The sequence below is a fragment of the Drosophila serrata genome, unplaced genomic scaffold (assembly GCF_035046125.1).
Source record: "Drosophila serrata isolate PLE 108 unplaced genomic scaffold, ASM3504612v1 contig_349, whole genome shotgun sequence".
Taxonomy (NCBI): domain Eukaryota; kingdom Metazoa; phylum Arthropoda; class Insecta; order Diptera; family Drosophilidae; genus Drosophila; species Drosophila serrata.
Window position 1 is genome coordinate 2,306 of NW_028257247.1, and position 71,048 is coordinate 73,353.

The 71,048-nt window shown below is 41.8% G+C and overlaps 4 protein-coding genes and 2 long non-coding RNA genes across 28 annotated transcripts; 3 read left to right on the forward strand and 3 right to left on the reverse strand.

Moving 5' to 3' along the window:
- The first annotated feature begins 3,943 nt into the window (after nt 1–3,943).
- On the forward strand, nt 3,944–4,810 carry LOC147642808 (uncharacterized). Its single transcript, XM_086838569.1, has 3 exons — nt 3,944–4,140; nt 4,200–4,619; nt 4,684–4,810. Exons 1-3 carry the CDS (start codon nt 4,095–4,097, stop codon nt 4,788–4,790), a joined length of 573 nt encoding a protein of 190 aa, XP_086694695.1. The 5' UTR covers nt 3,944–4,094; the 3' UTR covers nt 4,791–4,810.
- Nucleotides 4,811–6,269: 1,459 nt separating this feature from the next.
- On the reverse strand, nt 6,270–14,343 carry LOC110189227 (uncharacterized). Its single transcript, XR_002319945.2, has 4 exons — nt 11,606–14,343; nt 6,582–6,715; nt 6,434–6,508; nt 6,270–6,381 (listed from the first exon to the last, which is right to left on the reverse strand). It is a non-coding gene; the product is annotated as an uncharacterized LOC110189227 (long non-coding RNA).
- coro (protein coronin) lies at nt 9,730–20,763 on the forward strand. 18 transcript variants are annotated; one of them, XR_015272912.1, is made up of 8 exons: nt 9,786–9,958; nt 15,283–15,539; nt 17,348–17,614; nt 17,669–18,082; nt 18,221–18,514; nt 19,094–19,306; nt 19,367–19,754; nt 19,824–20,763. XR_015272912.1 is itself a non-coding variant. In XM_086838511.1 (8 exons), the coding sequence occupies exons 3-8, from the start codon at nt 15,342–15,344 to the stop codon at nt 19,625–19,627; spliced, it is 1,647 nt and encodes a 548-aa protein (XP_086694637.1). In that variant the 5' UTR covers nt 10,472–10,540; nt 14,692–14,845; nt 15,283–15,341; the 3' UTR covers nt 19,628–20,763. The 18 variants fall into 18 exon arrangements, 14 of the variants coding, with proteins under 14 accessions (XP_020814866.2, XP_020814868.2, XP_086694642.1 ...); XR_002319944.2 differs by having other exon boundaries at nt 19,367–19,748; XR_015272914.1 differs by having other exon boundaries at nt 19,115–19,306; nt 19,367–19,748.
- A 27,061-nt stretch (nt 20,764–47,824) lies between these two features.
- Nucleotides 47,825–48,314, reverse strand: LOC110189704 (uncharacterized). The gene is made up of 2 exons (XR_002319967.2): nt 48,184–48,314; nt 47,825–48,128 (listed from the first exon to the last, which is right to left on the reverse strand). It is a non-coding gene; the product is annotated as an uncharacterized LOC110189704 (long non-coding RNA).
- An 866-nt stretch (nt 48,315–49,180) lies between these two features.
- LOC147642809 (uncharacterized) lies at nt 49,181–49,755 on the forward strand. The gene has a single exon (XM_086838526.1). The coding sequence runs from the start codon at nt 49,429–49,431 to the stop codon at nt 49,669–49,671; it is 243 nt and encodes an 80-aa protein (XP_086694652.1). The 5' UTR covers nt 49,181–49,428; the 3' UTR covers nt 49,672–49,755.
- Nucleotides 49,756–50,630: 875 nt separating this feature from the next.
- Nucleotides 50,631–59,770, reverse strand: LOC110189649 (uncharacterized). 6 transcript variants are annotated; one of them, XM_020959794.2, is made up of 7 exons: nt 59,627–59,770; nt 58,070–58,648; nt 57,098–57,387; nt 55,411–55,483; nt 54,177–55,333; nt 53,034–53,613; nt 50,631–52,572 (listed from the first exon to the last, which is right to left on the reverse strand). In XM_020959794.2, exons 2-7 carry the CDS (start codon nt 58,221–58,223, stop codon nt 52,406–52,408), a joined length of 2,421 nt encoding a protein of 806 aa, XP_020815453.2. In that variant the 5' UTR covers nt 58,224–58,648; nt 59,627–59,770; the 3' UTR covers nt 50,631–52,405. The 6 variants fall into 6 exon arrangements, with proteins under 6 accessions (XP_020815453.2, XP_086694650.1, XP_086694648.1 ...); XM_086838524.1 differs by having other exon boundaries at nt 58,070–58,434; nt 59,627–59,758; XM_086838522.1 differs by having other exon boundaries at nt 59,522–59,758.
- Between the last annotated feature and the right edge of the window lie 11,278 nt (nt 59,771–71,048).

A 71,048-nucleotide genomic window follows, 5' to 3' on the forward strand; every position in this document is an offset into this window, starting at 1 on the left:
TCCTACTATACAACATTGAAGGGGTCAGTGGGAAGAAGAAATTAAAAGCCTTCCCAATGTTCTTTTCAATTTTAATCGGTATGTTCTTTTTGGTTCATATTGTAAGAATATATTAACTGATTTCCATTTATTTTCTTTACAGAAAGTATTTCCAGCTTGGATGACCAGAGCCAGCCAGCAGAGAAGGTCCTGGCTCACGCGTTAAGTTGTGTTAAAAATAATAATAGTAAAAAAAAAAATAAGAAATAAAATAATTAAATATAAATATATTTATATTGATTTTTGCAATATTTTATGGAGGGGGAGGATAATCCTGAAAAAATACCATGGGATTCATTGGGGAATACTGGTGGATTTTGAATTGTACTCCGAGGAGATTCCGCTGAGATTCCTGCAGGAATCTGATTCCTAAGCAAATTCCCTTACAATTCATACCTGATTCCTAAGCAAATTCCCCTACGATTCCTAGGTGATTCCGCCTGGTATTCCTCCGAGATAAGTGTCCAATTCTGCTCTGAATTCTCCTACAATTCATACCTGATTCATAAACGAACTCCCCTACGATTTCTTGGTGATTCCGCCTGGTACTCCTTTGAGAGTCCTATCTGATTCTACTATAAATTCACCAACGATTACTGTCTGATTCTGTCTCAAATTCCTGGATGATTCTGTTCAGAATCCCTTCCGAAATTCAGTTATGATTCAGGGGGGAATTCGTGCCGAAATTCATGACAAATTCCTAGCAGGATTCCTTTATGATTCCCTGAAAATTCCTCAGGTAGTCCGAATTCAGGTTTGCTAACGCCTACTGTATGCAAATTCCTGGATGGCTTGTATGAAAGCTCCCAAATGATTCAGGATGGACTCCAGTCCATTCCAACCTGATTCAGACCTGAATCCTAAAGTATTGGTACTGAAGGGATACTGTGCATTTACTTTCGCCATGAGTACAATGCTGAAAATTTTCTTATAATTGAAATAAAGTGATCCTGATGATTTCGGCTTCTTTACATGGACATGTTTTCCGTCAATGGCTCCAATGCAGTTGACAAAATTCCATTGCATTTCAAAATCATTTGCAACTTTCTTCCACTCTTCTTCATGTCCAGGCATCTGAAATATTATGAAATAAAATACGTTTTTAATTGAATACTTTATTTTCCAGCCAAAGGCGCCGAAACGTAAACCGGATGAAGGATCCGAGTTCCTGCAGAAGGCAGTAGCTCATTTGGACAACATGAACGCCAAGAAACCGAGGGACGACGCTGACATTTATGCTGAAGGGTGGGCTACAATGTTCAGGGAGCTAAGCAAGGAGCAGCGGCTATACGCCAAAAAGGGTATAGATGAGATCCTCATGCAAGGTCGTATGAATGTGCTCTCTCACCAAGGAGTGTCAAGCATTGCCAATATACCATACAACATAATTCCTCAAGTTCAGATGCCAATGCACATTTATCACACGAGCACTCCACTGACGAGTGACTCCAATACAAGATCGTCATTTTTGACTCTTCATTCCCAGGATCAGAATACTCCAGTAATTACTAAGCTGGAAATACAAGATGAAAACAATTTGCAGTAAGTTGATTGATGTAATTGATGTAATTTGCACGTATAAACACGAGTGAAAACATTTTGCTGCAAACAAATAACTTGCAAAGTTTTTTTGCAGCAATATTTTTTGCTTGTCGTCTGTATACATTTTTTCACCGCTATCTTGGTTGCGTCAGTTGCTTGCTTGTTTGCATGTGCTGTTTGGTTTCAGTCGCAGTATTGCAGCAAGCAAAGCACCATGTGGGATCGCGACAATACAATAAGATTAATTGAATTGTACGAGAATCATTCTGTGGGTAAAAAACGCAATGTCAGGGCTAATCGCTCTTTTGGTGAAATCGCAGGACGCATTACAGTGTCTTGTTTAGTTATGTAGTTTTTTACTTTTTTTTAATAAAAAGTTGAAATCACTGACTGACATGCGAAAAAAAATTAGAATAGTTTGTTTCACCGCCATTTTTTAGCTCTTTTAAAGAATTTCAACTGCCCTAACTAAAATTAAGAAGGGGAAAAATAGTTGGCTCTAGACATATTGCTAAATTAGCAGTAAAAACTAGGAAAGAGATTTTGAGGGTTGCTCATCAGAGGCCTAGCGAAATAGAAAGCGAGGCAATAGATGAAGAAGCTGGGCGTAGCACAAGAGAGAATAGGGAACCTGTGAAAATCGATGAAATAGGAGTTAGTGATTTTGATGTAGGTAGCGTAGCGGAACATGCCCATGAGGCTTGTGATTTAAATACACAATTAAAAAATTTGTATTTAAAACATAAGTCAACACGAGCATGTGCCGTAAACCTTATAAATTTATAAATTTAACTGTTTAGAAACACCCGATATAAGTAAAATTGCCGGACGTACTTTACATCGATTTAAGCATTGACGGTCTTCCCATTTTTAAAAGTTCCCGGGCGCAGTTATGGTCTATTCTTATTCGTGTTAATAATGTCCAAGGCCGCCCCGTTTTGCCAATTGGAGTTTTTTTGGGCCATACTAAGCCTACTAATTGTGACGTTTTTTTGTCAAAATTTTCGTCCAAGTTGTCCGAAATGATTAAAAACGGTTTAACCATTTTAAATAAAATAATTGGTTTGGAAATCAGAGCCATCGTTTGCGATGCACCCGCTCGTGCATTTATTACAGGCACACCTGGACAAACGTCTACCCATGGCTGTAGTAAATGCACTCAAGTAGGAAAAAAAGTAGGTTCTATATTGACATTCAGTACTGAACGTGGTGAATTGATAACAGATGAAAACTTTTCTGACAGGACTTACCGTCACCATCATAAAGTAAAATATTTAAAAAAACAGTCCGCTTTAGAAAAACTTGGGATTAAAATGGTAACTCAAGTTCCTCTTGACTGCATGCACCTTATTGAATTGGGTGTCATGCGAAAATTTTTATTACGAATTTTAAATAATAAAATTAATATTCAATATAAAGTTTCCAAACCAAGTACAAAAAAAATATCAGAATGTTTAAAATCGATGAGAAGGTACGTTCCAGCCGAGTTTGCTCGAAAGCCAAGAACATTGGATGATTTGACGCATTGGAAATCAACGGAATTTAGACAATTCCTTTTATACACTGGCGTTGTAGCTCTTAGAGATACAATTCATGATGACCAGTATTATGAATTCCTTTTGCTGCACTGCGCATACAGGATGTTGTCCTCTCACTTGTAACGAGAGTCCAACATCAATACTGTCCAAAATATGTTGGACTTATTTGTAACAAATTTTCCCATCATTTTTGGACAGAGCAGTGTATCATACATCGTTCATGGCTTACTTCATGTAAAAGAGTCTATACAGCAAATCGGTGATCCGGTTTTAGGCTCTTCTTACTCATTCGAGAATTATCTTCAAACTCTTAAGCGGTTTGTCCGAAAGCCAACACAAATCCTTCAGCAGATTAATAGGAAGATAGTTGAGGAGAGTGATATTCGGGTGGGGTTAGATGACATAAAATTACAAGGTAGCGTTTTACAGTTAAAGGGATGTAAACTGAAAAATAAAAGGCCAGATAGTTTTTGTTATGTAGGAGAACACATCCCAATTGAAGTAGATAGTTTTGAAGAAGATGCAGACGGTATTTGTATTTTAGGCAAAAGATTTTTAGAATTGAATAGATTTTCTGAAGAACTTGTGTCCTCATTAGCTTTAGGTATTTGCATAGGTAGCTTAAATATGGCATCAGATTTAGAGAGATTTAGGGTATCAGACAGAGTGAGGAAATAGCGATGCCATATAATGGGAAATTTGTGTTAGTGCCCTTTTTACATTTTGCATAGATTTCCCTTTCTTAATTTTATTTTGCTTTTTTTTCGGAGGTGTTTAGTCCGTAGGCGTATTTTTAAATATGAATCGGGCATGCCTTAAGCGACGGCGCTTAAAGTATCTTTAGAAGATTCACCTTCCATTGTCCGATGGCAAAAAAAAAAAAAGAGTATTTTATTCAAATAAAAGAAAAGAACACATAAATGAAATCATAAATATGTGTGTATTTTTTTTTTTTTGTTTTTCGATACGCACAAAATGGAGCCACCGGCAAAAATTCAAAAGTTGGCGTTTGATATTGAAGGTAAGTAAATCAATTAAAATTGAATGTATTTAATTTTTCCCCCTTAATTATTTTTTTAGATGACAAAAGCAGCAGCAAAAATGAAATTGAACGGTTGGTTCAAAAGGTCGATGACCTTGACAAGAAGGTGCAGGCCCAAACTGAAATTTTGGCGTCCTGCACGCAGCAGGTCTCAAGGTGGACTGCATTGCTGGAGGTCTTCCTTAAAGGAAAGAACAAAAGCAATGCAGTCAATCTTGAGTTCCCTATAAAGGACGAAGAGGCCTTAGTAGCTCTGGAGTTGAGTTTAGCCCCAGAAAATAAAGACATATATATATTTTTGCAGATCACCGCAGTTACAAAACTGTTAAAGAGGGCAACAATTACAAAGTCCATAAAAACTGTGCTGGCCGAGGACCTGCTCCTAGCATATAATATTGAAGGGGTCAGTGGGAAAAAGAAGTTAAAAGCCTTCCCAATGTTCTTTTCAATTTTAATCGGTATGTTCTTTTTGGTTCATATTGTAAGAATATATTAACTGATTTGCATTTTTTTTCTTTACAGAAAGTATTTCCAGCTTGGAGAACCAGAGCCAGCCAGCAGAGAAGGTCCTGGCGCACGCGCTAAGTTGCGTTAAAAACAATAATAGTAAAAAAAAGAATAAAAAATAAAATAATTAAATATAAATATATTTATATTGATTTTTGTAATATTTTATGGAGGGGGGAATAATACTAAAAAAAATACCATGGGATTCATTGGCGAATCCTGGTGGTTTTTTAATTGTACTCCGCTGAGATTCCTGCAGGAATTCCTATATGATTCCTAAGCAAATTCCCCTACGATTCCTTGCTGATTTCGCCTGGTATTCCTCGGAGATAAGTGTCCAATTCCGCTGTGAATTCTCCTACAATTCCTATATGATTCCTAAGCAAATTCCCCTACGATTCCTTGCTGATTCCGCCTGGTATTCCTCGGAGATAAGTGTCCAATTCCGCTGTGAATTCTCCTACAATTCATAAATGATTCATAAACGAATTCCCTTACGATTCCTTGGTGATTCCTATCTGATTCTACTATAAATTCACCTACGATTACTGCCTGAATCCGTCTCAAATTCCTGTATGATTCTGTTCAGAATCCCTTCCGAAATTCAGTTCTGATTCAGGGGGGAATTCGTGCCGAAATTCATGACAAATTCCTAGCAGGATTCCTTAATGATTCCCTAAAAATTCCTCAGGTAGTCCGAATTCAGGTTTGCTAACGCCTACTGTATGCAGATTCCTGGATGGCTTGTATGAAAGCTCTCTAATGATTCAGGATGTAGTCTAGAACATTCCAACCTGATTCAGACCTGAATCCCAAAGGATTGGTACTGAAGGGCTGTAGTTGCTATTTAATTCAGTTTAGGCCCGGAGAATTTGCAAATCACCGCTGTAACCAAACTTTAAAAAACTCCAAAAGCCTTCCCAATTTTCTTCTCTATTTTAATCTTCTCTAATTTAATGCTGCGCAAAAAATAAGAACAGCAAAAAAAAAAACGAATAAAAATTAAAATAAATAATTATTATCATAATTATTATGTTTTCTAGAAATATATTTTGGAGGAGAGGTTAATCCTGAAGAATTCCCAAGGGTTTCATCACTTCCCCGTGGGTTGAACAAAGACCAACACCCGGCCGTCCCGGTTTATTTCAACCCGAAATCGCTGGTCCTGCTCCTCCTCCTCGTAGCGGAGGACGTGTCGGCGGTTGCGGTTGAGGTGACCTATCCTGGGGGGGGGGAGATAGTTGGTCTTAGTACAGCTGGGAAACTATCGATGCTTGCGCCATTTAATATTTTTATAGCAAAAATTAAATTTCTTTTTCATATTAAGGTTTTTTGTTTTTTTAAAGCTATCTTATCATTAACATAAATCATAAGTTAACTTCAACAGAGATCATAAAAAATGCAGGTAATTTTTAATATAAAATTAAAAAAAGAAAAATTTTTTTAATTCTTCAATCCAGGATTTTTTTTTTCAAAACAACTGTTATTCGCCTTAAGAGGTAGATAAATAACAAGTACTACATATGTATAACCAAGAATTATTATTAATACCTTTTCTCTTAAAATTCACAAATTTGTCCCTGCTTAGAGTTACCCTTCAATTTAAGTTAAGCTAAAATGTGCGTTTATTGGAAAATATATAATATTCCATTTTTTTCATTTCTCTTACCCAGCCTCCCAGGCAACTCCATCCAGATCCAGAGAACCTATTTTCTGAGGAAAAAAATGTTATGTTTTGTTAGGTTGGTTATTTAGGGAAAATTACCTAAATCCAAGCTGGCCTCTTCCAAAGCAGTCCGTATACTATGCACTCCATTAGAAAAATGCACCCAAGTTATGTCTTTAAAAAGTTATAAATAAATATATAAAAATGCCATACAGGCTTCCCTTAAAGAAACATCAGATACGCTTACCTGACAATAATACAAAAAATACCAGGCCCAGAAAAATCAAATTCAAAGTGCTCTCTGGGGGACTCTATCTTTAAGAGCTAGCCAACCAAAGCGAAGTGGCTTTGGGAATACAGCTCGAAGAGCCTTTCAAAATTCTGAAATTTATTCAAAAATTACTGGGTTGAACGCCAAACTTATTTATAATCTTAAAGTATAATCTTAAGTTATTCTGATGGTTATAAATCTCATAATCCAATAAACTGGCTTGAATTTAGATCTTTTGCGTATCAAACCGTAATTCTATATATAGAAAACTATCCATTGTACCCCAATGTCAGCCATATTACACAAAATTCCTATACATGGTGATGATATTATACTCACGAGTATATTACCAGTTGGAATGCTGGCTAAAGAAGCATCAGAAGGTAAAACTAAATACTATAAAAGAGATCGGTTAAATCACGCTCGAAAAAGTTCCGGATTGGTTGGCATTTCTGAAGTTTTTACTGGTCTGTAGATTCTACAAATCCCCTCTAAGTAAAAAAAAAAATATTGTATTTCCAAGCAGAAGAGCTGTTCAACTTCGATTCTTTAAATAATAACATAAATGCGAAAGATGAGAATTTAACAGATACCAAAAATTTAATGAGCGGGGCTAATAAAATAGTCTATAATACTGACTAAAAGCAGCCAAGAAATAATATATAACAAGAATTGCCAACCTTTTTTTTTTTGTTTTAAATTAAATTATATTTTAATTTTCGCCGGGATCGTTCAGAGCCATTAGAACTTTACCAGACGTTTAGGAAGTGGGAAGGAAAAATATTATACATATGGGATATGGGCCTGGTATAAATTGACAAGCAAAAGAACAATTTAAAAAATTCGTGCCATACTTTTAGGGCCACGGCATAAAAGCAGCTAGAACAATGAATTTTTGCTGAAAACTTTAAAAATTATTTGTTTAGAGACCATATTGGACGGTATAATAAAAAAATTGCAGTAGATTGGTTTAAAGCCGTTCATGCAATTTAGACTATAAATCTGAATTTTAAGATTTTTAGGCTCCGTTCTAGTTTGGGACTGCATGTCCGCTAGAGGAGCGGGCAATTGTTTTTATAGATGGAATAATTAATGCAGACATGTATTTTAATGTATTAAAGAGAAATGTACACTTCAGTCACCAAAATGGTTCTAAAACAGCTATTTCATGTGATCGTGACAAAAAATAAAACAGACTCATCGGATTTCTTCTAAGAAAAAGTAAAAGTTGGTAGTCAACCCCTTAACGCTTACAAGCTATGAAAGAAAAACTAAATAAATAAAAATACATATGTAATACTAAAACCAAAAAAAAAGAATACTTTTTTGATGCGAAATTTTGTACTTGAAATGAGTTCCTTAAAAAAAAACCCCAACGAATCAAATTTTTTAAAACATTTGGGTATTTTTCTAATATTAAACGTATAATAAAAACGTATTTATTCTTGAGGTACCTTGAACGAATACTTTTGTGACTGACTGAACATTGAATGTGACTTCGTCACAAAGGACTATTAAGACAAAAAAAAAACTTCCAAGCCAAACACCACATTTTTAATTATTTAATTTGATTTTAAAGGACTATAAACTTCTAACCCAATAAAAAGAGTGTCGAAAAAAGAAACCAAGAAAGGAAGCATATGCTCATACCTTAATTTGGTTAAAACATCTTTAGAGCTTTATTAAACCTTAATACATTATTTTGTATTATATTTTAATTCAAATTGATTTTGAAAGTACTTAAAGGATTTGTCGCACATGTATAAACATTCGTGTGTCTTCTAAAATCCTTTTCTATCTCAAAAATTATTGCACATTAATTATGGGCATTCTTCATAAGAATTTAATACCTATTTTTATAGTTAAATGTACTTTTTACGCCATATTTTGCTTTAATTTTATCTTATTTATTATATATTTTATTACATGAAATGCTTCCGTGATTAACACACACAATATACCCCAAGTCATGTAACAGTAATGGGAATCCCTGACTCTCTCTCATTTTCTCTTTTGTTACGAAGCAGCTGTTTACGTTTCGTTTTCATTGTTTCTGTCCAGTGTTGCCAGTTGATGAGCCGTCAAATGAGAAAAAATAGCTAAAAATTAACATTAAATAACTATAAACCAAATAACTACAATACACATAAATTATTATTGTGTTATTTAAGTTTGTATTTTAATTAAAATAAATTATATGATTATAATGGTATTTCAACGCATTTTGTTGAGATTTTTGCAATTTTGGTTAAATTATGTTCATTCGACGAAACCTTCGTTCAATTTTGGCATTGGAACATAGTTGTTAAGGCATTTAAATTGAAAATAACGTAAGCTCTTTACCGCAAAACTGAACTATTTCCATATGTTTAATAACAAAGATTAATTTTATCCATTTGGGATCTAAAATAAATATTAACAAGCTTTTATATATTATATTTAGCCATTTTTCTTACAAAGTAAATAGTTGATATAAAATATTGCTAGAATTTGCTAGATAAATGTATAAACAAGAGGGGAAGCTGAAGTTTGTGTACCCTTGCAGATTGCAATTATATCTTTAATAATTGAGACAATATAAAAGATATATATTTATGTTCAAACCAAGTAATGCCTACACTCATTATATTCAGCTATACATTTTTGTGTAAATTTAATGCAGACGAAAATGTAGAACTTTCAATAGTTTAACATTTCCAGCTTTACATTTTCCTCTGCATTAATTTTAGACAAAAATTTCAGAACAATACAAAAAAACTATTTCTCAAATTAGATGATGATATGTTGTAAACTGAAAATGATACAATACAATACGAAATACATACGATATATTCGTCCGATCCGGCCCGTTCCAACTTATCTACGAGTGACAGTATATAGAAGATAAACTGAAATGTTTTATTCAGATAGCTTTATACTGAGGGAATAGTTTGGATATAAACGGACAGACGGACATGGCTGATCAACTCGGCTGTTGATACTGATCAAGAATACATGTATATGTTTGATAGGGTCGAAAATGTCCCCTTCACTCCGTTGCAAACTTCTGACTGAAATTATAATACCCTGCAAGTGTATAATAAGAAATTTTTAGGCTAGAAGCTAGTCGCAAATTTATCAGCTTTTAACTTTTCATATTTTCAAATATGCCAGATCTAGCCTAAAATAAGCTAAACTGGCAACACCGGTTTGCTCTTAAATGCTCTGCGCGCTCTCGTCGGCATTTTTGTATTTGTCCCCGTCTTGCTGCTGACTGAAAAGTCTTGAAGTAGTGCCTTAAATTCCAAGTCGTGTGCAAAATTTTGTAGTTGATAGCTCCAGTTGAATGCTGGCCTAGAAAGTGATAAAAAAAAGTGAGTGAATTTCCGTCTATTACGGCTAGCCCTGCGCGGCCACACTGCCTACTACATTAAATGTCAAGCGAAATGAATCATATGTATTTGTTCAAAGTTTAGACATTTCGGCTTGGTGTCAGCGCAACGTATTTCTTTGAAATTCAAAATTGAGAGAGGCTATGCAAATGCAGCGCTTGAGTAATAAACGCGCGTATTACAAAATCATTAAAAATCACGGTAAAAAATAAGTGCGACAGTTTCTGTGTGCCTGAGATTCTGTGTCTGTGTGGGGTGGTGTGCGTTAGTGTGCGTGTTTCTTGTGCGAGTGGAGCGGCGAGCGCAGTGCATGTGAAGAGTGCCGCTATAAAAGTTTACCATCTGCTCTCCCGCTCGCGCGCCGTGTTATATGAGTCCAACACCCAAAAAAGGGAATAAAGAGAAGAGAAGCAGCGTCTTTAGACGCGCCGCCGCAGCAGCAGCGCGAATGCCGAAAAACGTTGCAAAAACGAAAGAATGAAATCAAACAACTCGGAACGCCAGCGGCAGTCGAATTTGTTGTTTCACACTTGATTGTATTAATTGTTTTTCTCGCATTTCGCTGTAATTTGTGTTACTTTTCCGGCTGCTTGTTTATGCAGGGAGAGCGAGAGAGCAAGGGAGAGAGGCCGCCGTCGAACTAGAGCCAGTGCGAGTGCGAGGGAAAGAGAAAGGGGAGAGAGAGAATGTGCCAATTGTTGCTCACAGAAGCAACAAGTTAATGCAGTGGTGTGAGAAGGGGAAGTGCGTGCTGTGGGCGCCAAATCGCAACGAAATCGCTGAAATTTGAAATATGAAATATCTGCGAGCAATAAACGTGGCTTCCAGTTGGTCACAGCGTACAATTACGGTATCTTTTCTGTGAGTGTGAGTGCGAGTGTAAGTGTTTGTGTGTGGAGCAAGTGTGAAGAACAAGCGACCTCCAGCGGCGGCGACGTCGCGACTGCGTCTTAGAAAGAGCGAGTGAGTGAGGCAGCATGCGCCCCCCCACGCACAGTTATTTCGGTTGCTCCCCAAATGGGTAAAGCAACGAAACGTAGCCAACACCAATTAGTGACGAAAAATATGAAAAACGCACTGGAATGAAACAGACACTAGCGGTCATACAAGTCGCGTTTATGCGTCAGCTAATGTCGCGACTATGCAGCCTGACAACAGCTGTTCGCCCACATTCTGTTAATCAGCTGCGACAGAGCGCTGATCGGCATACACGCAAACGTGTAAACGACAATTGGGAGAAGTACATGCATGCCAACAAACATTCTTAAAAAACACCGGAAACCAAATACCCTTTCTGGTGATACAAATTCAATAAAACTATAGTAATAAAAGTTCATGTTATGCTTGATCGGCTTGATCTACCATGACATCGATCAAGAAAACCTTTAAGGAAAATTATTTCGGTTATCTCGGTAAAACTCTAAATGTAGAATGTATAGGTGAATGTAACGAAAGTAGGCATTACTCGATGCTTTTCAGCATAAATATATATCATTTTTATTCGGCGTGCCGAAGTTAGCCTACATTCTTGTTATAAATATGTATGATAAGGCCGCCTTTAGCATCAAATTAATAATACAAGACAATAAAACTATTTTACAATAGTGCTATAAGCTAATAAGTACCTACCTGAGAATACTTGAATGTTTGCTCATACATTATACGCGATCTGTATTTGTATTTTAAATCAATCACTTTGTCCGATGCTGCTTGTGGCTTCAATTAATTAATGTCGTGTGAATCTGTCGGCTTCGACTGACAACCGTTTGCCAAAATTCATAATGCCTTGTGGGAAGCGTAATATCGCGACAACTGCCGCCCAGTCTGACTAAGCGCAAATGGAAGTGCAGAAAATAGCAACAAGTAGACAGCGAAGTGGGGAAGCCAGAGTACGAAGAAGCCACGGCAGCAGCCGCGTCGCGCAATTAAGACAGCAACAAAAGCCAACGACAGCCGCCACTTGTGATGACTAGGGGGGTTTGGGGGCTGCGGGTGACGGGGTGCCACCTCGGGCGGGGCAATGCATATGCATGCGGTTAATTTTAGCAACTGAGTTCCACTTTCACTCGAGCATCCGCGGCAGCAGTAGCTGCGACAGTCGGCATCGCCAGCGACGACACCCACTGTGCAGCAAGCCGGCCAGTCTATCAGTTGCACTGACGCGACACTTGCGCGCTTTTGTCAAATTTTCAGCTAATCGCCGTCAGGCACGCACACAGGCCAGGCAGTTTGATGAACCGCCGCTCACACACACGACGCATATCCAATGACGTTGTACCTGCACCAATGACATCATCATCACCATCCTCACTATGAGCGAAAGTTTCCAATGCAACTGGCAGCCGATAAGCCTCTTGTCCGTGGCTTATCACATGCGTGACTCATGCATGTGGCATTGAAATGGCTGATCAAGTGATTGGATGAAATGCTTAGGAAAAAGCTTCTGCAGTAAATTAGTAATCACCACACTTGACCCTCATCAAAATCTTTGGTCAAAGTGTTTTTCCGGCTAGAAACTACATTTTCCAGAATTAAAAAAAAACTTATGGCTATCTTCCTATTTAGATAGATCTGCAACAAAAATTTGTTTAAAATTATTTATAATATTTCCACCCCCTTGCTACAAAAGCAATTGAGTACATAGTTTCAGTGGATATAATATTATTTATTATAATTTTGTATAATACATTAACATAATTAGGGGAGGATGTTGTGAAGAATATACAATAGATGATCCCTAACTAAAACTAGCAATTCAGGGCATGAAAACCACTGATTTGCGTTAATAGAAACGGGGAACATTCATTATATTAAGACCCTAGTTGCCATAACTGGGGCATTGGCCCATTTGATCATAAACTTGCATTTACCGAGATCGTATATTATTTTTGCCAACACCCGATTGCATAGCATCTGGAAGCTACTCGTAGTTGTCGCTTAGTTGACTGCACTGTGTGTTCACTGCGTTTTAGTCACGCCGCCAAGCAATAAGCAACAAGAACAACACGACAACATTTGTTAGCAATTAGAATTGGCCGGTAAACACAACGTGTCGACAAAGCGCCAAGATTTGCAATCAAGCATTAAGCCAATTTGCGGCCAGTCCCCGATCGCTGGACCATTGCAATCGCGTCAATTGAGCAATGGTTATATCTCGTTCAATTGCAGCAGAAATTACTGAAGGGACCGCTGGCCGACACCATTGTCAACTGATTAGTTACTGGTGTGAGACAGTGACTACTGATAGCTACTGGATATACTTGTACATATATTTTTAATATATAAATACCTATTGAACCCCAAACAAAATTAGAGATTATAGTTCAAAACATCAATATTTCGATTAACAAGAACTATAGTAAAGTAATAGATATTCCAGCTCAAAAGATGAACAATTTCAAGCTATACTAAGACATTAAGATAGATCAGGTTGTCTGTTGATGCCACATCCAGAATCGGAAAAGGGGCTCCAAGACCCTATTGTGTTGCACTGTATGCAACTCGACGCTGGGTACTTAGTCACACCACTCTCATTACGGTGCTCGAGAATCTCAACTTGTTGTACATTCGCTGGTTCACTGAGATTTACATAAAGCAACTTCCGTTGAACGCTGTTCTTTTATCGTCACTGGTGCGCTGATTATTATAGCGGCAAGTTCAAGTCGACTCACTGATGAAGGGGCCACATTTTTGGCATTCGCGAATTCTAATGTCGAGTGCAATGGGAATCGAGCGGCGAATGGGGGCGTGGGGGCGTGGGGGCTGGGCACGGCGATGATAACTCAGGCATGGCAAACGCCAGCGATGCCAACAAAATAAATAAACACATCAAATACGATTTACAACGCTCCTACGAGCATCTTGCGCTTGTGTTTGTGTATGAAAATTCAATTTCGCCTAAGATGATTTAATTTTCTATTAATAAGTTTGACCTTCAGCGGCGATTCAGAAATTTTCCCGCCTGCAAGCGAAGGTGTTTGGCATATAAACTCATAAATAACAACGCATACACACCGCAGATATAGATATATATTCTGGGTACACCACTTTGGAGAATATTCCATTTGGTGCCAAACATTTCAGCGACGCTATAGATTCAATAGCTGTAGCACTTAACATTATCTCTGTTGTGTTTAGCCAACTCCGAGCTGATATTTCTTTATCAGTCGAAAGGCCAGCGCGATAGCAAGGAGCCAACTGGCCAACACCCATCTAAGATGAGAATAGCAAAGGCCCCACATTGGTTTTAAAGAACATATTCTTCAGCGATTTCGACATGTATGCTTAAAGTATCTTAGCGGGTCAATGACAAATATTATTTAGTGTTTGCAATAAATATAAATATGTTGGAAACAAGGCGAAGGCGAAAAGCGAAGGAGGTATAATAATTGTATGGCATTTTTCTGATTATAAACGAAAGCTGGTTGTCGGTGGCAAAGTTTAGTCAGCCTATCGGCCTCGGCCTCGGCCTCGGTCTTGGCCCAACCCAGAAATGATTTTGCGGCTGTGCGAAACACGTAGCTATCTCTACAAGTGTCTGGAAGAGTTAGCCCGGGGTTTGGGGTTTCGTTAGGGTTCTTATGCCTCATGTTTCGACATAATTCACGTGTTGGCAGGTGTATTGGGTGTATTTCGGCATTATGATGTCATACTAAAGAAAGGGGTTCGTCTCTCCAACCTGGCCAACTGATAATTCGACACGTTCTAGCTTCTAGCTGGCAGTTCATTAACGAAAGTGGCGCCATTTGTGGCAGGTGAAAGCGTTCTTTCTGCCTTCGACTCGGGACCAGCGATTTGAGTCGCAGATATATTGATGCCATAACCAATTTTGATGCAACCTCCGGAGCACAAAGCCAGCGCCTGTCAATAGTGAGCTGTGAATGGGAAAGCTCATTGATTTTCGCAAAAGCGATATTAGCATATGCAAATTTATTGAACAAATCGTGTCTGCGAAACGATGTGAAAGAAAAACGCGTTAAGCTAATACATCGGCGAGCGAAGCCGAAAGCAACTAATGATTGCTTTCAGTCGGTTTATGCGTTGTTTGATTATCGCGTAGCGCTTAAATCATAATATCTCAAGAGGAAATCTTCTGTATGACGCTGAATTCTTAAAGTTTTTTTTTATAGATAATTTCTTTTAAGCTTCCGCATGGCTTGAAAAGATTGTGCTTCTGTAAAATTGGGAAAATTAATATTTGGTGTCCCAAGATATGTAATTTTGTTTTTTTTTTTTGATTGATTGGTTTAATGCATAATTTATATAAACCATTCCAATTACTAATAGTTGTGTATTTTGTATTGCAGAGTTAGACATAGAGAAACTCAGGACTGATCACTGACCCACAAGCCATTGAAGCATCAAGATGTCGTTCCGCGTGGTACGCAGCTCCAAATTCCGCCACGTCTATGGACAGGCCCTGAAACGGGAACAGTGCTACGACAACATACGCGTCTCTAAGTCCAGCTGGGACTCGACATTCTGCGCGGTGAACCCCAAGTTCCTGGCCATCATTGTGGAGTCGGCGGGTGGCGGTGCCTTCATCGTCTTGCCGCACAACAAAGTAAGTGACCACCGACCGGCTATATACATGTACATATTACAGCGGCGATCCCCAAACGTGGCCAGCTTGTGGCGTGGTATTTTTAAAATAGACAATAGCCAACTATTTATACGGCTCTTTTCGGCAAAAAATTTGCTGCCATTTGCGGGCTTCTTGCCACTCCGTGAGTGACGTCGATGATTTCGCACTCTCCCCGCCGCCGCTTCCCACCAGTATTTATAAATAGTTATGAATTCTGTTGCTCTCGCGCGGGAACGATTCTCTTAGCTGGCGCACTTTGTGTAATTTGGCCCACAGCCAACATGACAAACCGAATTGTCTAATTTTACCAGAGTAAGAGAAGGAGACGGAGGCGGAGCGGCAGCGGGCCGATAAATGGATACCAAAATGATATTTGGCCAAAATGATTGCATTACAACACCCTCTCTGCTAGGCAAATTACTCAGCAATAAACTATGGTGTTCTTCGGTCTTTTGAATAAATTTCATTTTCACTCTCCAAAGACATTTCGCCAGCCTGCTCCGAATCGAACCACATGCGCATCCGCTTAGCTGTCGTCGTGTGGGCGGCAGTCTCACCTCCTCTTCATGGCCTTTTTTTTTTTTTTGGTCAAAACTTATTTTGGAAGCAGGCTGAGTGTTCTAATTGGAACAAATTTGTATGCAAAATGCGCCGCAACCTCTGCGAGCGTTTTGTTTTTTCTCCTGACGTATTTTTTTGGTAAAGCAGCTGCCGTTTCTTTAAGTGACGATTTCTATGTAGAGCGGCTTTCACACGCTCTATTTTACATATTTTATGGGCACTGGATTTGGTCTGTTGGAAGGCGGGGCAGAGATGGATGATGAGTGAGATCCATCAACTCGCCAAGGTTGGCGGCATGTGGCAATCGTTGACTTGAGCAAAAGTTCTTGAGGCCCCAAAATAGTTTAATTAGTTGTGGAATCATCTTTGAACTACATTTCGGACGTCATAGCCTAACATAACTGATTTGCAATGGGGAATATAATAAACTAATAATAGTCTTAGGTATATACATATATACATAATATATTTATATTCTGTACAGTCAATTTCGTAAATATGTATATATTTAGATTATTTACAAGATTTACTATTTCGCAAAAGTTTTGTGTTTAATGAACAACCTTTTTGCTATTAACTATGTCTTGACTGTGGTCTCATAACAACATTTACAATAGTTCATTTATACACACGGAAGGTATTTATATTATTTTTGATATCAACCGCTTTTTATACGAGCTTTAAGTTAAGTCGAGGTCGTATCGGTTTGGTCCAATACACATAATAAATCGAGACTCGAATATTCCCAGATCAAACAAACATCGCTTTCATTGAAGACAAGTGCAGCAGGCTGTTTCTCTTTCAAAGATCTTTAGTAAATACAACATTGGTTACGCTTATTGTTGGAGAGATTTAAGATTTATTTATAGCATTTAAGCTAAAAAATAAATGCTTGTATTTATTGAAGGTCCCTAGATGAAAATCAATGACTGCTTTTTTCTTTATTAGACACAAGATTTTTCACGCTGCCATCTCCGCAATTCTTTTTTGGAGCAATGCGAAAAATCCAAGTGGCAGTCGCCGACTTATAAAATGCTTGCTCCACGGATTAGCAAATATAGCGAAATGAATGCAGCCGGAGTCGGCTATAAATAATGATTCAGAAACTGGGGCAATGGGTCGCGAGGTTGCTGTTTGGCGATGACGTCGTGACCGTCGTGGTTGTCGTCAATTAATTAGTTTACGTTGACTTGGAGAACTAATTGGCATTTCATGGATTATTTCAGGTTGGGCGCATAGCGGCGGACCATCCGCTAGTGGGCGGTCACAAAGGCCCCGTTCTGGACATCGCCTGGTGTCCGCACAACGACAATGTGATCGCTTCCGGCTCAGAGGACTGTGTGGTCAAGGTGTGGCAGATACCCGATGGCGGACTCTCCCGTACACTCACCGAACCCGTCGTTGACCTGGTGTTCCACCAGCGCCGTGTCGGTCTGGTGCTGTGGCATCCCTCGGCCCTCAATGTGCTCCTAACCGCCGGCTCGGATAACCAGGTAAGGGACTGGAAACTTTAAAATGCGAACACAACTAATCCCGTTTGGTTTCAGGTCGTTATCTGGAATGTGGGCACTGGCGAGATTCTTGTGCACATCGACTCCCATCCGGATATTGTCTACAGTGCCTGTTTCAACTGGGATGGCGCTAAGTTGGTCACCACCTGCAAGGACAAGAAGATTCGCATCTATGACCCCCGCACAGGCGAGCTTGAGAGCGAGGCAATGTGTCACGAAGGCTCAAAGGCCACGCGGGCCATCTTCCTGCGGCACGGCCTGATCTTTACCACGGGCTTCAACCGAAGCTCTGAGCGTCAATACTCCCTCCGCGCTCCGGATGCGCTCAACGAGCCCATCGTAATGGTGGAACTGGACACTTCCAACGGCGTAATGTTCCCGCTCTACGATGCGGACACGAACCTGATCTACCTGTGCGGCAAGGGTGACTCAGTCATTCGGTACTTTGAGGTGAGTTAAGAGAAATTTGTAAAACGTACCTTGATTCCGTTTGATCGACTAATCATGGAATTCATTGTGTTATATCTCAACTGCCTGTTTGTGAATGTGTAAAATTTTTCAATAATCTATCTTCATATATCCATGTAGGTCACACCCGAGCCACCATTCGTGCACTACATCAACACTTTTCAGACCACAGAACCACAGCGTGGTATTGGCTTGATGCCCAAGCGCGGCTGCGACGTCACCACATGCGAAGTTGCAAAGTTCTATCGAATGAACAACAACGGTCTGTGCCAGGTTATATCGATGACAGTGCCGCGCAAATCGGATCTCTTCCAGGAGGATCTCTATCCCGATACGCTGGCCGAGGACGCTGCCATTAGCGCTGAGGAGTGGATTGACGGCAAGGACGCGGATCCCATCACATTCTCTCTCAAAGTAAGTAATCTCTGTGGTGACCTACGCTCGATCTCTACTTTTCATGCGTTGGGAATACAGCGCTCTCGGCTGGGTATGGTGAAGGTTCGGCCACTCTGCCGGCCTTTCCACCGGCGGCAAAGCGTACAGGACAATGGATTTAAATCCGCATGCGTGCTCGCGGGGATGGTTCGTACAGGGCAATGCGGCTCAAAGTCGGTGAAGCAGCCGCTGCCACTGTGGGACCCCCTTCTCCAATGTATTCCAACGGCTTTTGCAGTTGTTCATAGTTTGGGAACTAGGTTCCTATGCCTGTCGGTTACTACCATTATCGTGTGATGCTTGCGATTGTGTTGCTTGCGTTCCCTTTTGCGTTATCTGCGTTTGTGACTCGTCCGCCTAGCAAAACTCACAGTCCTTTCACACACACGGATAACCAGGCGCACTAAGATCTGGATGCAGTCACTAACTGTACAAACAGCTGCCCTCCAGACTTACAAACTTGGCTCTTACACGCACGCGCGTAGTGCTTGTTGTTGTGTTCATTGTTGCTTGTTGTTGTGTTCCGGAACGAACAGATTTTCTAATCCGCCTAATCAGGATCGTGTTTCCATTGTACAGGGTGGCTACGTCTCGTCGTCGGCAAGCAAGTCTTTGTCGGTGAACAAGAAGGTCAACATTCTCAACAAGCCCAGAGGTGGCGGCGGCGGTAGTTCGGGAGCAGCGAGCAGTAGTGCGGGAGGCGGCAGCTACAGTTCGTCGGCGAACAACAACGAGGCTAGCGATGCCGGCCCGCCGGCAGCCGTCTTGTCGGTGAGTATTCATGCTTTTCCTTAAATGTTTCGTCATTTAATGACTGCCTGAAATCAACAGGAAAAGGACCTGCGCAGCATTCAGGACGAGATACGGAAACTGAAGGCGATAATCGTGAAGCAGGAGAACCGCATTCGCGCTTTGGAGGCCAAGGTCAATGCCGGAAATGGCGACGAAACGGACGCCCGCAACAAAAACGGAAGCGGCAGTGGATCATCCGCGGCAGCCTCCACCGTCGCCTCTGACAGCAAAGCCAGCGAAAGTGCCAATGACCATGTGTCTACGTCAGCACCAACGGCAGCGGCACAGGAAGCGGACTAGGCCTTGGGTTACCAAGACTAGGACAGGACTGTAGGAGAGATAAAACTGCTTGTAGAAGCTCGTCGTTACCGCTTTGTTTCTCTAAAGCGCGGAGGGAGAGTTGGAGGATGAAATGAGAGGAGTTATTGTCTATATTGTCTATATTGTCTATTATGATTATGGTTTCGATTATTTATTTTGTATAATTTAATATTAGGACCTTAGCGAGCGAAATCAGTGGAGCGCGCGGCACAGATAGGGTTAGAGCAAACCAAACCGATCATCAAATCAATCACCAGCGAATGCGGAGCTGAAACAGTTAACATAACTAACATTACATCCTGCCAAAAATATATAAAATTCTAACGAACTACCTTCGAGACGCGCCCAACATCAAGCTGAACCAAGGGCAGATCGGATAAAGGGGCCCTTCGGTCATCTTGTTGCCACGCAAGTGTAAAATTGTTGTAACTTAACAAAGGCAAAGCATAGACTTAACCTCAAGCCTCTATAACGTTAACCTTTTCCGATCAATTTTTGTACAAGCCCCCCTCTATAAAAATCCTGTATATTTGTAACGCCCACAAAGCGAAAGCTAACATGACAATAGCCGTTAGATTCGATGATGTCCATCCTAGCCCAGGTCCCGTACCATCGTCGCCTGTATTCATTATGAATTTAGTTACAAAATGATGGGGCCGTCGGACGCCATTCGTTTTTGTATTCAAAATTTTTCGTCCTTCGTTCTAACTAATAATGACATGTATTTTTGATTAATAATAAGAAATACAACAAATTGTGCAACAATAACAATAAACCAGCGAAAATATTTTGTAAACAATTTCATTTCAATTCTCAGCTTAACTTTAATGCGACTTGTTACAACAGAAAAATTATATTAATAATACTATTAAAAACATTGTTTTATGCTGCCAAGAAAAGAAGCAGCGCGAGAGTATCAAAAAATTGCCTACCGATTTTGTAACACTATTAAATTGTAAAGTGCAGACTATATACACATGTATAAATATTATATTCTATATACAAATAATTTACAATTTGATACGAAATAATTCAATATACAAACTGTACTGTGGCAGAGGAAACACAGAATTCTGCCGATTTCATGACAATAAAAAGCCATGATTTCTTACAAATTTGTTTGCTTTTTTTTATTTTGGTTAATTTCCGGACTCTAGATGTCAATTGATATTTAGTGGAATAAATACAAGCAATATGATAACTCACTGGATACATATAGAGTTGACAAAATTAATTAATCTTCGATTGACAAAAATAAATGAAATATTAATTTTATTTACTATATGGGGTTAGTCGCAATTTGGTGGAAACCACGCTGTATAATTGGGTTAGGTTAGAAAATAGGTATACCTATCAGTATACTGATGACACCTATTGACTACGTTGGCTGCTGAAATATATACATTTTATATATAGAGCTAAAGGTGCAATGGTTACCTTTATCGTATTTTTTTAAGGACAGTTTTTAAATGGATTTTGTATTCGGAAAATGTAGTATGTAGTAGTATTCAAGTATGTTCCATTATTCAATTGGAATATATTTTTTGAACATACACAAATTTATATTATTATTATAAGGATTATACCTTAAATTGCACTTTGTTTCTTCTTATAAAGTGCATGCGCTATCTTTGTGTTTTGCTGCCTACGGCTGATAAAACCTAAGGACATTAAAGGAATACTTATTTGATATGTTAAATTGAACAACAGCTTGGAACCTTTTTGACGTTTCTAAGGTGCAACCAAAAAATAATTATAGAAATGTAACTTAACATTAGCTAATTTGTTATTTGCAATTAACATGGTCGCACTGTATTCTATACCCTTGCAGAGTCTAATAATCTAAGTCATAAGTTTGCAAGGCAGTGAAGGAGACTAAACTTGATGAGCCGATCTATCAATGTCCGTCTATCCGATTATACTGCCATAGAAACGAACATTAAATGTAGATGAAAATAGGTAAATCTTAAAATCAAATGTTGAAAATTTGTATAAATGTTTTATAATATTCCTGTTTGTTTTTCCTTTCACTTAATCGAATTGGAATATTTTTTAATGATCTAATTGTAATCTGCAAGGGTATATGAACTTCGGCGTTCCGAAATAAATTACTATTCTTGCTAAAATAAGGAGGATCTAAATTCACCAATAAAATGACAGCTGGTAAGTTAAACAAAAACCGTTTTGACTTCTGGGAAACTTATCATTACTGTGATCATTTTATTCAATATCGCTATTAGCCTTACATTTTTTTCTTATAAAACATAAAATGTATAATTAAAATTGTGTCCTAATCCATAAGGTCGGGTAAACAAATATTTAGTGTTAGTCTTAGCAAACCGATATGGCAGTTAGCGTACAATTATGGTATAAGTGCTGGAAACTTATAAGTAGCATAAACAAATTAGGTTCATTACCAAAAATTTACCATATTTACCATTTTGTGGTAAGTAGGTAATGTTTTCATTACTTTCCTAAAGAATTTTTTGTGGTTCTAAAAAGTATGCTATTTTTTTGTGACAATTGAGATTTTTAAAATGCATTGTCTCCTTGATTTTGTAGAAGTGGAAGTACAAAATGAGAAGAAATAGAAGTAGAAAATATTTCGCAAAGTGGAAGAGAAAATATTTCGCAAACTGGTTAGGGGTGGCAGATAAATACAAATGTCACAAATATATATATCTGCCGTGTTCTAAATACTAGTTCACAACTCCGACAACGTGCATCTCTTTAACTGATTGTTAACTTTGGATGCTTCACAAATGAGTTAAATCCAGTTTTGGGAAATAATTTAAATTGAAAACTTTTAATTACACAAATATGCTTATCCATGCGATTTTCATTGATAGGGGTTCTTTTGTGCGACAAACACAAATGCATTTAATTTATGCCTAAACAGCTTTAGAGCGTGTAGCACAATGCGTTGGCTGTAATTATTACCTCGACGAGCGAGCGAGCCAAAAAAATTCAATTACAAATTACGTGTATAACGATTCTGACATTTTAATTAAACTTGGCCGAGTGTGCATTTGTGTGTGCGTTACAATTATGATAGAGTGTGTTTCCAACCAAGTTGTTGATTTAATTAAAATTGTGTTTGTTATGCAATTTGGCTCAATGAAACTTGCCACGATTGCCGGCAGCAATTTGTTGGCTTATGCCGCTGTTAGCCAACAGAACTGCAGATAGTGCCATGATGCGCAAAAGTTAAAGATAATGTGGTTTTAAGGATGCTGCTGGGAAGATGTAAAAGTAATTAAGTACTTTTTAAACAGTTATTCACTGTTAAATTTGTGATTAGATTTTAGCCTTTACCAATTACATTTGGAAATTGTTTTGTAGATTTGAAAAAGTTTTAATTACTTCGCTTGGCATTTTTACCCATATGAACAAAAGCCAAAAATTAAGTTTTCTTCGCCAAGTCAATGGTAATGCACCCTTTAAGATTGATTGTTTGTATTTTTGTTTGGCATACACTTGTAATTTTAAAGTACATCACATTAAATTATCTTAATTAGGTATGAAAGTTACCAGCTCAAACTTTTTGCTGTTATTTAAAAAAATTCATAACTATAATTACATTTTATAAAGACATCCGGCCAAAACCTTTTAATATTTTGCTAACGTCTGAACGTCTTATCAAGCTCATGTAATCTTCACATTTTATAAATCCTAACCCTGGAACCGTATTTTATTCCAACGAGTTCCAGAAATTAGACTTGAGAATTTTTGGAGCACTGTTTGCAACAATTAACCATATATTGGATGGCCCGGGGACGGAAATTGATTAGCCCAATAAATCATGAATGCATGAATAATGCATGAGTTCGATTTTTGAATTGTGGCTTACCTTTGCGGGTGCTTGTGCGATGGTAAATCATGTCATTTTCGTCATTAAGGGTTTGGTATTAAAAACCAAATTCCCTCCAGGTAAGGTTATGGTCCTTCATTAACGCTCAATGATTGTCAAAACAGTTGCAAGGCATTTGTTAATTAAAAGCAAGCAACAAAAACGTCGAGTCCTAGGAGCAGTAAGACGTGGGAACACGTGCTAAATAAATACGCCAACTTGCTAAGTACCAGCAGACACATTGCTCCCCCCAGTGACCCCCACTCAACCCGCTTTGACAGCGACACTGCCGTAAATTCACACGAGCCGTGGCTTTTGTTTGTGTGCGTGCCCGCCGTCGTTTTAATGCATAAGGAAACACATCCGTGCACACATACTCTCGCAAAAGGAGCCGTCAAAACATTACTTCATCGCCGGCTCGTGCTCGGGGTATTTGTTTATTTTCGCATGAAAATAAATGCGTTTAATGGCGGAAGTTTATGCCTCGTAAAGAGAAGTTAATTAGCTTTCTCGAGTATGAAATTTGTTCCGTGCCCTGTCCACAGTTGAGGCTTCCCGCCCAGCAGTTCGTTTTCAATAGCAAATTGAAAGATTTCCAGTAACGCATATTTTTTCTTTTTCTTTGACTCACAGCCAAGATTTTCTAACACTCGCTCTGGTTTCTTTACACTTTAATTTTTGGATTGACTCCATCATCAATGTTTAAAGTTTAAGTTACCCGATTCGCAAAACATTGTAAATAAATTTAAAAGGACATGGCTAAATTACTTTGTTGAATAATAAGAGAATTTATAATATACTTGAATTTAACAGCTTGAAAGGCACAAGAAAATGTTGACAATTGAAGGAAAATGTTTCATGAAACATGTTGCGGAACATCCGAATAATGAAATGTTGCTATAAGTTGATGTTGAGCAACACAATTATTTCCAGATTTTACTCGAACTTTGTCGATGATCCTACAAAAGTGTATATCATGTATAAGGGTTGGTTACCATTTTTCTTTGCTTAAAATTATTTTCTTTTTGTAAAAAATATCTTGTAAGATTATGAGATCAAATAAAACATTTCTATGAGTGCTGAGACTCTCTGAGACCGATGCTGCTGTGGGGCAGTTAGCACATCAACTTCGTGGCGGGCCGTCGCTCCAGGTGAGTCTTAAAGTCAAACTGGTGACGTGTTTGCATCTATGCCGCAAAAGCAAATATTTACGGCATCCTGGATGCTGGAAGGATGCTGGAGGATGCCCCACAGCTTCCGGCGCAGACAAAAAGTTGAGTTGAGGGACAACCGACAACCGACAACCGACAGAGGAGGCCGAAACTTTCTCAAAAGCGCACGCAACCAAACAACATGAAAATAGTTTTTCCTCTACACACATTTATGAAATGTGCACCGCAAGGCTCGAGGGGTGTGTGTGTGCGAACAATAACTTTCACTTTGCTGGGGGAAGTGGGGGGAGGGCAAGGGCTGGGAATAAGCGGCTTAAAACTTGCGCTAGGATGCCGAAAAGTGTCGAGGCAGCAACTCTCGCAGGACACAGGACAGGAAGCAGGCCGCACGAGGCAGGAGACAACTGCCAACTGCCATTTTTGGCAAATATTTGCACAGATAATGAAAGTGCACCCCCTTACAGCCACACACACACACGCCCAGGGAGTGTGTCGTGTTTGTGTGTGCCAGGCCGATAGTTGGCAGTTGGACAATGTGTTGAATTGAGTTTGCTGCCTGCTTTCGGGCTCCGATTTTGTTGACAATTCACTTTGCAGCGGTAATTGACCCTAATGCTGTTGCTTCTGGTTTCGTTCGCCTCCGTTAAATCGATGCCATTTTTGGCAGCAAAATTCAATTTGGCAAAGAAGTCGCACTCACACAAACACACACACACGCCCAGATGGATATTGCACGTGCCTAAATACATTGCAAAAATGTCAAAAGGCACGTTTCAGTGCTTTGTGATTTCGCTTTTGCATGTCATGTGGCCCAAAACAAAACTTTGAATTTCGGTCTGAGCTGCTCTGTCAGTTGCCAACTACGTGACTATCATGAAGCATGCTCGTTCGCTCCACCAATAAATGTCGTTTTGGGCCAAAAAAGGACGGGCGGGAGGAGTTCAAAACAATCCCATCTAATTCAATTACAATTACTCAAACATCGTTTTGGCCAAAGGCAGTGAGTGTCGGCTCTCGCTCTGGCTCTGCCCGAAAATATTTAAATGCAAATCGATTTGCCCGGGATTCCCCGAGGCAACCCCCCGCACCAATGCCCGGCTCTGTTTCAGTGCAATCGTCTGTGGCTAATCGTCTGCTATTTGCTCGATGTCTGTGCGGACCGTCTGGCCTCCCAGCGCCAAAGCACTCGCATTCACAGAGTCACATTCACATTCAGAGTCACATTCACATTCACATCGCCATGCACATTGTCAGACAGGGCCATAAATTAGGCAGTTGCTAAGTGCTTCGATGTTTGCCTGTGGCTTCGGCTATAGCACCGGCTTTGGCTTTGGCTTTGGCTTTGGCTCTAGATCCGGCTCCGGCTCCGGCTCCGGCTCCGACTCCTAACCCAGCTTGAGTTCCGGGACAATGCCGACCAAGATTTATACCATGTTCGCACTTTCTTTTCGGATACCCAGCCATGTTATGCTCCCCGACGCATTGTGTTTAAATCCATGTGTCTAAGTTAAAGCCCGGCCACGGGATTGGAACATAAATTGAATGCAGACAGGAATGGCTGCTAAAAAATGCAAATCAAACATTCAAATGAATCGAAGAGTTAGTTCAGATTTCATTTACTGAAAAATCCGAGCAATGTTCGGCAGTTAAACAATGAAAGCAGTTTGTTTAGCATTTAATATTTTCTCTTTACAGGCCAGCTGCCTGGGAAAATATTTTCATTACATATGCACATATGTATGTACTAATGTATATATATATGTATCAGCGGGTATCACCAAAAAATATATATTTCTGTCAGCTAGCACTTCTATTTCAGTTTCTGAAATTTTCCAGAAATAGCAATTAGCAAAAGGCAAGGGTGAAACGGAAGAGCAAGGACTAAGGGCTGGGGCCAAGTCTATTGAGAGGACAAAAAACTCAATTATCACATATTCAAGTCAAGTGCCTGGCTTGTCCTTCCGCTCGCTCATCCCGTGTCCGTCTCCGTTGACTTGTTCTGACTGTGATTGCGACGTTGGTTTTGATTCCACCTGAAAACTAATTTTCGTGGCACTGGATTTAAAGGTACACGGCAAACTGAGTTCTCTTTTAAGGCATATTAAGCATACGTAAATATCTCAAGCTTTATTTTAAGACTTTGTTCTGTTACTAATAACCCAGCATCCAGAGGCAAAGGATTGCTCGCATTGAGAATTTCAATATTTATTATAAAATTGTTTAAAGTTCAAGGGTTACGTTAACTTTTTGTGTTCTATGTACACAGAATTAGAGTTGATACGGTTCAGTTTTTAGCAGGACCAAATGTTAATTGAAGGGGACAGGTTGCCGGGATGAGTTTCTATTATTTGGCTCCTTTGCCCGGGCCAATCCCAGCCGGCTCAGTGCCGAGTCCGGCTTATGGTTATAGATTGGCAGTCAGATAGGCCAGCCAGCAGTCAGCAGTCAGAAAGCCAGCAGGGCGGAGAGGGTGTATTCCTCGAAATTACCCCCGTCTCGGGCCCTGAAAAGCTCTTTCGCTTGCCTTTTTCTATTTGAATTGCTTTGCCAGGACCTGCACGTGCACACACTTTTAATTACACTGCACATTTGCACTTCAACTGCAGGTGCGGGCTCTCAGGTGTAGCCGTAGCTTTGGCTGCAGGTGCCGAGACACGTTGACAGTGATGGTTCGGGGATGGATTCGGCCCGTTTTCGAGGGCAACGGGGCGGATGGGTGATGGACGATGGGGCGAATGGCGATGGGTGGGGCAACAGTTGCTCATTCACGCCACGTTGCGCAAACACAAAACATCGTCGCTGGCATCCTTGCCGCAACCTTGGAGCTGTCGTTACATATTTCGCTGAAAAAAAATGCTCCGATCAAGTGTCTGGCCAGAGATTAAAGCTTAAGGATACGAATACGTACTGGCGGATGCGAAAAGTATCTGCAACTTCTGTCCAATTTAAATTCAAAACAATTTGTATTGCCTCTTCCACCTGCTGCCACCGGCTGTAGCTTCATTTGCTTATTTTTTTTCCTCTTCCTCATTTTATTCCGTTTACTTTATGCCTGTCCCTTTCCCTGTTCTCGTCCTCGTCCTCGACGTCATCGCATTTTTCTTAATTTTTTAGCGTTTTATTTTGATGAGAAGTCATTTATTTTCATTGCCGTCCTGCTCGGCGCCGGGCAACATTTAAGTGAATTTGCGCGGAAGCTCGACGAATTTAGTTTTACGGAATTTAAGCGAACCCAAACTGACCATCCTTTACTTTACACATTAACTGCTCCATTGGATTACCCGCCAGAGAGTTGCCTCGAAAACTAGCTAACTCTGAGCCAGCCAGGGCAAACACTAACGAATGGCGTTAAATCAACACTCAAACACCTCGCCGGGCTTCCTTCGGGTGTGATTCTAGGAGCCAGACTCCAGATAGAGTCGACACCGGCTCTCCAGCCGTTCGACTGGAGTGTTTGCTGGGTAAACAGCCAGGTAAGTGAGCTTAAAATTTCACATCACGCATACGCACGCGGCACGTTGGCCGACTCCTGGCAGCCAACCATTTAGGCATTCAGCCAGGACTTTTGCATTTCGGCGGTTGTGGCAATCGAATTAATTATCGAGATAACATGTCGAACAAGACCAGACCCTGGTTAACCACAAACGAAATAAATTCCTGTGGGAGCGGTTGCTCTGTGTGCTATTCAGTGTTGATTTTGCGGCCACTGCTAAAATCGGAGCGAAATCTCATACACTGCTGTTCGGGTGCAGAATTTTCAATTACTACTATTTTGGGCGATGGGGAAAAAAGAGGAAGAGGTTTCGATTTCGAGTCAACATCTGCTGAGATTACAATGCGCAGCGATTTCGTTTCGAGGATATGCTCGATATGCGTCGGCAATAACTTTTGCCGGGGAAATAAGTCGGGGCACGGAGGACAACTTCTTCGCTGGGATCGGAATCGGAAGCTGCCGAAGCATTCCAGCTAGTCAACCTATGGTTCATGTTTTGTATTTTGCCCTGGGAAGGCAGTGCATTAGTAAATTGAAAGCGGAGCAGAGTATATCATGGCTTTGTGTGTACACCAACATGAATGCAAGACACTGGCACAACTAAGGAGAGCACACTGTTAAAAAAAGGGAACATTTAAACAAAATAAAAATGAAGACAAGGTATTTACTTAGATTTTATATAGTAAAAATCTTATGGCTTTAGGCATTTTATTTCTTAATATTCGGTTCGGTTGCATGGATTCATCATTTATCGAGATCAAGAGAAATAAGGCGAGCCTATTGCTGGTATGGTACTAAAATATGGATCGACTTAACTACTGACTGACTTGATCATCCTACCGAAGTATTGAAATGGTAACGATTACCCCTCGACAATCTACCTAACACTCACTCACTAAGTGCCCTGAACTATACCCCAGATTCGCTTATCTTATACATAATAAAATCGGAGTTAACAGAAACTAAACGAATTGCATATTAAAAACGGAGAGGAAAAATAAAAGGGAAAGAAAGAAAAGGAATAAATAATAATTTAAATTAAACTGGGTGGAAGAAGGAAGAAAATGTTGATAACTGAGTCAAATGTTGCTAAGAACATGTTCCGTAAAATCCACATTGAGGTAAATGTTGCTAGGAACATGATTCAAATATTGCTAAGAACATGTTCCCTAAAATCATCATTGAGGTAAATGTTGCTAGGAACCTTACGGGTTCCGAATCCTTTAATGGGAGCTAGATCAACTCGTCTAGAGCTCTTAATCCATAAGCAAAAGAAATACATAATACATAATGCTTTAATAGAAATCTTATAATAAGGCGTAGAATGAATTTTTCTTTCAAGTGTTGACGAAACTATCCTGCTGCCCAGGTTTCTCCATTCAATCAGAAGATAAGGCTCTTCAACTCTTTGCATATAGACCGAAAACGAATAGAGACCGAGAAGGAGATATTGCAGCTGGAAAACTCAGAGAGGGAAATCAACCCGCTCTCTTATGATGTGCTCCTTGACCAAAAGGGCTAAAACAGAGGATTAAGGGTCTGAGTGATTTCGAGAGGTGCTCCATGTGGAGCCAAAGGTGGGTGCAGCTCGTCGAGTGCATTATTAAGAACCACCAAGGATGGCTAAGTGATTCGCATGGAGAGTGGCCAACGCGGCACTTTTTCGCACATTTAGTGAAGTGTGCATAATGCCCGACAGTAGACCCGAAACTGTCAAACTTAACACTTTGCCATTAAAAAATGGTTGGTAATAAAATAAAACAAAAAGGAAGGCGGAAAGAGGAAAGAGGAAAAGGCAGCAACTGCTGAACCAAAATTAATCAAGCGTGAAAAAGTGTTTGCAAAGAATTTTGCGCCGCCATTTATAATTTTTTCTCTGCCCCCATCTGGGCTCTCGTCCTGGAACTCCTTCCCCAGCTGCGAGTTCACTCTCTTTTTTTTCGTCCTGCCAGTGGGCCATTTCCATTGGCATTTGCTGAGCTGTAAATGCTGTTGCCCGCTTGTTACTTACAATTAGGCGCACGAGTCAGCAGAAAGTGCGCGGACGAGGATAAAAAGCGAAAAAGACACTAAATGAGGAAAGCAAATTGGAAAATTACAAGACTTACGAAATGCACGGGGTCAGCGCTTATGGAAATTGAAAGGAATTGAAAGGATTTTAATGCACATTAGGGAAAAGTTTTTAATTTCAGCGAAAGGTCAGCAACAAGTTCGAGTGGGATACCCGACGTCGCGGCTCTGACATTTGAAAAAGCAAAGTTGGAGGGTTGTCTTTATCCTCTACAGGCTATACGGACCAAAAATAAATTATCTTATACTTAAAGTCATTAAATATAATTATTGACTGAGTAGTATATACATATACAAAAATATATTTTATATTTAATGCAGTAAAGGTACTATAGATTCTAGTCTACTTTCCTCAATCACAGCTCACACTACCCCAAAGTTTATTGTTTCTACAGTCAGCCTTTATCGTTAGATAAACCTTATTTTTGGCAGATTTAAATTCGGACTAAAGGAAGGGCTTCAAATAAAAGTAAACTTGATGGGCTTCGAAACACATCTTTATAGCCATTTTCATTCCTTTCCGTTACATTGAGAGAAATAAAGTACACCCAGCTGAGCATGAGGGGAGAGAAGGCGAATTACTTCCGAATTGAACAAAGTTTGGGGCCATTCGAAGGCATTTGCTATTCTAGGCCGATAGCCTTTTATGTCCAATTATCAGCGACAGCGAGCGGCACGAACGAGTAAATGAAATTGTCAGGAGCTGTGTGTGAACGGAACGGAAAAAGGCTCCGTTCTAGGGTTTTGTTTTTGGCAAAACAATAAACTGAAATTATGGCCAATGACAGCTGACATTTAAGCCAAACACAGGGGCGCACAATGGCAACGAATCGAAACGGGCTCGAAGGCATTCGAATGGAAAACTCGATCCCTTGTTCGACTGTAAATGGCACACAAAGCGGAAGTTGGCGGAGTGGCTGCGAGGTCGGAATAAAGCCTCAATCAAGTTTCAATGAAGTTCCTTAAATGTAAACCATAATTTGCAATGCCATTTTCGAGCAATTTGCGATGGAAGCCCGAGTTAATGCAGCATGACCACAAGGAAAACTCTAAAAAGCCAAACGAGAAGGGAAACTAATAATAAAAATGTTAAAATAAATCTTTCGAGCGCTCTGACGGCAGAGTCATTCGCCAGCTCTGTCTGCCACTCCCGCTCTCTAGTTCTGGTCTCTGGTCTCAGGTCTGGCAGCATAGATTTATGCATCCATTGTGCTTGGATATGAACAACCCTCTTATATTTTATGCGCATAATGGCCAACTACGACAACACTCGCACACACAAAGGCCAGCAGGGATGGGCAGCGGCGGGGACGGATGCGCAGGCAAAGACGAAGGCGGTGGGCTGGTGATTGAGATTGGGATTGAGCCTCGGGGGCGTGGCACAGTGGTTAAAAACTGACAAATCTGCTGATATGATAATCAGTGAATTTGAATACAAAGGTGATTAGCATAACCCAAGATTATACAAAATTTGAAAAATGTTTTAAGTTCTGATATAATATTCAAGTTATAACTATATTTTAATATACAAAATTGTATATTGTTAGTGAATAAGTTCAAACATAAACATCGATATACTTGGGTTATATTTGTTCAATATTTCAACTTTAAAAATATAAAATTGCAATTTTTTTAAATTTTATTAATAATTTTAAGTTTTACATTTCCAACAAGTACTCTACATTTAAATCTTTCTGTATATTTAGTATTTTAGTATTTTGACGCCACGATCTTAAGAGCATTCAGTAGAAGTTCATAAATACATAAAGTGTATTTATTTTTAAGCTATTAATTTTCTTAATATTTTAAGATTCAGAACTTTTACATTTTTGTTTTCATTTGCTAATGCACCACTGTCCTCGATGTGGGGTCGGTGCCGTTTTCTCGAATGGCCCGAGGTTGTTTTTGTTATTTTCTTGTTATTTACACGAAATTGCGCCTGAGGTCATGCAGCTGGCTGTCATTGAAGGTGTTAAAGTTCAAATTGTGACGCTTTGTGTGAGGGCGAGTGTGTGCGTGTCTCTGTGTGTGTGGCCCATGATTACAGGACGTAAAGGCATAAAGAGTACAGTGGCTTAGACTACGACTTTCACTTTCCAGAGCCCCATTATTTTCACAGGAGTGTATGCAAATAGAGTTCACCCAGCATGCTTGGCGAGGCAAGATTCGATTGGATTGGATTGATTTGGATTGGGTTGGATGATGGGTACCGAAAATGGCTAGCGGGGCAACCTGACAACGTTGCTGCAACATCGAAACTAAAGCACACAGATAAATAGTCCATCAGCGATGAGCAGACTGCAGCTGGTGTACCTGGAAACTTACCAGGAGGTACGTGATAGTGTCAAGAAAATCGGTTAGTGGAAAATATATAAGAAGGAAGAGCGGTAACTATCTTTAGCTTAGATTTGCTCAAAATAAATGTATACAGATTTATCAAAAATAATGGGATATCTTTGTAAGATTGAAGGTAATACCTATTTGTGCTTTATCAGTCATTAGTTTCCATTTAAAAACGAAAGTATGGAAATACAACGGTACGTATGAGTGACAAAAACTAAACACCTTATTGGGTACAATAAATACAATATACTCGCACTGTTCGAACGCATAAACAGGATTTTCGAAACCTGCACATGACCATTAGAGTTGTGGTTTCCTTGGATTTCCACTGAAACCAGGCCGAACTGTAGCCAAAAGCGGCCAAGAGCCGGCGGGGAGGAAAAAAAAGGATTGATGGAAAATCAAATAAAATGAATTTTACCATGCCCAGGCTAGCCTGTAAGCTGGCACAGGGAAATTCGCTTGCGAAGAGAGAATTTTCCGGTTCGCACAGATTTAAGAGCAATTAACACGACCACGCTCGCAACGATAATTGAATATGAACGCACATGAGTGCCTTGCGAAATCCATAATTGGACACCGTTGGTAATATTTATATTTGCGAATTGTTAAACATCAACCGTCGCCGGGTCGGAGCAATTAGCGCGAAATCAATTAGGCCGCTTCATCCGGCTGAAGCATGTCCAACAAGTGACCACCGTCCATCCGCATCCGCATCCCCATTCCATTCCCATTCCCATTCCCATTCCCATTCCCATCAGCAACCGCTTTCGCATGTTCCCCAAATCCTCTTTGGCTAAATATATCCTTGCTCCACGCTGTCTTCCAATATGTATTTACTTTCAATTTTAGGCACAACACTCATTTATTACAGTCGAAGCGAAGTCTTATCTGCTCCCGGGCCAGCTCTGCCGCAATTTCCATTTGCATTGGGCTCTGGCTCTGGCTCGGGAAAACCCAGCAGAACAGCAGCGGAGTCTGGCTCCGCACAAGCAGTGTAAACAAAGGAGGCAAAAACCAAACGATGGCAAACAAGCCGCCGAGCGGCTGCCAACAACAAATACATGTTCGTGCAGGGAGATAGAGAGGGGGGAGAGAGTGGGAACAAAAAAGCAAAAACATGGCCACCGGAGCGGTAGAGGGCACATAAAGCGAAAAATGTTCTTGTTAACAAATTGCAAAACATTTGCTTTTTGAAGACAAATTACTCGTGGTAAAACAAATTGCTTTGCTCCTCCGCTGCTTCTTCATCAACTCCGTCTCGTACTCCAACTTCAGCTCCTTCAGACCTTAAATTTCGAGTGTGTGTGCGTGGGCCGCATTTAAATTTGATAAACGGGTATTGGGTCGGTGTGCAATGCAGCCAAAGTCCACAGACCATTGCACTTAAGCCGCGGGTCAACGCCTAATTAGCGATAGCGACGCCCTCCCCTTCCGCCGCTTCCTGCGCGGCAAAGCGGAAACGGAAGCAGCAGGCAACAGCTTAAATGTAACTTTAAGCGCCCTAATGAAGACAATTAAATGAGCTTAAGGCGAATGCTCGACCAGGCTTAGCAGTCATGGATATGCTCGTACCTTCTGACCACACAACCCCCTCGAGTTGAGCTTCCATCTGCCAGCAAAGTGTTTCGAATACACAGCAAAAGTTGTAAGAGCAAGGGAAAAGTTTATGAAAATAGAATATATAAAAGTTGTAAAGAGATCGCTGTGGAAATCAATAAATATGGTGCTGTATTTAATTTAAACTATTCGAAATAATGTTATTTTATGTAAGATAAAATGCATCTTTTACCATATGTAGAGCTGGTAAAGTTTAAAGAAAAGTTTAGTAATAAAATAAAATAATGCAAAATAGGACCAACCAACCTAGGTGATGTTTAAATTGTATATCTCGTTATTGGCAGTCTGCGAATAAAACCCCAAAGTTGGGTGCTAATTGCTTTCATGGGCATCCATGGCGTATGAGCAATGGCTCTAAAAAATAGCTAACCAAAATATATTTGTTAATTTGTGCATGCACTCGATCATAATTTGAGTAATTATTTTTGCAGTGGTGCACCGCAAAACACCCCTCGGCATGCCAGTTCTAGGTTGCTTTTCTGGCGTTGCCAAGGGAATGCCCAGAAAGCTGTTGACCACGATTTTGAGTTGCGAACTTTTGGTGTGGCTATAAATTCCTGGCAACTGGCATCTGGCCACAGAAAACGGCATATTGAAGTTCATGGTTAGTTTTCAACTTAAAATCAGCTCACCTTGCTGGATGGCGATTAGCTGGAATACATTTGCCACCTTCCACATGGCCGAGCTTGCGCATAAATTTGCCATTAAGTGATGTATCGGACGGAGGCGGTGCGGACTGTTGGCCTAAGTAAACAGGACACTCTCCGTCGCCCATCCATCAGCGAAGTTTCGATCGACTTTAGAGAGATTCCGGTGCGATTAGCAGGGAGGGGCTGCAGTCTGCAGTCTGGCCGGGAGCCAAACCCTTTCAGCGCAGGGCATTAATAAGTCAAGTCAAGCCGTCGGACGGGGTGTGAAAAATACAGGAAGAATTACATGCTCCGGCGCATAACTTGGCCGAGGACCTGCCTGTGCCCTGCATAATAAAGCTGCCTCGATGGCCAATTCGGTAAACAATGCGGGCGCAATATGCAAATGAGCATATTAGTAAAGCCAGCCGCCGAATTTGCATAATTTTTTCACAGTTTTGCCTCTACAGAAAGTGATGCGAAAGGGGCAAAGGTAGCTGCAGGCTCTCGAATTTGAATGATGTGCTCAGTTGATTTGTGGGAAACGAAAGGGATCGCGAGCCCCGGAGCAGGGAGCAGGGACTCGCATTAGCCTGCCTTCTCCGTTGACGCACTTTATATTCATGCCGCAGTGTGCATAAATATAATTTCTTATATCCCTAGCTGGGACAGGAACTGGGACAAGGACATCGATTTATGCCGAGCACGTCCAGCGGTCCACTGCCCCCGCATATTGGCATTTGTTGCACTCTATAAAATCCGCTTAACGTTTGCCACTGCAACTATGGACGCAATCAAAGTAAAAATACATCACCATTAACGGCCAGCCGCAGGAGTTGTGCAGCAGGGGCAGGAGGATGTCTCCAGGTCCAAAGGATGCTCTGCGGCTGCACTGAAATATCAATTATTGCATGTCCACTCCCAGAGTCCGGTTCGACTCGGATGAGTTCCGTTCGTTCGGTTCGGTTCAGTCGAGCATTAAAATGATGCTTAATTGTGCTGCGTGGCTGGCGGAGATAAAAAACGCGGCAACAGTCACAACATCCGGGACACTCGCTTCGACAGCCGGCAAATGAAAATGTTAACATAAAAATTAATGACAGCAAAGCAGTTCACGTCTGTGTAATTGTGCGTCGAACTCTGCCTTTGCTCATTTGACTGCACACCGAGAGCTCGCCGGGCCTCGCTCTAAAACGATAGCATACTTAATGGGGCTGGTTAGGTCGCATGGCGGAATTGCCTTGGCTCTGTGACACGATAACTTAAATGCAAACATTAAACTATACTAAATACCGTTTTTAATTGAAGTGAACTGATATAGTGTAATATCTAGGCAGAAAATGCTGGGCTAGAAACGGTAAATTTACAACCCAAAACTTGTTGTTTTGCATGTAAAATGTAGCAATGTTTCGTACTGCCTTTGCAATTCATGAAGGCTAATCTTTTAATCCGGCAGTTATTTAGCTTTAGGTAACATTAGTATTAAATTACATTATTTACATTGCTGTAGTTCATTTTACAAAGATTATCTGGTAATAGGCATACAAAATGTTTCAAATAAATAACAACAACTAGACTTTGAAGTTGAACACAGGTCTCTTTGAAAATCATTATTTATTATGCGCTACGTCTTTGTTCATGAAAGAAATAAAATATTTGTGAACCTAAGAAAAGGAAAACACGACTAAAAACGTAGTTTTCAATGCGTTTTAGACTAGCAAAGTGGCAAAAGTGTTTTATTTATGTCGAATAATTGGATAAATAATAATTTAGACAAGATGCGTTTTTGGCATAACAATTATAATATTAAAAGATGTGGATTCATCATCCTATGATTTCGAGTTCAGAAAAGTGTCAAATAGTGATTCATATATGGAAACTTCTTATTTACGATTAGACAAGTATATGATACATTTATATTTTTATGGCAAATCAATAAAACACTTTACTACGAATATTAGAATTGAGAATTTTTAACATAAAAAAATATAAAGTTAAGCCATGTTTTCTGATTTATATACTCTTCCATAAGCCATGTTTTCTGATTTATATACTCTTCCATTTTTCGATTAATATATTGCATTTTCGGTTTATGACAACTCCCAAAGTCAGTCATTTTGTATTGATCTCAAAACAGATTGATACTAAATGAATAATGGCAGGAAATTTAATTCAGCTGATCTCCCGTCAGATATTCGCCTTACATCCCGAGCCTCGCAGTCGGATTAACTTTCGCAGCCTGACAGAACATCAATTTGGACTTCATCTTAAATTTCGTCCTGCCTTTGTGGTGGTCCTTTTCTGTATGCTCCGTACTCCCGAATAAGTTGCCATTCACTCAGTGCCATTGTTCGCATACATAAAATCAATTTGTCATAATTACGTGTAGCTTTCTTCTTTGTAAAGGCACTGCGAGTGCGAGGAGGCATTCATAAATATTCGATATACTTTACACTTTATACTTAATCAGAGCATTTAATAACTGACACGCGCAGTGTCGCAGACAGCGGGGAAATCAATGGAAAACACAAAATTGAAATGAAAAAAGTCGCGTCGTCAATCACAGAGCAGAGCAGAGAGGCCGAGGAACCGAGGAACCGAGAAACCGGGGAACCCCTACTAGGCCTGCGTCCTTGTGTGTCGGCGCCCATTCAATATCGATGCCGCCACTTGACGGGCATTATTCAAAAAAGGGCCGCCTGTCACGGCCGCCGAATGTCACGCGCACGCTTCGAGTGGCTCAAGGAGCGGCGAGTGGAGGAGGGACAGGAACAGGGACAGAGACAGAGACCGAGGCCAGGACACAGGACACAGGACCTACCACGACACACAGGGCGCTGGAGTCATGGGAGCAAGTCCTTGTCTGGCTGCACAGTTGCAACGGTGTTAATGCCCCTGGGGCCAAATGGCAAAGCGGAGCACATTATCATTATCGGGCACAAGTCCCATTACGTGAGCTGGCGAATGAAAGGATTCCCATACCGGGTCCGGGATGCAGCCGGAAAATGAATCCTCGCTTGCAGCCAGGCAAATTTATAACGCTGCTTAAATGCTTTATTAAAAGACATAAGTTAGGCGGGGGAGCGTGCTTATGAAATATGCTCCCGGCACACATACAGTGGAGTTTTTAGGAGGACATTTTAAATGAGTTTTGGCTCTCTCTCGGGGAATTTACAGTTGGCAGCATCAGCAGCAGCACAAAACACAAAACTCAAAAAAATGGAAACAACAAGGACGAAACGAGGGGAACGGGTTGCAAACACTTTGCCAGCACCGTTTTGTGCAAAAGTTTTTATGGCCCGTTGTTTAATTTATGGTTAAAATACATTTCAGCAACTTCAGTCCGGGCGTTAAAGCTGCCGAAGGGCCGGGCGCACCTGTTACACACGGCTTGTTGTAGAGGCAATTAGAAGCGGCGGCAACATAATGTATTCATGGCGGTGTTGATGGGGCGGAGCTGCCCGGAAAACGGCTTTCGAAACCTTCATCCGGTTATCAGCTGAAATATGAGCTCGTCAGGGCAGACATAGCCGAAACTTTTCGCTGCAAGCGGCGACTCACATGTGTAATTAATTGGCGCCCATTTGTTAGTCAAAGTGTCGAATGCCAGCGAATCAGCAGGGACTTCAGTTTCGCGGAAAGTAATCTAAACAATACCAATTTACCACCCAAGGAGATATCAAATTGGGCCAGTAATCCAGTGGGAATGAGAGTACGAGAGCCCAAAGTCGCACATAAATAAGGATATTACATTTTATCGTTTGATTCTTTTCATTATTATATATTTATTATATAGGGAAATTCCTAACAGTCTGGCAAGGAAGTTGGGTGTTGAGTAAAAACAACAAATTATAAAATAATTATAATACGTCCTCCCTAACACAATTATGGACTCATTGTAAACTAAAATATTGTACACAGATTAGATTAGATGGTTATAAGAGACGTAACATTACACTAATCAAATAATAAAAACTTAATTCATTCAAAAGTTAGCGCATTACAACGTTTCTTTTACCTTTGTGATTTCTGTAGCATTTTCCTCTTAATTTGTTTATTTTAATGAAATTTGTTATATATAAAGAATAATGAGCTTTTATAGTGTAGTATCGTTTTACAAAACACAGACTTGAGAATTAATACTGGAAACTCTTTTGACTTTGCTTCAATTGTTTTAAGTTTACGTCACTTTTCTGGGGACTAGAGGGGCATGTTAAATATTCAATACTTATTATGGCTTATAAAATATGTTTGTACATATACATTTGAGATTTCAATGGGCATAAAATTTATATAAAGAATGTTACATTTCTTTAAATGTAGAAAACATGTCTCAGAAAATAACACTAAAGCATATTGAACTTGTAAATAGGTAACAAAATTTTGCACCAAACATAAGTACAAATATGTATGTGTACACGTGTATAGTTACAGAAATAAATATTGCTTAAGTCCAGCAATTCTGGCAGCTTTGGAAAATGTCAACGGGCGAGCATAGCAAAAAAACAAGAAGGCCAAGAGCAGCATCAAAGACCAACAACCACACAAATGGGTCCTGGCACACACCCTCGCACACCACACACACACACACACACACACAGATTGTTGTGCGCACATAAAGATGTCAACTGCACATGCAATGTGCCACACAACACAAAAGTTTGCTGTGCTTCTGCTCACAAATAAAATTTAATAAACGCCAGACAAGCGCTTTCGCTCATATTAAAACCCTTGCGACAATCAGCAACAAAGTCTTGACTTTGAAGCCGGAAAAAATTAATACGAAATTCAATAAAGTTTGTTTTCAGGAATTTCATATGTCAGCCAAGCGGGGTAAAAAAGCGGAAAAGCGGAAAAGCAGCGGCATATCAAAGGATGTTTGAATTTATAAGAAAGTAATAAGCATTGCTCCTTAGGGGGGAAATATTAATACGATTTTCCAAATGCACAAAGATTAAAATGATGCTCCGTATCTTAATGAATTAATATTGGAAATATATGTACGTATATATAGTAGACATCAAGCCACCTATATCTGGAGTGTCATTAAATTGATTGCAGGTTTATTAAATAGGTTCGACAGACATCGTCGAGAACATCATGTCGCCCTTTCACTTCCTCCTCCTCCTCGAAGGACGAGTGTCGTGTAATGGACATCTCAAGGAGTAACTCGAGCAGACAGATAATATAGATAGGAATAGGATGCGACAGGGATGGAGGGAGGGTGGGTTTAGGGGGAGGGACGCTTTCCCGAATTTTCATTTTGCGCTCGTTGCGCGATTTATGTTATTATTGATTGCGCGCAGCACGAAAACTCACAATGAGTGCAGCGCACTGTGTGTGCCGGGCGTTGTGTACTTGAATTCAATTGATTCAAGCAATTTAATATTCATTTGTGCGTGTAAATCAGATTTGCACATGCAAATACCCGAAATCGGTGGAATAATTGATTGAGCGAACAGCCACACACACACGACGGGGAGTCATTCCCCACAATCACGGCGAAAATAATTTGATAATTTTTATTTGCAAACGCGCTAACGGAAAGGCAGGACCTCGTATAAGTAGCTTGACAGGATCTTGGGTGCTCCGGGGCACGTAATTAAATTAGTCCTGCTGGTCATTGATTTATTAGATTCGACGACCGCTGTACATTAATCCATTTCATGCATCTCGAGTCGGCATAATCAGGGCCTAATTTGATTGTGATTTATGGCGATGGCAACGAAGTGCTGCCAGGGGGGAATGCAGCGGGAGGCTTTGCGTTTTAGAAGGAGAGGCAACATAGCTGGCGGCTGACTTGCAATAAATTGCAATTATCAGGCTATATCCTTAAGGCGCTGCTGCACTCAGCCATAACAGAGCACTAACAGCGGTAGAAGCGCGAACAGAGCTGTGTTTAGCGCTCTCTCCGCTCTCACTGTTAGCCCTCCGGCGCTGTTAGCGTCCGGCATTTCGTCCTGTTTGTTATCTTGGAGGAAAGAAACTATTTTCGGCGAACCATCAATATGCATGAGGGGACGGGCTGGAGCTGGCCCCGGGCCATGCATAGCTCTGTAGTTATTATGTATATTACGCATACGCAGTGTTATCATAGCAAATGTTGCTTATTGAAAATTATGGGCATGACTCCTCACGAAGCTTTATTTCCATTTTCATTCCACTAGCACAGACACTGCGGCCCGAGTGGATAAAGCAAGCTAGTTTATTGCCAAAGCAGACTAGCTGCAGTTTGATTTGGAATTTAATTATCCTTTCTGGTGATTAAATACTCATATCTATCGATATATCCTTGCTATATTTTGCTAATTTTAGTCTTAATCTTGTTTGCGTTCTCTTCTTAAATCTGCTTTCGGCATGGCTCTATGCTCCCGTTCCGCACTGTTTGCGATATATATATGTAGTGACTTCGCTTGTGTATATCTGGCAATTTATGCGCCACCAAAACTCCACTAATTTCTCACAGCCATATCCTGCGACTGACTGCGCCACCCCTCCCATTCGGTCTTTTCCGGATCCTGGCTTGTAGCTTTCCTGCTTCCGCCCCGTGTGCACAACGCACGAGAATAGCTGGATATTCTCTGGTTGGCTTTATTTATTTGCCTGTATTAAATGTCCTTTTTGGCAGTGATATCCCCGCCCGCCGGACAGATGCCAAACTATTGTCTAGCTGGGGGGCAATGCCTGAGTCAGTGCCAATGCTGCACAGGACTCTCGGTAACTTTGTGGCCCGCATATGCATTATCTGGCATCTCTCAAAAGTATACATGGTTGTTGCCAGGTAAACTTTCGCCGTTTCACGTGGCTGACGCTGATGACTTTTCCTCCATTTCCCTTTGTGTCATTATCTTTTGATTATTTCATTTCCTCCGACGCACAGGCGGCCACAGAAATAAAAACAATTTATATTTTCCTTTGTGGCCGCAGCGAAGCCCACTTGAGGGCCTGCCTGGCTTGTTGCCTGTTGTCTTGGCAAATTATGAAGAGCGTCAAAGTTGCCCCAGTAAGCCAGGTTAAGGCCAGTAGGACTCCTAGGTTTACTCCACTCCCCCTCCGACTCCCCCTACCAATCTCGATCTTGGGCAACCTTTTCGTTTAGCCAGCAATCAACTTTGGCAACTCTTTCAATTTGTTTGGCAGGCGTGTGCGTATGTGTGTGCGTACGTGTTCCCCGATCCTGTTCCCAGTTCCCAGTTCCCTTGTCCTGTAGGTGTGTTCGGGAGCCTTGAGTGACTTCTTGTTTAGTTGGCAGTTTTCAAAACATATCCAGGCAACTTTTTTCTTACCCAAATTGCTTACAAAGTGTTTTTTTCTCGGGACGGGTTTTTATTTTTGGGTCGCAGCAAATAAATGGCTAAGCAGTAAATCTTTGTCGGTTTAGGTTATTGAATATTTCATGCCCGAGTTGATTTATTATTTATTTCTTTTTAATGCCCGCCGAAGGTCAAGAAAACAGTTCGTTTTCGATGAACCCGTTTTATGGTCATTATTTGGGACGACGGTCGCCTCGGGGGGAACCCCATTGTCAGCGTGCAGCGGAAATGCCAGCTCCGATTTTCTTCTTCACTCCTTTGGTCCTCCCTTCGGGCGGTGGCCTGGACACGGGACCAGGACTTTAACCATCCTCAGTGGGCCGGAATTAGGGGGAGACAGCATAATTAGAGCACGGCCGCCACTCGGCGTTGCAAGCCTAATGAGTTCGGTTCGGCTTTTAGTGCTGCGTTTGATGGCAATTGCACGGCGTCGCGCATTGTCATCGCGCTGCCAAAAGGGGAATACCCGAAAAAATCTCTGTGGCTCCCTTCATACTCAATAATGCGCATCACAGCCCCCAATCCCTGTGCCAGTCCCCTCAGTTTGCCATTGTGGCAAAAGGATAGGGTGACTCGGTAGGCAAGTTTTAATACCGGACGCTTATAGTAAATTTCGGTGAAAAGTAAAACTCTTATCGAATCTTAAGATTTGAATTATATCGGATACAACAAATGTACTACAAAATTTGTGTAATTTTGAACTTGTTCTGCATCTAGATTTGTTTTGGCAGCACCCAGGTGTTCATGTTCACATGTTTCTGGGAACAATTGTGTTAATTTGGATGGTGCACAGCATCTTTATAGCAACATTTTTTCTTCTGTCATCTGCCTTCAGCGTTGTTAAATTTAATTTTTTCATAAATTTAGACATAATAACAAAAAATTAACGCGGATATCTTACAGTCTAAAAAACTCAACTTTAGCTTTTAATGCTCAGTTTAGTTCCCTAAGTTGCCGGCTTATTGAGCGATTGTCAATTGATAACATTCGTACTTCTATACTATATTTAGGCTTCATTCATCATTTGATTAGTCTCTTACTCTTGTTACTCACCCCTAATTTAAAAAAATAATAATTAAATAAATGAAAATAAATACATCTTAGGTAAAAGGTTGCCATATTTAGGGCCGGATTCCACTGTTTAAGAAAATTGTGTTGTCCATCATATAAGACCTATCAATGACGGGCCTGATCATCTTCGCAAATCCTTTTCTGAACGCAGCAGATTTCCACTCCTGTGTTATTTTTCAGATATATTAAAGGAGGTTAGGAAATCAATTTACTTTACTGTAAGTAAAACGGCTGACTATATTTTTCGAATAGAAACCTATTCACCATTTTGACAATAATTCTACAAACCACCGTTCCCCGATCTATAGAATGAATTCATCTATTTCTTATTTAAATCTACATTCTCTATTCATTATTCTGTAAATTATCATAATAATTATTATCATTTTTTTTTACTGCTTATTGCAAAATGGTTTAGTTCTCTAAAAACGAATAAACAGCATTTAGTTTTTTGAGTTTTCTCGCTCTATCGAGACACCCTTTTGCAGGGTTATACCGCGGGAGACTGGCAGGAAGGACGAAGGATGGCAGAGGCAAAATCCGTGATTCTCGGCCGCCGCTCTGCGCTCCGTGGGGCATTTCGCCTGTCCACAAAGTGCTTCCTGCAGCCGGGCTAGTCTGCAGGATATCGAAGTCAGTCCCAGGACTACGCGTGGGTCGAAAAAACTGGTACACAGACGCAAGTCCCCCCACGTCCTTGCCGATCCCTGCTTCGCCCGTTGTTGCTGCTGCAACAGTTATTATGTTTGCATATCTCGGAAAACTTCATGTATTTTGCTTTAGTTGGCCTGTTAAATATTAATAAATCTCTCACTCGCTCAAAGCTGGCTTGTGCATCGAAAAACGCTTGCCAAATGCCGGCAAAAAGTTTCATGCTACAAAGGCTGCTGGTTTTTCCGAGTGTCTTCCCGGGCGTGTTTGCGTTTCTCTGGATGGATGGATGAATGGGCGCTCTGTGTGTGTGTCTACTCCGTGTCCTTATGTAAATCGGTCGTTGTTCCTTTTAACACTCGTCCCGGGCTGCCTTGTTTTTTGCGCTTCCAAGTGTTGAGTGTTTTGTTATTGAAGCATATTTTCCTCATTTGTTCTCGGGGCTGCACTCGCTCACCCCGCCAGTCGCTTTCCCGGAATTGTTGTTAGTTAAACAACGATACGACGACGACAACAACAGAGTGGAGCTCCTGAGGCGTGTGTGTGTGTGTAGAACTTTCGGTCCCCTTTCGAGCCCTTTCACGGAGAAGAGACCGAACGAAAAATAAAAGGCTTAATGTGTGTATTCGCTAAAAGCCTGTTACTGTGCCCGCTGCCAACCGTGGCCTGCCGGCCTGGCACAATCGGTAGGCGCTGTATTAAAAGTTTTACGGGCTTAAACTTTCCCCAACAAACTTGTGGCAGTCGCATAAAATGTTTCTACTACCTCTGAGCCTAAAAGTATGCATCCGCCGCGCCTCCTTTGGCCCACGAACTCGTACACGCCCCAACAAAGCCAAGTTAACACACACAATTGCGCTTTTGCATATTTGCGCGCTGTGGCAAAGCAAACAAAAATTCCACGAACCAAATCAACAGGAGCAGGCGCTGCCGGAAGAGGAAGCGAGGGCTGGGAAAGGGTTGGGAGTGCGCCGAACCAGGTCAAGAGCTGTTAACTTGAAAATTACACAATTTGTGCATTTTGTAACGGAATTAGCCCGTCCATTTGCAGAGGCATTAAAGTGTTGCCAAGCACCCAGTAACGAACACTGAGGGAAGCCGCCAAAGTGCAAACTTGACTGATCACTCTGCCCATCCAAATACATCCAAATATTTTGGGTACTTGCCACAATATTTTGTGTACTCGATAAGTGCACCACCACCACTTTGACCACCGTCTCATAATTGCTGGCAGTAATTAAGCAAAGTGTGGAAAGGAGTGACCAACACTCGGCAAATACAAACACCCTTCGGGGCGACGGTGACGCGGACAAAAGGGTCGAGCAGGACGAGATTTGTTTGCTCCTGCGGTTGTTGACCGAGGCAACTGAGAGCTCCGGCACAAAGGTCCCCAAAGCCTGTGACCAACGAACTGTTGGCTCGGTCTCAGCCATCGAGGAGTCACTAAAATAAAGTCCGCCACTAACTTACACTCAGCACAATGGGATTTGGGGTTGCGGTGTAAAATATTAGGAACCCTATACTTGAGAGATGTAATAAAATCTGATTTATTGATCGTGCATCCTGTCCGATTACCATTTAAGTGGGAATTGTATTATCCTAATCAGGCTCAAATGAATTGATGAAATGGAAAGTTCTTCAACAACGATTTTTGCTCATTTTCATATAGAGAGCAGAGAGCCCCTCGTGTTTATTCCTCATACTGCTTTGAAACTATTTCGGGCACTTCTAAATGCCAAACTTGAGCCGCCCGGGGCAAAGTCGGTGGTCGGTGGTCGGTTGTTGCTGGTTTGTGGGTGTGTGCGGCAGATGAAGATTAATTTGTGTGTTCAACTCTCGGATGCCACTTCAAGACTCGCCCGGCACAAAGGCGCAGTCACGGCCATCAGCTGCTCATCTTGGATACCAGAGCTCTAAGCTGCGTTCCACAGCACAGTGGGCGTAACCTTCAATTTATTCAATTTATAGCATTCTGTTGAAAAGTTTTAAGTGTTGTGCTTACAGATCTAGAATGCTTCAACTAAATATTAGGAGACCCTGGACGACAGCTCTATTTGTCTTGAACTTGTACTGTCTTTGTCTAAGATACATATATTCTGCAAAAGATTTCAACAGTTCTATCTAAGATCGTAGAAGGACCCTTTACCTATTAGCACCACTTTTAGATGAATTCCAAAAAATACTCATACTCTTCAAGACTGCGTTTATGGTTTATGACGTTACAACACATACTTTGACCACTGTGCACCGTCTTATGGTTGGCCTAAGGTAACAGACACATCAGCCACATCAGCCACATGGAGGTGCCTGCCCGTGTTGGGTCTGGAGATGGAGATGGGAATGAGGATGTGGCATGGGGATGAGTATGGAACAATGGGGAGGGCAAAGCATTTGTGAGATTCCTGCTCGGGGCCCAGACACGCTGCCAAATGAATGATGAATGCTTATAAACAAGCCCGAGGGCGCCGTGCGACCTTTTCGCATGCACATGGCCTGCAGGTGGGCGTGGTCCAGGTGCCGAGCCATGCATATTTATTTATGAAGCTGACAAAGGCCACCGTTTAGCGGGGATCAGGGGTTAAGGCCGCCGGGCACGCTTTTGCAGCCTTGGCTTATATGTACATATACCCGCTTGCCCGATAATAATCCAATAAGTTAATTATGGTGCCATTGCAAACTATCAAAGCAGTGTACTGTTTACTGGCCCCGGGCCCTGTGCAAATAAGCACGTGTCCTCAGTGCCCACTCGTCCTCTTTTTGGGCGCACTAGATGCCAAGGAGGTGGAGTGCATTCTGCAATAACTTAACCCAAGTCTTTTTGACCCAATTGCGGCTGACACATCTTAGGAAAATTAAACCGCTTGCCTTAGGAAATCCTCATTTCGTATGCACGAGTGTGAGATGCGTGTGTGTGTGTCGAGTTCCTACACTAATTAATGCGACACCTGCCCCATGTCACGTTCTAGTTATGTAGGTTTTTGCCGTTCACAGATTTAATGAATGCAAGCGTTTTCAATTTTAATCCGCAAAAGCCGCAAAACTTTGGCTAGCCGCCATCATTAGCCGTTGTCAGGCGCCAGGCGTCAGCCTGTCATTAAAAACGGCTTAAATGACGGGCCTTGGCAGCACGTTTTTGGTGGCAAAACCGGAAATGGGATGGCAGGACCCTTGCCATTACATCGCAGCCTGGTTCTCTTACAGGTAAGGGATAGTGCTTTAAGGACTTTTACCCGGACTTTACACAGTCAATCTGGATAGCAGTGCCAAATAGAGTTCGCTGCCGAGTTCATGCTGGATATCGGAGGGAATAGAGGGAGTAACCCGCCAAAGATGAGGCCGGCAAAAAGGAGGATGAAACCCTGCGGACCCTGCAGGCGGCATGAGGGGGGAACAAGCAACCGGGTTCCATTAGCGCCCGGAATCGAAGCAGAGGCAGTGAAATTTAAAAGCGCCATTTGCCTTTTGTTCTCCAACTTTCTCTTTTTTGCTCTGCATTGAAATGCACTCGCACTCCCCGTGCTCCCGCCGAGCCCTGCTTTGTGCGGCTCACTGGGGTATGCCTGCGGGCCGATGCTTTTTGAAGGAGCCGGGCTCTAATGCAATATACTATGCCATACTATACTATATAGTGCTTGTGTATACCCAACTATGGCGGTCCTGGCGTGCACTTGTGTTTGTATAACGAGGTCACTGCTTTGGGACAAAAGTTGTCAACTTGAAAATTACACATTCTGGAAATCAGCAAAAAATGTGCCTCGTACGAGGTTGGGGCGGTTGAACCGGTTGAGGCGTGGCCGGAGCCAAAGCCAACATATCTTTGGCTTTGGCCCTGCACGGCAGCCAACTGCACAACTGTTGCCTTTATTTCGGCTTATCAGCCTGTAAAATGCGCAATTCAAATGCAAATGTGCAGCGTAATTAAAAATGTGCACTCCCCCCTGACTCATTCTGACAGGACGGGTAATTCAAACATATATGTAGTTGTCCGTATGCAAACACACAGACACCATACGCTGCCCGTAGTTGTACACCGAATGTGTGGAATTTAATTAGCTGAGACCTTCGGGGCCACAGTCCTGATGCCGCTGCTGGCCATAAAAATAATAATAATGCAGAAAATGAACTCGGGCCGGCAATGCGGTTAGCTCTGAAATGCGAAACTACAGCAGAAGTCCCCTCTTTGGTCGGGTTCCTTTCATCGCTCTCGGTTTCCGCAAATCGCTTTAAGCCAAACTATTCATTGCCGCCTAACTGGCAGCGATTTCCACCTGAAAGGGCCGCTCTCTAAATATTCAATTTCACACGTTCCATCAGCGTACATACCGAACAACCCACAGTGCACAGTGGTTGCCATAATATTAGCAACAAAAGGAAACTAGATTTTATTGCAGCTGAAGTACGAACAAAATGTTAAAGATACAAAGGGAATAACTTGTATTTCAGTTAAATAAATATATAGAATTGGCAAGTTTCTACCGGCTTGATTCGATGTTAAAATAATACACACAAGTTGGGGAGGGTGTTCTTTCAATTTGTTCAAATATCTCAAGATTCGAAAGTATCTGGCATTAACTCAGGACATTCAAGACGATCTTGATATATGTAACATAATTTAACGAAAAGAGCTTTTAAAAAAAGATCTCAGGTCGATATAGCCAATGTCAAATGCTGGAGGATCTATATTTAACAATTGGCTTACATTATGAATGTAGATTAAATTAAGGTCAATGCAATAATTTGGTGTTCTTTTAAAAGAAATGAATATTTTGAAATTATTTTACAAATACAATTTGAAAAATTAGTTATCAATCAATAATATAATAAAAGGAGCTCGTAGCAGAATCGGTCCTTTTATTTTTGACCTCATCTGTAACATATAACCCTACAGCAGCTGTCAGAGGAGCCTGGCCGCAAAAATCGGCTTGTCGCAGCCGGCAAATAAAGTCGCACATATTTTCAAATAAAGCTGCTGTTATCACAAATTGACAGCAAAGTATTGTGCGGCCAACTACTTTGGCCCAGCATGGGTTGTGGGCTGTGGCTGTGGGCGTTGGTTAGGGCTTGTTCCCAAAATGGCCAAATGGCCAAATGGCTTTGTGCGGTCAGGCAAGGGGAATAGGGCGCAGGGTGCAGAGTGCCGAGCGGAAGGGAATAGGAACGGAAGGGGACGCGACTTCCGCCTCCGGTTACACATGCACAGCTGGAAAGTAGCCTGCGGTCGGCTGTCACTGCGATGATTGCACACACAGAGAGTCACAGGGGCACAATCACCCCTGGAAAACCTAATAAAGCCACAATATGAACGGACGGATTCGGCCATCGCGATGCGCTTTATTTAACAATATTAAACAGGCAATCTGCCGCTGGCAATTTCCGTACTCATATTGCTTTGTGCGGCCTGTCACTTCAGTTCACATCAGTTAAGGGATTATCCAATCCATTTTGAAAGCAGTTCCTAAAATCTATTTACTCCAAATTCCAAAACGCACAACTCTGGGCGTCATCAGTTCTTGAGTCTCCACATCTAGGGTCACCTCACTTCTTCGTAATCAACCGAGTTAGCCAATCATGGACGGAGGAGGCGATAGACAGCGGTCGGTCCATTTCCTGCACAGCCAGGAGAACCGCCGGCGCATTCGTAACTATCATCACCTTGTTCACAGCCGCGTCGTAGGAATAGCAAGGGCCGCTGATACTGTTCGACGTCCTGTTCCAGATGAGGACGATGTCCGTGAAACGCCTAGACTTGACTTGAACCTGGCCGAGCGGGCCGTAGACTCTGGCTTCGAGTCGGGCAGCGATGGCAACTGAATAAATTCTCACCAATGTTGGTAGTGTTTCAACTTATATATTCATATACATTATTATTATGAACATTACTCTAAAAACCGCAAATTGTTTTTTTGTTTTTTTTTTGGGAATGAAAGGGTATGTTTAGGCCAAGGAACAGGTGCAACTTTGGGTGGATGTTTCACAGGAGACCGAATGAGTTGCTAGCTTCTGGCAAAGATGAAGCTGTTCAAGGAGAACAGGTTCAGGAGAGTGTATTAAATTTTCTACCTTACCAGATGGCAGCGAACAACCTTGGAGGTAAGCACATTTATAGATTTTGCAGTCAAGTGACCAAGAAAGACCTATTCCTTGTGCTGTCCACACAGGATATTCCTCGAATATTTACGATAGAAAGTCCCTTCGTGGAAATCGAAACTGTGGTGGTGATAAATGCCTTCTTTCGTAACGTTAGAAAAAGTGTGAAGTTATTTCAATTCTGTTCTGGGATAAACCTCGAAATAATGTTCTTACTATCCATAGAATATTAAATGAGTAGGAAATCAAATCATTGTGTGTAAATTTAAACAAAAGACGTGAACATGTCTAATTAAATTATGCTTAAACTAATATAAATATTTATATAAGAAAATATTGTATTCCAATTGCTATACTTCAGGACTTTGTTTAAATGTAAAGTGGTGATGCTCATTAAAAATGTATAAGATCACAAAATTAAAGAGATATTTTAAAAGTCCTAAATTGGGGTAACAAAGTTATATGGCAATGAAATTCCCAAAATCCTCTCTCGTGGTAAAGGGTTCGATTTGCCATATCCATTTCCATTTGTTTAGGGGCCAAAGCCATTCCAAGATGCTCAGATTTGCTCGATTGAGAGGCTTAATTGGAATGGGCCATGAGAATTTGATAAGCAAACTTACCTTTGTTTAATAGCCGAATGCCCACAGAATCAGTTTAAAATACAGACACATGTTAGCATATTCGTAATGCTTTAGTTGTGTTTCGGTTTATTCATGTCAATTTGATTTCAATTTGATTTCAAACACAATTTCCATTTAAACACACAGCGATGCTAGTGGCTCTGCGTGTGGGTGTGTGGATTAGTTGAGAGTTGTAGTTACATTTATTTTACACATACAATATATTCGCATATTATAGTTTTGTATACATTTTTAATACGCCTGGACCAAGATGAATTTGTTCTATTTCTTTCATGGTTTTTTTAATGTTTTTTGTATTTGCCGCTCTTCTGTTTGCTCTTGTGGAACATCAATAATAAATATTTATACTTTATGCTGTGTGTTCTTCCGGTATATATGTATACATATATGTATGTGTGTATCTGTACGTATATTATGCGTTTTGATTTCAAAGTGCCATATGTCTAGATAGTTCCATTTGACCCCGTCTACATCTTACGGAAACTGGTTCGAATCTCTCTTCGATGATTTCCCTTACAATCAAAATTGTTTTCTACTTTTCAAGTATATATGTATGTATGTATTTTGCTTAACTTAACCCTTTCCGAATGAACCAATGTTTATCACGCCTAAACTAGCTTTGAAATAAATGCTGTCCTTGCCACTAGAAACCAAGGGAATAATAATACACTTTCGGGGAATCGCTGTAAATTTGAAATTCACTGAATCTATGTATATATGACAGTTTCTAAGTATATATATTTATTTTTAGGGTTTATAATTAGGGTTTACGCTTAAAATGTTATTACTACTCGATATGGTGTCTTCCTTTGCCACGTTCAGCTTTGTTAAAACAACTTCCATATACATATACATCGCATAATGTCTGGTATTCGTTTCCGTAGATTACGTATTTTTAAATGCCTAAAAGAAGCGCGAAACAATGAGGGGTATTTTCATGCAAATCAGGAATAAGTTGTTTGCTTTTAATATACAAATTAAAATATTACACACGTTTGTTCATTATTTGTCATTGTTCAGTTTTTCAGTTTGTTTTTTTCTTCGCTATAGATTTAGTCGCCTTTGTTTGTATAAGTTTTTCCGCTTCGTTTTTCCCCCTTTGCTGGATATATTGAAAGCCTGTGCACGCCTTTGTCTCAGTCGGGAAATAATTCGTGAATGCTTCCTGAACTGAATTCAATACACACAAATGTAGGTATAGACATCGGTAGATATATGTATGTATATATATATATATATGTTTCTGGTGTGGTACATCTATAAATTCTTTAAAATTTCTACTGCTGTATACATTCAATTCAATTGTTTCTTGTCGGGACTCGATCAACTATATTGGGGAGAGAGATGACATTGCGTTCTTATAAAATGCATTAAAACCTAGACTGCGCCCCATCCTGCGCTCTGCTCCCCACTCTGGTCTGATTTGATCTGATATATAAGTATATATTTATAGTCCAATACGAGTATAGTATATGCTTGCTGATAGGTATTCGGTTTAGAGAGTGCTCGCGGCACTCGTGATAGGGAGGGCTTTACACTGAAATCCATACGATTATGCTGAGTTAGTTGAGACCTTGACATGCAATATGTGGGAGTGAGTGACTGTGCGAGTGAACTGTGAGCTCTTCAGCCCCGTATCCTGCGGCCTGCTGTAGTTGTGGTTTCCGTTTCGGGCTTAAATCACGATTCGATCCATTTAAAAATTCCAACACCTGCCGCCCAAGCACCCGCAGGGTCCTGATTATGGTTCTGGGTCCTCGGTCCTCGGTCCTCGGTCGTCGGTCCTGGGCAACTTACAGCACCAACCCGTAACCTCAGTAGCCAGTCGCGTCGAACAGATCCGGCAGCACCAGCGGCGGGCAATTGTGCGGACTGCAGGTGACGCTCGGCATCTCGTCAGGTGTCACGGCATCCGTGCAAATGCACTGCAGACAGTTGCCCGTATCCTGTGGCAGAATGTCGCCAATTTTATACAGTTTGCCTGCAACGACAGCAACGGAACCGAGTTCGATTTGCAGTTTAAATGGGATTAGGATGTGAGCAATTGTGACGAGCAGCAATAAAACAGCGGAGAAGTGGAGGTATTGTGAAAGTAGGAGCTCCTGGATTTCATTACACAGAGAAAACTCTAGAAACTAGCTGTTACAAAGTGACTTCTTCGTAAAAATATAAAAGAAAACGTGCCAGTCCTCTACAAGCATTGTTAATCCAGGTTGCTATAGAAACTACAATACTACGACTTGAAAACTTTTTAAAATATGTTTTATCAAAAGTTTGTAGTTTCAATTTCAAATCATGAGGAAATCTCCACGCTTTAACTTTTTACATAATAAACACTACTCTTGGAAAAATTGTAATAATTTTGTTATATTATTGTAGTACATTTTGCAATTCTCTGTGCAGCAATAATCTATCTCGACCCTCGGTGACTTGCTTGCTTACCCAAAACATTGCACATACGCCCTGGTGCCGGCGGCGTTGTTGTTATAATCGTTGTCAGGGTGAACGGCGGAAGAGCAGTGCTCTGCCGGGGCTGGGGCTGATCCTGATTGCTGACACTGCCGCCCCTGCTTCTGCTTCTGGCTGCTTCTGGGTCCATTGTTTTCCCTGCTGTTCCATTGCTGCTGCTGCTGATGCTGGTGGTGATGCTGCTGCCATTGTCGTTAACGCCTGACGTTCTGTTGCCATTTGCAATTAAATCCGTTTGGCGATGGGGATGCACATCAACTGCAGTTAGTGTAATGTCAATATTGACAACGCTCCCATTGAATTCGCTGCTGTAATCGTTGTACGAGCTGCGAAAGAAGACGGCATCGCTGCCATTGTCTTTGGCCAGGACGGCCCTCTCCTCGCTCCTGTTGGTCGTGCCAACATCATCGATTATTGTCGACGCTGGCGTTTCCTGTTCCGAGTTGTCGTCTAGCGAGTTTGTGTTGTCAGCATTGAGCTCCGTGGACGTCAGCCATCGGTGGAAGGCGTCGTCGACCTCCTCCGCGTCATATCCACGGCGATCAGGTTGCAGCTGGCCGGGCATCAGCGGAAAATAAAATACAGACTGTTAATTCAGCTTGACTGCATAGTAAAAAAAATAAATAATAAACCATTTCGAGCATGAAGAACCCCATTATGGGGAGCGTTTCAGGCTCACTGGACACACCAGCAGCAGCGCAAAGTTCAAGCCTGTCGCTGTGGCGGCCAATAAAGTGGCCCAAAGCCTAATTGGGCGAGCTTCCAGGCTCACAATAAGCGCAAAAAAGTACAAGGAAAAAGAGTACAATGGGCTAGTTTCTGGAATTGGGTCTAGAAATACTCTTTCCCATAAAGTAATTTTGCAGAAATAAAATATACTCAATATCGTAGATATGTAAAATGCCTTTCCATTTCCTACTGAATGACTACTTTCGATTAACTATAACTTATAGAATCCCCCAGCCTACTATCTCTTGAATTGAACTGAAAAGAAATAACTCTGGTGGCATGTCATTGTTTACTTATCATTTACTAAAACATACAGTCAACTTCTGGCTGTGGTGCCTGCTGCAAGGACACAAGCCCCGAAGCCATATCTCAAGCAGATCAACTCACATTTGTGGCTGCCACTGTGGCACTAGACATCGTGCTTGTCACCATTTCATTTGTTCTTGTCGCTGCCTTCGTTGTCGCTGTCGTTGCTGCTGCTGCTGCTGCTGCTGCTGATGTTGCTGCTGTCGTTGTCGTTGTCGCAGACGTGGCTGATGCTGCTCCGGCTGCTGCTGGTCCGCTTGCTGCTCCTGCCCGGGTTGTCATCAACGCCTGCGCTGGCCATTGTGTGGGAGCTGCCTTTGGCCGCTTTGTTGGCGGCTCCGGCAGAATATCGCTGTCTGTTTCCGCCTCATCAGGGTTTTTATCGCTGCCAAAGTTGGTGCGGAGCTCAACGCCTGCCTCTGCTCCGAGTGCGGGTCCTGGACCGACTTCAGCCCCCAGTGGCGCCTTTTGTCGTGCCAACGCCTCTTGTTGCTGCTGCAAGAGGCGCTGCTTCTCGTGGAGCAAGTGCTGCTGGTGGTGTTGGTGCTGGTGATGCTCATGCTCCTCGGTCTTGTAGTCGTAGTAGAGCAGAGATGGCAAGTTTTCGGGGAAATTCAGGATTTTGCTGGACGAATGCTGGGCCTGGTGGGGATGGTGTTGCTGCTGCTGCTGCTGCTGCTGATGCTCATGCTGGTGCTGATGCGGGGGCGGAGACGGAGCTGGTGGCTGATAATGCGTTGCCTTTGCCGCCTGATTAACAGCCAAGTCGGACGCACTCCGATGCTCCTGCTTCTGCTCCTGCTCCTGCTCCTGCTCCTGCTCCGGCAACTTGTGCTGTTGCTCGTGTTTGTGTTGCTTGATTATATTGTAGTTGCCACCGCCGTCACTCTGGTGCTTCTGCTTCTGCTTCTGCTGGAGCTGTTGCTTTACGGCGGACTTTTTATAATCCGGCTGCTTCTGCCTGTGGCTGTGGTAAACTTCGTAGTCATTAAAATTCTTTTGATTCTTGCGATGCTTATGCCGCTTGCCAACTTTCCTAGCCGCTTTATGCACTTTTGTTGACTTTCCCGTTGTGCTCTGGTAGCGATATGGATCTGAATAGTCACCCTCAGCCTCAGCCTCACCCTCGCCATCCCCATCACCGTCTACATTACCATCGCCATTGCCACCAACGACGCCGTCCTGGCCAACACCACTTCCTGACGCCACTGCCTTCGCCTTGTTTGCACTGGCCTTATCTGCGGGGAAAAAGGCAAAAGTTTCTTGTTATATTATGCATGCCGCAGAACGGCCCGAGAACCGAGTGAGAACTAACCGCATTTCTCCCACCAGCAGAAGATCTCGCCGTCCATGCAGAGGCACACCTCACAGGCATCCAGGCGGGGCACCTGTTCCCGGACGGAAGATAAGGCATATAAGCGTATAATTTGAATGTTTCTCTCGGTGGGAAGGCCGTTAGCAGATGCTTTGCGGTCCAAAAACACCCACATTTACATATATGTGCCCGCAACCGAACAATCAATCACAATGCAAAGCGATTTGAGGGCTTTGTGCTGCCATGAATGAGTAAGCGAAGGCCACATGTCGACCCAAGGAACAGGAAACAGAAGCTGATGGCAGCCACCGACAGTTGCAGGATGCCGATAGCAACACACTAACTCTGCTCCTGTATCTTGGCCCATAACGAGGGACTAATTGAAATCAGGCAAGTGCCCTTGTTCGATTGCAACGAGTTTAGGATTTCAAGCTGTGATCTGTTTCTAACAAGAAGAGTTCGTCGGAATTTAGGTTTCTGTTTGCATACACATTAAGCATTAATTGGGAGTAACTTCATTGAAACGTAAGTTATCTTAGTAAACTTATCAAAACAATTTAAAATGCCTTCGACTCTAAGCCATAGTCTGGCAATTGTGTACTTTAATACCTTATTCATTAAGAAACAAATACCTGTTACATAGAACTTGGTCAAGTAAATAAAGATGAAACGCATCATAGCAATCAGGAATTTTAAAATTAATCAAGAATTAAAGAATGAAGAAATTGAGAACAGTTTTACTTCACTTTTAGAATGGAATAAAAACTTACAAAATGTCAACAATTAATTAAAAACATTATACTTTCAAGACCCTTGAATATCCGATTCATATTTTTAAAAATGATCAAACATTAAGTTAACACAAAACAATAGTGATTAATTATTTATATATGTATTAAAGAATATTGTCCTTTTACACAGGACTATGTTGAAGGCTATATGCTTTTGCACCAATATAAATTGTTTATATAGGTAATTAGGTCTTATAAACTTTGCAATTAATTAGCGTTACTTAAAAATTGTTGAAATAAATAATAATTAATAAAAAATAGTAATTATTAAACGCAAAATGTGTGAACTCAGTCAGTTGATGATATTTATTGTATAAAATATATAAACATAATAATGGTCGAATCAATTCTTAGTTGTATTATGTTTTAGACTCAATAAATGTTTTGAAATGAAATATAGTACATACGGTCATGTATTCTACAAAGCGTTTTTGGTTTAAAAATGAGAAATCTAATACAAATACTTTTATTTTAAAAATAATAATATGAACTTAAGTAGATTCTAAACGTAGCAAAAAGTAAAAAAAAATAATGAAAATTGACCTGTAAAACAATTTAAAACGTAGTCATTACTTTTCTCTGTTTTTTTGTATTCAAAACTCTGCTTTTTCCCGTGACTTTTTTTTATCTCTGGAATTGCAATTTGAATTTCTAATTGAGTTTAATAGTGCCATTAACGAGATGCAAAGTTTTAGCCTTAACAATATGAATTTTTGAAGGGTATTTAATTGGATTTTAATATAAATGGAATGGCAATAATTAATAAATATATAATTATTTAGGCAAAGCAAAGCGTGCGCTTGTCTCTACCATCTGTTTCAGCATTACTTTATTTTTTTTTTTTAGCAAAAAAGTGTAATATTTATGAGGCGTCAGCTTCTTTTCTCTCAGTGTACCTTCTGGCCGTGCGTGTACTTGTGTCCGTTGGTGAAGCAAGCCGCTGCCCGGCTGTGCGGCTCTAGGTCCTCCTCCGTGGGGCTTCCATCCGCACCATCCACGACGGAAGCCGCGCCAATCCCCTGAGCTCGTGGCGAGCCGGGCTCCAAGCCGTTATCCTGGCGCTGCAGCTCCGCGTCGCTGAGCATCTGCTGCGAGAGCAGGCGGGCGTCGTACTTGGCCTGGGACTGGGCGGTGTCCAGGTCGTAGTTGAAGTCGTCGTGCTCGTCTACATACTCAAAGGGCAGAGCTGCGTGGAGGCAAGAACAAATGCTAAATAAGCCCGTGCTGACTCGACTCTTCACATGCGCAAAAGTAAGCATGAGCTGGTTAGAACTCAAGGGTCGGACCTCGACACTGTCGACGGTAAATCGTAAGTAAATCTGTTGTGTTAGGAGAGGTAAAATAAAGTTGATGTTTTGCACCATACCAAGGTCCACCCTGGTGCAAACAAACAAAGGATCTGATCGGCAAGCTGTTGCCACATCACACATAACATATGAAATTTCCTCAAAATTTCGAGGGCCATAAACGGTCGCTGGCGTCACTGGCATTTTATTATGCATATTTGATAAATTATCATAAAAATAAGAAGCGAAATAAATCACAGGCCACATAAAAGCCAGCACACTCGCATACGTATGTTGTTTTATGGCAAACAGTTGTCATTAAATCAAAAGGCTGCACTCATTATGACATAAAAGCGAGCTGGGGAAGGCTGGCAAACTGGCAAACGGAAAATGGAAAATGTGAAAACGTAAAACGCTCATAAAAATTCAGAGCGATGCGCCCGGCGTAATTTATGTAATACAGATTTAATAAGGCTGTAAAATGAATTCGCCCTTCTTATTCCGGCAGAGCGATCAGCGGAATGGAGTTGCTTAAGCTCGTGATGGAGGGACTCCTCGGACTCCTTGCAAACCAGGACTCACCCTCGCTCCCGCAGAGTAATCCCAGAACGGTGGCCAGCAGCAGACAGGACCTCAAGGAGCTGCCGTTTGTCATGCTGTCGCTCCTAATAATCCCAGGCAGAGTCTCGCTTTCGGCGGATTTTATGGATGGCATTGCACTTTCCTGGCTGCACATTACTTGCACATTTCTTTGCTTTTCCGCTCTTGGCTCCTTTGGCTCTTGGCTCTTGGATTTTGTATTTTGGATTTTGGAACTTGGAACTTGCAACTTGGATCACTCACACAAATACACAAACACAACACGGCAGAGCCGCAGGGATTCGGTGGGACAACCTTCAACGCTTTTTCCGGCTGCTCCGATGTTTGTTTACGCTCCTTTTGCCCGGCTGTGTTTACGTTAGCACTTTATACTCGCACCGCTGTCGTGCCGTGGCAGTTGCTGGTTTTATCTCACTCGAGTTGTTTGTTATTCTTAGAATGCACACTTGTACTTTTTCATGTCGCCACTTCTGGGTGAAAGGCTGCATTCACAATGCGCCTCTAAATGGGGCGCCTCCTCGAACAGGCAGCGATTTTCGCAGCCACGCCAATTTATGAAGGCTAAACAGGGGAGAGGACGTGGAACGTAAATGTAAATGGAAACTCAACTACTGCCATTAGGCCCCCGCTTATATTGAATTTATTTCGCCAAGTTCCCTAATGGCACCGCCGTGATTCGTTTCCCCCGCGCAGCAACTCCTTTCCCTTACCAGGACTACGTGCCTGAGGAAGGCGAGAGGACCAGCCAACAAGTGTTTTCCCCCCAGAAAACGTGCCTTATGTAATCAGCGCAGGGAAGCTGCGGCAGCTGCGATTTCCACGATTGCTATGTACGTTCTGCGGTGGGCAATGCGAAATGAAATTGAATCCCATTAACTAATCATAAAGGAGCCTGCGTTAGGGCCCACTCCGAGTGTTGGCTGAATGGCCCGGGTAAATGCACTGTCAATTCACTTAATTTATGGCCAGAGGGGCCGCCAAGCCGGGCTTAGCTAGTCAAACAACAACAACAGCAGCAGCAGCACTCGAGCAGGTGGAGAGCAGGTGGGGAGAGCAGAGAGAAACCAGGACGAAAGCTAAGAAAACAAAACACAAAGCACGAGCAGGGACGGGGACGGGGACGGGGACGGGGAGGACTTCCGCAGGAGACGGAAATCCATGCCAGTCCCGGCCCGGCCGGGACACCTTTGAAGTGTGGGAAATTAGCGCCGTGCCAGCGGCAGGACCCACATTGATAGATGAAACAAAGCTGGCCTGGCCATAACTCCTAATAAAGCTGGGCAATATTTAATTTACTTTTAATTTGCGACAATTTCCGGGCAACTCGATTGGATTCCACCTGCACTTGCCACCACCACTCGTTTAATAGGGAATTCCATGAATTGTTCGCTGGCACTTTAATGTCCTTTAGTTTTGTCGCGCTGCTCACTTTACTTTTGTTTGCATTTAATTAATGCGGCCAGAAAGGCACTGAGAGCGTTTTGGAGAATGGAGAGAGACTCGGTGAGAGAGCGCGCGAGATGGAGTGTCTCTAATTACATTTTATGTTAATTGAATGCACTTGGCGCCCGAGAAACTATGTGCAACTCCGCTCGCTTCGGCCTCAGACATTGGCATCTGTCCGTCACACACGGCGGCTACGCGATAACTGAATCCTCGACGCCCACTGTTGCTGCGGATGCTGAGTCCTTTGTATTTATTGCCTACAACTCAATCTTGGCTCTCTCACGCGCTCTTTTTTCTCGCATTCTCTCTCTCTGTTGCCGGAAAGCGCTTCTTCTCTCTTCGCCTTTATGAATGAGCTGTGCGCACTGAACACAGCTCGCGGAGCGTAGAGAGCGTTCGCTAACAGAGCCCTGTTAGCCGGCTGTTGCAGGATGCCGGGCCGAGGATTCATGCAAATTGCATTAAAGTGAATCAGTTATGTGCCGTTATTCCGGCCTTTTTCCTGGAAATTGCATTTGCCTCGCCGCCACTTTGCCACTTTTGTGCCGCGTTGTCCTGACCGCATTTACTCGCCCGTTGGCATAATGCAAAACCATATCAGGTGTCGGTGCCCAAGCGGTGATTTTCGATTTCGATTCCCCTTTCACCGCACTCTATTGTGATGCACGGGAAACAGTGTATCCTTTCGAAACTTTCATTATATTCTCTACTATCAGAATTATAAGCAAAGTCAGAGAGATTTTAATTAAGACAATTAAATCTAAACATATATTGACTTAAGTATTAGAGTATAACTTGTGGTTATTTGTGGAAAGAAAAAAGCGTACAGTTTTATACCCTTGCGAAGGTTATTGCGATTTTAGTCAGAATAATTAGGATGAAAATACTGATGTCCTTTTGTCCGTTTCTACGCAAACCTATACAAAAAGAGCTATCTGAATAAAAGTTTACATATGATATGATATCATAGTACATACGTCTGTCATAAAAATATTTGGAAACTATGGATAAGATGTTTTCTAACTTATTTTAATCTGCTCAATGATTTTGGCATTTATAACTTTTAGTGTTTTCTGACATACAGAATTTTCTCACAAGTCTTTAAAAAATATAAATAAAACTTCAAAACTTTCTCCAATATTTAGAATATCAAATTTTGATTCAATTATGATAACTGTTGCCGAATTTCATTGATATGACTGCAAAGATAAAGAAACATTCGTCTGCCGAAGTTAACTTCCATTTATGTTTGAAAAAATTACATAAGAAAGGTGTAACTTACCAAAGTTATAATGGATAACTAAACATTTAACATAGGTAATTTTTTTAATTATATAGTATATTGTTTCAATTCCCATTTCTCGATTATAATTAAGAAAGAAATTATTATCTGTTATCGGACCTATCTTACATTACCTACATAAATCATTTCAATGAATAGTTCCAATTGCTTTTTGTGTTTTTTTGCAATGCAATAAATTATTTAATTCATTTTCCATATAATTAAGAAGAGACCGAGCGTTAAAATACGCCTGCTATGAGCAAGATCTATTGATCCTCTTTTGAAGTAAAAACCTATTGACAATAGATATGGGTGAACTTTTCTTCATTTCTATGGGAAATCCTTGAGTCGGACCAGGGGCCGTCTGTTAAAGTTCAGTCTTAAGTACCGGGCACAAAGTGTAAATATGTAAATGACACAAACACTCGCACACACCCACACATACACAGGACACAGGCTGTCAGCAGGACTCTGAGGCCGTTGAGTGACATGCGATGTTTGCTGTTGCCGCTGCCATTGCTGCTACTGTGAAGCTTGTTAGACATTACAATGCGTGTTTGTGTCAGGATAACTGTCAACAGTTGCCGTTGAATTCGTTCGTTCCCCGCCACGCCACGCGGCTTTTCCTTTTTATTTTTCACATTTGCTAATTTCTTTTGTACATTTTCGAGATGCTTAACAACGTCATGCATTACCATAAAATAACAAAGGCTCGTCCTGGAGCAGTCTGCCTCAAGGCTCGCAGCACGCAGCTCGAAGCTCGAAGCTCGAAGCCTGGATCTCGAAGCCCGGAGCACGTGCAACAGTTGGCGTTGGACAGAATGCTCCACATAAATCATGGACAAGTCCCCACGGAGCGCAATCGATTCATTTCTGGCCATGTGAGCAGCGCCAATTGACCCATCCTGCTGGCCGACGGGTATTTATATTTATGTGCATGCAAATTGGATCCCTCTGAGCGTGCAAATGTGCTGAAAATATTTATGTCGCCATGGCTAAATAATAATAATAAGCCCGGCTGACAGATGCTGCCGCTCCGATATGAATATAATGTTTGCCAAAGCAATTATCTTGTATCGCCGCAAATGTGCGAATTAAGCGAAATCCTAATAAGCGGAAAGCGAATATGAAAATATTTAACTACAAGGCAAATACTTAACTATTGATAGTTTTCATAGATTTATAGGCATTTAATTAAAAGCTGCGGCAGGCCAACGTAACCGAGATAAATAAATGGTCACGTGTCGACATGGGCTGTCGAATGAATGCATTAATTAATTAAAATAACACTTTCTGGCTAAACACTGCGCGAAAGAGGCTTTTATAAAATGTCAACGCTTGTCCCGAATAAATCTTGGCCAATTGTTTGGAAAATGTAATAAAACCGTCAACGGAACTTCCATTGTTTCGATTATGACTGCTCCGTGGGGCAGCAGCTCAGGCGAATCCCTTCATGGGGGCCTGGACGAAAACAAAACCTATCACAAAACTTACCCCATAAATATTAAAGCATATTGTTTCAAAATTTCCAGCTGGGGCAACCTTAGCGGGGCCATAAAAGTGATTCATTTAATTGGACATGTGCTCGTGCTAGGCGCGATCCCAAGGCAAGGCGGCCTAAGTTTATGCAAATTAAATTACAATTATAAATTCTAAGGACTGGCCCTACGCCTGAGCCTGAGCCTGAGATGGCCCAGGGCTAGTGGCCAGCTCCCTGACAGCCACCGCCGTCTCGGCCTAATCTCAGGGCAGCCCCGGGATGGAATTACACTTGCAAATGCCATATGCCAGATGTAAATATTTAAAATGCTAAGACACATCTGACACTCGAGTCTGCAGCTCTTTGACAGACGCTCTACTCGGTGGTATTGTTGAATAATCTGCCTTTCTGGCCCGCATCATCTGGCTGTTTATGTTGGGGATTCACTCGAAACGAAGGCTAAAAGCACTTGGCGCAAGCAGCTGCAAAGGCCCCACGAACTGAGAGCCTTAATCCACGACCTGATCCTGACATTATTTCAATCATAATTGAGAATTATTTTATATCAGACAGATGCGATACCCGATAACTCAAGCCTGACAGATGTGTTGTTATGTACATACATAGGTGAGTCGAGGAAAATGCATTTCATTATGTCAGCAGGACACCGCAGGATAAACACCGGAGGCTGGAGATTGATTTTGATGGCCATTAAATTAAATTGATAATGCAATCGAAGTGAATTGCATTTGCACACTTGCATTGCTTTTAAGCAATTAAACAGAAATGGCTCGGAGGCGAAGCGACATTTCTCTGAATTAAATTCGCTTTCCTCGGAGAGAACTGTCGCCGAGCACTTGGCACGATAAAAGCGCAAAAATTGGGTGTCGAAAATGTTTAAAAGTTTTTCCTTGTACCAAACAGAAGTTGGAAAAGTGAAGCCCTCCCCCCACCCTCACAGACACACTCTCAGACAGACAGACGGACGGACGGACGGACGGAAGTGTGTCTATATAGGTACACGCATAGTTCGCGCAACTAACAACAATATGGAAATCAGTTAACAGAGAAAAACCGGCCATGGAATGAACTCGAGACTTTGCCAACTTTGGCATTCTCACAACACTATTTTTATTTTTGCTCTCCGAGGAGGAGGAAGCAGCCCTGTGGCTTGGGGCCACTTCCTGTTTTCATAGCTACTCGCATTATCAGCGCCTTTTGTCTCTCGGCCAAAAACTTTGCCCATCGTCTGCCGGAGGCCTGATTAAAGCGACACTTTAATGCAAAATACTTTTACGTTTTCTGATTACGAGCCCAGAAAAACGAAATGCAATTGCGAACAATCTCTTTCTCGCCTGCACCTGTAATTATGGCGCGGCGAATGGAAGTGCGGCGAACGCCCATTGAAGTGTGGCGCAAAAGTATGAGGGATTGCTAAAAGCAATTTGAAAACAACAGAGTGAAAACGCTTCCAGCTTCCCGAACCCCTCCGCGGGCCTCGCGACCGAAAGAATTGCAGAAGTTGGCGTTGCCATGGCAATTATGAAGCTGCAAGGGGTTGCAGCGCCTCGAGTGGATGAGTGGGCCACCAAGACATCGCCCTGCAGCTCAAGGCTACACTCAGGGATTGTCATCCAGGGAGTTGCCACAGAATTACACTCTTCCTTAAAAAGAAATTTTTCATATACCATAAATAGACTCAAAAGAATTACCTAATACTAACTCCAAATAATACCTTATAAATAATTAAATAACCTATCAAAGATTTGGAACATTAATAGGTCGACTCCTTTACTATTAACAAACGACTTGATCTAGATCAACTGGTCCATCGTAATATCGAGATTCGGTAACTATTTTTGATATATTTATAACAGCTTGTAATAATTATCCGTTTTATCAACAGCAAAATCATAATTGAATAACTATTTTTATTAAGTTACAAGCAGGATAAGGAAGAGTGGGCTCCGTTTCACTTAAAGATGTCCGATAAAACGATATATATCGATAAAACTGATCTTTCCTACTTCCCTCTTGCTTTAGTTGCGATAAGAGTTACCGTTCTCCATAGACCGCTTACTTTTTATTTAGATAGTTATTTTGCGCTTTCTCTCTAAAGCTGTCTATTCAATGCGTTATTAATTGGGGCTTGTCATATATTCCGATATTCTTCAGCCGACTCACAAGAGAAACAGGAAACTAGTTTTGGCATGACAGACAGTTAATCTGGTCTGGTCTGATTTGTTATAATTTTTCATAGGTAAGTCAGTATTCTAAATGATATGTTACACCCCATTAGCGGAAATACAAATATATTAAAATGAATATATTACCTAAGACTTACTGTTGATATATTCACTGGAACACTGGTAATAAGTAATAAATTAACTCATAAATACCAAGTTGCAAATAAATAATGTGACAATTTCTTCTCCTCAGTGTACATTGGAGTTGTTGTGTAGATGAAATTGGGTGGAGTGTTGGGGTTCTATCTCAGTGGCATACTTAACAAAGACTATGGATAGCTCCAGAACTAAAGTTAAAGTGCATGGTGAGTGCTCCTCGGCACCTGCGGCTGGGACAACTTGGCAGCCAGCTAGGCACCTATAGCCGCCATGATCCTTTTAGTTGTTGCAACTTGCTTAAGCCGGACTCGGCCGCAGGCTCGGGCCGCAACAAGGGGCATGCGATAAAACATGTATTTGCCGCAATTAAAAGGTGAGCAGTGGAAAGAGACACTCAAAAAAATGGCCAGCAAACCCTCTTCACATATTCATGGAGGACACTGCCCCGGGCGGGTAAACATGACCTTTGCAATTACCTTAGGCAAACACACACACAGGGATTAGAGTTTGTTTCGGAACTGTTGACTTTGAATTAACAAAAATTAACAAAAGCAAGCAAAACAATAAAAAAGTCCGGACAAACAATGGAGTTTTTACCTCTGAATAAATGAGAGCTTTATGGCAAGGACTAAATATTGAAAGCGGATTCGGCAGGATGGTTCAGTGTGTTGATCGAGGGGCATTTCTAGTTTTTATTGCCGGACGGGTTTTGGGTTCCCTTTTATTGGGCGCCATAAAGCGAGTCCCTACTGCTGACACGCATGTTCATGTCTAGCCGCACTTTTATGGCGCATAAATCTGTGCGAACGTCGCCGAATTCTTTTGCCGAAAATAGATATCCCACAGGACCCACTCCCCGCACAGCTTCCTTTTTCGATCCCCCTGAGCCTGCTAATTTCGTCAACAAATCTGCTAAGCCAGCTTATGGTTACACACACAATACAAACACACTCGCACGCACTTTCGGCCGAGTCCTGCAGGATTCACGTATCCCAGGGATACAGACCTTGGCTGCTTTGATTTTTATTGTGCCAGAAATTGAAACGTAAATCTTTGCGGAATTGTCGGAGTCGGAATTGATTTTTTATGGCTTGATGTTGCCTTTATGAGCGATTTAATCATGGACATGAGGATGTCCGGATTAGGGATAAACGCATAGCGAGAGCCACTTCAGCCGAGACCCATTGTTTGCACAAATAAAAAAAGAAAACAAATAACAAATGCTGGCATCCAGCAGTTTGTTTATGTTTTCGCGGGCACAGCGTGCACAATTTGTTTTAATTGTGAGCAAAACAACTCCATAATCACATTACAGCTCCGGGGGGCGCGGCGCTGGTCCGATAAACAACGGGATGATTCAATTAAGCCGAGGGCGGAATGCAGCTGGAATGCGTGCCCAACTTTTGACAGGCGAAGGACTTAAAAAAAGCGCGGGAAAGCAGCGGAAAGTGGAAAACGGAAAACAGAAGCACCGAAAGTCCGCATCACGTACAGCAGCAGCAGCAGCAGCATCGGCATCATATGCCAACTTCGATAAATTGCAGAGATGTACATAAATACAGCGCAACGGCAGGAATCTCGGCGCGGAATTGTGTCAACAGCAATCGCAGTCCCCAATCCCGCGAAAGAGTAATTCCCTGGGCACACACATATAGTTGAAAAGTCTTAAATTTAAATACATATACTCCGCTCACAGTCCCGTCATAATGATGCGGCAACCGACTGAGAGCCAGTCTGCAATAGCTCTGATCCTGATTAAGGACCACAGGACTGTTGCCCACACATACAACTATGCATACGAATATTTATACGTATGTATGTATGTATGTGCTCTGCTTAAAGCCCTCGATGCCTGGCAACGGCTGCCGCAAAAGGATTCATTTCGTTTCGTTTACTCCTGCTGCCGGCCACCTTCAATATTACGCATACGCCGGGTTGGCCGGCTGGGCCGGTTGCAAAGTGTCAACCACTTGCAACTTTTGACGTTGCTCGCATGTATATATTTTTGTTGGTTTTCAATTAAAAAGTTTGCCTTATCCTCCCTTTGTTGCAGCTCTCTCCAACTGGCCAGATCCCCATCCCATTGTCTCGCCCTGACAGGCTGCTGCATGCAACACACATTTCGGCCAAATGGAAATCGCAGACAATTGCCATTGACGTGGGCAAACCATTTAGGTAAATAATTGCTTTGCCAGCTTAGGCCGGCATTGTCGGCAACAGGAGCACAACAACCGCTAGCAATTTCGCACTACACCTACATAACATAGCTGCCACCGGACTTCATAAGTGGGTTTTTTGCATAAAATCATGCATAAAATATATGTGCTGAAACACTGAAAATCACATGCAAACTAAGCAAAGTCCTGTATTAAAGTCGATTAATGCATATAAAAATATACAAACCTGAAATCTCGCTTTTGTGCAATCAATTATTCAAAAGAAAGCAACTTTGCTTTACAAAATATTTAGGAATTGCAAACGAATAAGTTGAAAGTACATCCTGATTTTATGTTCTTTAAAGAAAGTTTACTTTGCCACAGAAATATATAAAATATACCAGCCGGAAAACCTCCCTTAAATATATATGCATATATATTTTTGTGGAAACTCCTTATACACATGCACTTGCAATAAGGGAAAAACTCTTTCAATCAAGTCCTGCCCTGGTTCTCTGGCAAGTCGCTCGTAAATTTTGCTGACAAAACTCCGTTTCAGGCACGTTTTATTATCCTTGCGCACTTCTAAGCGTAATTGATTGATTGATGGATGGATGCATGGCTGGACCAATCGCACACACACACACACATACACACGCGAGCACAACCAACTTTGGCAGTGGCCGATATTAAAGCAAAGTTTTGCTGCCAAAAGTCCGGACAACTTAGCACATTTAATCTTTAATTAAGGGCAACAGAGACGAAACATTATCTGACCCTGATTCCGGGGCAGGACACCCCCGTACCGTCCCCAAAAGCCTGTGCCGGCTTAAATGATGCGTTAAGATGACTCCGAGGAGGGATCACGAAAGTGGCTTGCGGCTTTCAGGGCTCCTGTGGCACGGTCGCCGCAAAAGGACTTTACGGCCAAATACTCGGACAGGGCCGAGACGGGGTGCGCAGGACTAAAATGGCAAATGGCAAAGTAAACTTCTCCGCCACGTAATTCGCAAAGGCATTGCAAATGAATTAAATTACCAAAGAGTGCGAAATAATGGCCGGCAGGCCAAAGAGTTGCGTTGCCAGCAACTATGCAAATGGACACTTGACCGGCCAAGAAGAAGAAGCCGGAATGGAGATGGTCGGAGGAGCCATGTCTCGGGCCCAGAAGGATGTCACAGACTTTTAGCCAAGGCGAAATCCTATTAAAATTCAATTGCCTGTAAATAAAATGACGGCGTGACGAACTCGAACACCCCATCGTGGATTGTTTGTCACTTAATTAAGGTTAATGCGCACGTCCGACTGGCAGCAAGGATTAACTTTGGATCTGTAAACAAGTCCCACGCGTAATTAAATTTCCAATGCGAGGCCGTCCGGCAGCTGCTGCCGCATTCGAGATCCCAGACTCAAGATGCCATGACCTCCGCCCCCCAAAGCCCCTACGAAGGATGTAGTTTTGGGCAACAGGACATCGGGCAAATGGCAAATGGCAAATGGCTTGTGCCGACTGTGCGACAAGTTTATTTCATTATGGCCACAAAGCAAAACACTTCCTCCAGGCACTTCCTCCAGCTGAGCGAACATGACGCCGCAGAGTGGAATCAAATTGAAAGTTATCAAAATGTCTGCACAACGGTTAGTCAAATAGTTATTGTCCCGGCACTTTGGCCGCCCCTTGCCCCCTAATGCAATAAATTTAATTACGCCAACCAGTCACACAAGTGTCTCTAACTAACCGTTAGGAGCACTCCGGAACACACCGCACCGCCCCAGCCGTATCCGCCAGATTTGCATTGCAAACAAAAGTTTGTCATGCCGCTCAATGTATGCGCATATCTAATGCGGAGCTGGCTGCGGTCCTGACTCCGGCTCCGCTGTACCGCGCTTAAACTGTTTGCGGAAGCCAGTGGGGGCCAGTGTCACAATCCGTAACCCCCAAATCATATTTGCACTGAATTCGGCGTCAACCTTGCCCCGCAGCCCATCTCCGCCAGTCGCCTTAAAAGCTGTTTTCGAGCGCTAACAGAGATTAACTTGCCATTGCATGCACATATTTGTGCATTTGCTTATGGCATTTAATGGTGGTTAAGCTTTATGAACTACTCAACAAATGTTTGAACCACAATTAAGCAAATGGAATTTGAAAACAAAAGTATAAAGTATATGCACGGACTGTTTAAAATAAGTTTGTTTGGCAATATGCCTATTGATCTTTCAGTCACATTTTCGTTTTCAGTTACTATGATTTAAAGCCATTCTGACGCATACTGTACTTCCTTATACAACTTTTAAAACGGCTTAGATAAAAAAAACAACAAGCTAACTTGCAAATCCTTAAAAAAACAATCTGATATAATTCAGAACTGCTTAATAAGGTTGCATTCGTTTTAGGCACTGTGATGTTACGAACGCAAGGACATTCAGATCGTTTGATTTGTGCCTCTGTTATGTTATATAAAGAGCTTAAAACTTACAACTTATGTTAAACTTAGCCTTTCTAGAAGAGCAGCATTTCTTGGCATGTGTGAGTGCATGTGAGACGAGCTGGAAAACGTGCAGACAGACGCTTGTAGAAGTAGCGACTGCAGTCCAGGAGGCAGTGAGTCAAAGATCGTCAGAGCGGCAGTCGGAGATCCGGCCGGTCACGGTGAACTAATTTGCAAAGGCTGATCTGTGGAAGGCGTTGGGAGCAGCGTTAGGCAGAGGCGAGCGGAGCAAGTCAGGAGCGTGAGGCGGAGACTGGAAGAGCTGAGGCGAGGTGACGAAATCTGGAGCAGGCTGGAGCAGACGGAGCAAGCGGGCTGGAGCAGGCGGAACAAGCGGGCAAGCAGCGACGGTTACAATCTGGAGGGCACGAAGCCTCCATCAGTGGGCAAGCAAATCCTTGTGGCGAGGCAGTTGGCCAGGAGATCTGGGTAAGCAAGCAGTTTGGAGCAGGCGGATCTTCCTAGAAGAACTGAGGCGAGGTGACGAAATCTGGAGAGCAGATCTACATATATAGTAAATTGCTCAGTGAAGCCGCAAAGTCATTCATTCGTAGTCAGGTTAATATTCGCAACTGGGATTCTCTTAAGGCAGCATTGCGTGAGGAATTTGCCATCAAAATATCGTCTGCTGAGGTGCATCGTAAGCTAGGTCAACGGGTGCAAAAGAAAGGAGAAACATTACGAGAATATTTGTATGCTTTAATGGAAATTGCGAAGCCAGTCAAATTAGATGAAGAGAGTTTGATTGAGTACTTTGTGAAGGGAGTGCCGGATGCAAAGGCAAATAAGATAATGTTGTACCAGGCTAAAACGATAAAAGATCTAAAGGAGCAGATGGAAGTCTACAAGAAAGTTCGAGGCACGTACAAGGTATCGTACAAGAATGAAGAGCGTGCAACGGAGACAGAAGGATCAAAAAGTTTGGATTCGAAACCGAGTTTTGTACGTAAATGCTTTAAGTGCGGGGATTCGTCCCACTTAAAGAAAGATTGCAAGAAAAGGGACAAATACAATTGTTTTCGTTGCGGACAGCCAGGTCATCGTGCTGCACAGTGCACGGTCGAGGTGAAACAGGAGAGTAACACCAATGCCGTTCACTTCGAGAGTGAAGCCTCGAAACCAAAGAGCGAGTTTACTGTTTCCGGACTTGAACTAAAAGTTGTCAAGCATTCCGTCATCCAATTCAAAGGACTTGTCGACACAGGTGCAGATTTATGTTTACTGCGCAGGAATATCTTCCTTAAGCTGGGCAGCAAACTTCTTACTGGGAAAGAGAAATGCTTGACAGGAATAGGCGAGAGTCAGGTGTTGACGTTTGGAAGTATAATTCTGCCAGTCGAAATAGACAACATACAAATGAATGTAGAATTCCACGTAGTACCGGAGGAAGACATGGGCTTCGAAGCTATATTGGGCAGAACTATTTTGGAGCAAGTGGACATGAAAGTTACCAAAGAAGGCACTGAGTTTCTGCGTCGGATCGAATCGAGAAATATTGACGAGGAGCAGAGCAAAATGGATATAGAGTTTCTGCAGGAGTTTAGGGGCATGTGCGCAGAACAGGTGGCAGTTTCAGATCAGGTTGATTTGTCCCATTTAAATCAATTTCAGAAGGTCGAAGTCAAGAGAGTTATTGAAGAATATGTACCCGAACGAAACGTAAATGCACCGGTACATATGAAAATAATTCTAAAGGACGAAATACCAGTTTTTCAGCATTCACGTCGTTTGCCAGTCTGTGATCAGAAAACAGTTGATGACCA

What these genes read in the sequence shown, in the direction of transcription:
- LOC147642808 (XM_086838569.1), top strand. Translation starts at nt 4,095, where the DNA reads ATGGAGCCACCGGCAAAAATTCAAAAGTTGGCGTTTGATATTGAAG. An exon ending in GTTGGCGTTTGATATTGAAG is followed by an intron (nt 4,141 to 4,199) that starts GTAAGTAAATCA and finishes TTATTTTTTTAG; the next exon opens with ATGACAAAAGCAGCAGCAAA. An exon ending in GTTCTTTTCAATTTTAATCG is followed by an intron (nt 4,620 to 4,683) that starts GTATGTTCTTTT and finishes TTTTCTTTACAG; the next exon opens with AAAGTATTTCCAGCTTGGAG.
- coro (XM_020959207.2), top strand. Translation starts at nt 15,342, where the DNA reads ATGTCGTTCCGCGTGGTACGCAGCTCCAAATTCCGCCACGTCTATGGA. An exon ending in TCGTCTTGCCGCACAACAAA is followed by an intron (nt 15,540 to 17,347) that starts GTAAGTGACCAC and finishes GGATTATTTCAG; the next exon opens with GTTGGGCGCATAGCGGCGGA. An exon ending in CCGCCGGCTCGGATAACCAG is followed by an intron (nt 17,615 to 17,668) that starts GTAAGGGACTGG and finishes GTTTGGTTTCAG; the next exon opens with GTCGTTATCTGGAATGTGGG.
- LOC147642809 (XM_086838526.1), top strand. Translation starts at nt 49,429, where the DNA reads ATGGACGGAGGAGGCGATAGACAGCGGTCGGTCCATTTCCTGCACAGC.
- LOC110189649 (XM_020959794.2), bottom strand. Translation starts at nt 58,223, where the DNA reads ATGTGCAGCCAGGAAAGTGCAATGCCATCCATAAAATCCGCCGAAAGC. An exon ending in CTGCTGGTGGGAGAAATGCG is followed by an intron (nt 55,334 to 55,410) that starts GTTAGTTCTCAC and finishes TTTTCCCCGCAG; the next exon opens with ATAAGGCCAGTGCAAACAAG. An exon ending in GCGTATGTGCAATGTTTTGG is followed by an intron (nt 52,573 to 53,033) that starts GTAAGCAAGCAA and finishes CTGTCGTTGCAG; the next exon opens with GCAAACTGTATAAAATTGGC.